Raw genomic sequence first — 68,829 nt, forward strand, 5'->3', positions numbered from 1 at the left:
CCCGGCCTGAAGTTTCCCGGGGGCGGGGATTCGGATCCCTCCGCCAACCCCCACGGGCGGCTCCTGGGGGGCAAATGTCCCTGTCGTTTCCCCAAAGAAGGCCGGAGACCGTCTCCTGTGGGGCAGGCTACACCCGCAGCAGGCTTCCGGGTGGACCAGACCTGTTGGCCACCCAGATCCCCTGCCCGCTGGGAGGCCCGGATCCTGAGCCCGCGCCCACCTCCTGCGAGGACAGCCTGCCCAGGGGAGGCCAGCTGAGCACGGTCCCGTGGCCCCAGGAGCACTGGCGTGGGTCCGGCTCCAACCTGAGGGTCCAGCGGTTGCCCTTCTCAGGAGGGTGGCTGGACACCCCGACCCGGGCAAGGCGGCTGGAGGGCAGCAGGCATTCTTATGGGCCCTAGTTCCCAGGTGTCCAGGGGACCATGTGGGCAGCCCCAAGGGAAAAGGACACACACTGAGGGGCCCTGAAACCTGGCCTTAGACGTCACACCTCTTCCAGCCACCTGCCCCCTCTTGACGGTCCCACAGAATAAATGGCCTTGGACCCCTCACACCCCGTGAGTGAGACCCGAGCTCTGGAGCCAGCCTTCCTGGGCACAAACGGCCCTTTGCCTGCCGCCTACTAGCTGTGTGACCTCAGGCACACACCTAACCTCTCTGGGCCTCAGCTTCCTTGTCTGACAAGTGGAGGGGCAGTTACCCTCTGTAGGGTGGTCCTGAGGCTGGTGGCAGGTGAGCATTATGAGCACTTGGTGGGTCTGAGGGGTGTCCTGGCTTATGGGCTGTCATTCTTTCACCCTCTGTGCACTTAGCGTTGTCCTCGGGAGACTTCAGCCCCCTGTGATCCTGCTGCCTCTCAGGGTGGAGGCCACCTCCAGGGTGAGGCCAAGGGGCAGGTGAGGTGACACTAGGGAGCTGCTCCCTGGATCCTCAGTGACCCCCCGTGAGGCTGCAGCTGGGAAGCGGGAGCAGAGAGACGGGGACAGCTTTCTTCTGTACCACCCTGCGCTGGCCTCCCTTCCGGCTGCATCCTCACCTCCTGAGCCTCCCCAGCAGAAGGGACCTTACTGGGAGCTATTACTCCTGCAGACAGAACGCTGGAATCTTCCAGAAGAGCCCAAGCAGGGAGACTCTGCCGACTAGAGGAAGCATCAGGGTGTCCCCGGGCCCAGTGCTCAGGCCACGGGATCTGCTGGGGACCCCCATCTTTCCCGTGGACCGCGGGTTGTCTCATCTGTCAAGCCCAGGTCACAGCTGAGACACGGAGGCCAAGAGGGGACAGCTTGCTGGGTCAGAGCCAGGCCTGGAGCTAGGATGGGGACCTGGTCTTCTTAGTGCTAGCAGAGAGAAGCTCACGGCTGTAAGAGGGAATCCTCCAGTGGGTGGCGGTCAAACTGTGCCCCATGGAACCCCAAAGGGTTCCCAGGAACACCCCAGACTCCTGAGATCCACAGCTGATCCCCAACCAGAAGGAACTTCTGCACGGGCCACAGATGTCCTCTCACCATCTGCCTGAGAGAGGACTGGCCTTCCTGTCCCTGGGAAACATGAGCAGAGCACCCCCAGCTCCCCTGCTCTGAACCCCACGCTCTTCTGCCTCTGGGCGGGGCAGCTGCCTCTGGGTGAAGTCCTGTCCAGCCCAGCCTGGCCGCCTCCCTGTGCAGTTGACTCTCCAGCGCTCGGCCCCTCACTTCATTTTACCAGAACACCTCTTGGTCCAACTGCCAGAGGGCATGCGAGTCACGGGAGAGCGGGAATGTCCTGGAGAGTTCACCTGTTTCATCCCCAGCTGCGCCAGAGCCTAGAACGGTGCCTGGCGTGTCACCGGTGGTCAGCGAGAGTTCTTTTCTCTTTCTCCACCCCCCCACCCCCGCCCCAGCCAGCTGTCTTGGATGCTGAATAAGATAAACCTAAACCCTGCACCCAATAATCATGGAGGGATGACTTCTTAAAGGCTCTGGGGACAGTGGCTCTCCCATGTAGCCCAGTGTCACTGTGATACTGGGACCTCCCAATTTGCAGATGAGCTGCTAAAGGCCTGTGGTCCCCGCTGTGACTTCAGGCAGCCGCTTTCCCTATCTACAAAATGGACACTGGACTAACTCCAATGTACCCAGGTGCCACCAGGAAGGAAGGGGCACCTCCTCCAGGGCCCAGGAAACCTCTCAGGCACTTCCCAGCAGAAGCTCGGATGAGAGTCTGCTGCTGGCAGGGGGCTTCCATCTCCTGCGGCAGGAAGTCCTCTCTCTCACCCGCTTCTCAACTCCTGGGTCAGCAGCCACAGCCAGGTCAGGGGCCAGTACAGGGTGGAGGAGGTGAGGACACCCACTTGTCCCCTTTCCCCTTATCTCGAAGCGCTCCTCTCCCTCCCTTCCTCCCTCCCTCCTTCTCCCCTCTCAGCGCTGAGATGCAGGTTTGGGCCTTGCTCTCCGCCACTGAGCTACCCTCCAGACCCCCTGGAGCATTTTCAAATAGTGTCTCTCAAGATCGGTGCCCGGCAGAAGTGAGCACTCCTGGGTCCCAAAAGACACGTGCAAAAATATTCATAGTTGCTTTATTTACCATAAGTTTGAACTGCACCAAACTCAAACCAGCCCTCAAGTCTGTCAGTAGGAGAATGGAAACATGAATTATGGCAGATTCAATGTACACTAGGCTGTCATACCGCAGTAAAGAGGAATGAAGCCCCGCTATACGCAGCACCCGGGCGACTCTCCCAGATCAATGTGGAAAGGAAGAAGTTAGACACCCAGGAGCACTGGCTGAGTGATTCTGTTTATTTGAAGTTCAAAAACAGGCATCACTAATGTATGCTAATGAAAGAGCTGAGGTCACTGTTGGAGCAGGGCACCAGGAACCTTCCTTAGGTCCCGGGAATGATCTAGATTCGTATCTGGGTGGTGCAGTATAAATCATTACTCAATTTTCAAAAATACATAAATAAAAAATAAGTTGCAGGTCCGGAACTAGAGGAGTATTCCGGACAAGGACCCTCAGCCTCCATCCTCACGGGATTTCCAGGGGGTTGGGTGGCAGTCCCCATGTCCCCAGCAGTACACAAGGTCATTAATTCAGCTCCTCAAGCATCACTTCTCCCTTGGAGCAGCTGGGCCCAGCAGTCAGGAAGGCCCAGGCCAGAGCTGCCTTAGCCCAGGCTGCCAGGCTGCCCAGTGCCTCCCGCCTCATCCCATCTCCTCCCATCTCCTCCCACGTCCAGCCCCTTCCTCAGGGCCAGGTCCTCTAAGGGGTCCCTTCCTCCACCCTGTGCCTGCCTCCCCACAGGCTGCCATCACCCCAGCCTGGCTTTGCAGCTCTCTGGGGGAACCCCATGGAGCCCCACTGCTGGTCCTCCAGCGCCTGCCAAGACCCTGGAGTGCTGGACTCACTCCAGGACTGTGTCCTTGGCGTCCAAATCCTAGGTCTGCTGAGGCCAGCTGTGGGCTGCAGAGCAGCCGCCCCACCCCCACCCCCCACGGAACACTTTCATTCACTTGGGAGTTTTGCTCTGAGGAAGGCAGTGACCGCTGCTGTTCCCATGGCCAGGGCTCACTCTGCATTTCACACTCATGGACTTGACCCAGACCCTTGCCAACCCCATCCTACAGATGAGAAGACCGAGGCTCCAAAAGGTTAAACAGCTCACCCAAGAAGCCGGGCTCAGGAACCAGCCAAACCAGAACTGGAATCCGGGCAGCCCGGCTGCAGGGCCATGGGCCCAAGCCCCAGGCGGCGGCTGGAACTCCCACAACTCCAAATGCAGCCCCGACGGGAGCGCCGTCTACAGTAGCTAAAGGGCAACTTCAAGTCAAAGAAACGTCGGGTTACTAGTCTGAAAACACCAATCCCAACTGTCACAAAATTTGAACTTTGGAGGGAAAAAAAAAAAAAAACTTCCCCCTTTCTGATCAAACAGGAATCCAGGAAGTAGCTCAAGATGTCACCAAACCAGGCTCAGAGGTCGTGGCCTCTACCCACCCATCCCTGAGAAAACCCAAAGGCGTTGGGGGGTCGGTCCTTTCCCCTCCGGTTCCCAGCTCTGCTGACCGCACCAGGCTACCCGGCCTCAGGAGGATCCCCACTCCCCCCACCGGGGACAGTGCTGGCCGCCGACGGCTCATCGGGGGCTCCTGGCCACCGAAGGGGGGAAGGAATGGCTTCTGCCCAAGTGCTAGGGCCAACAGCTGCCAGGGAGCCCGGGGGCGTAGGGGCCCTGGAGCCGCCAGCAGGGCCTTGGGACGGGGCCAGCTGAAGGGCGACGGGCGAGGCTCTGCAGCGAGCCCGGCAGAAACCCTGCAGGCCCCCGCGGCTCCGGCGAGGCTGCCGGCTTCCAAACTGACAGCAGCCACAGGCTCCGGCCCTATCTCGATTTGCGGGCCTGGCCCGGCCGCCCGCGCCCCTGCCCGCCCCCCGGGCGCCGACCTGCGCTCCTGCCCGGGCTCGCGCGCCGGGTTACAGCGGCCCCGCCAGCGACCGGGCATCTCGCTGTCAGTCACCGGCCTCTGCGCCATTCGGCCAATCAGATACCTTTGGAGGCGGGCTTTAGGAAAAGCCCAGCCAATAGCCTTTCAGGCTCGCCCGGGTTCCGGCTGGCAGCGGCCGGGGGCACCCACCAGAGACCACCAGCTCCGGCTGGCAGCGGCCGGGAGCCGAGCGGAGGAGAAGGTGGACTCTGAGTTCGAGTCCCAGCTCTGCGTTCACTGGCTGCTGTCTCTGTGCGATCCCTGCGTGTCCCCGAGCCTCGCTCCCCCTCCGGGCTGCAGGGAGGGTGCAGGGAGGGTGCGTGCGCGGTGCCCAGTGCGGTGCCCGGCGCGGGGAGGGACGGCGCGGGGAACTTTGGAATTACATGGTGCGTTTTCATTGCCAGTTTTTCTTATCGCGCCAAGATCGTCTCCACCCCTGAAAATCCAGCCGTTAGCTTATGGCCACCAGGAAGGGTGAACAGCAGGAAAGGGGGGGCCCGAAGAGCCCGGGCTCTTGATTTTCAAAAGTTCAGAAGATGAGAGGAAACCGAGAGGACTGGTGCGTAGAGATTTGGTGCTGGCGGGAAAGTGGGGCGACCTAGATGCCCCGTTAGCCAGGTTTCCCGCCTCTGCAGGGCCGATGGAAGTTCCCAGGGAGCGTCTGAAAGCCAGGGAGGAAAGCCATGTGGAGCCCAGGGACACCCGAAGGGACAGCGAGAGCCTGTGCCCAGGCAGCCCATAAAGCTGCTCTGCACCCGTGCAAGGGGCAGGAGGGCAAAGGATTCTCAGAGACTGAAGTCGGAAAGTGAAGGTCACCAGGTCAAGAGTCTGCGTGGATGAACTCTAGAGAGGGCAAAGGGCAAAGGGGACGGATGGGAAAGGAGGGGCCTGGGGGTAGGAAAGACCGTGGAAGGAGATGGACATCATTACTCTAAGTCCACGTAGGAAGACACGAATGGGGTGACCCCACGTTGTGTACAACCAGAGATATGAAAAATTGTGTTCCACGTGTGTATTATGAATTGTAGTGCATTCCGTGTCAGTACAAGTTAGAGTTTAAAAAAATGGGGGGGGGGTGGAGAGCCTGAATGGACCAGACAGGTTGTGCAAATCCTGCTAAGGTGACTGTAGGAAATCGTGGGGACTGGTGAGCACACGAAGGTATGCCCAGTCTAAAAGGACAGTCACCATGCCTCTGGGTCCAGGGATTGCTACTGCTTTCGCGCTCAGAGCGACTGACCCCAGATACCCAGCTTGTTAGGGGGGAAATGCCCATTCTCAATACTGGCAACTCATTATTAAAATACTGTGAGCCAAATAAAACCTATCGATGGCATCTGAATCAGACAGTGCCAGGTGGGACCCAGCATGGTGCAGAAGTGAACATGGGCAGGGCTTAGATGGACCAGTGACCAGCAGTCCTCCTCGGAGCACTCACGCACGGAGCCTGTGTCCCCTGGGGAGGATTCAGCTCCACACTGGGCCTTCGGAATTCAGTGGCAGTCCTAACACAAGGGGGAGGGATATGTTCTGCCACCTGGCAGCTGGGGGCTCACAATAAATTAGGTTGTGCCACAGAAACATGGCTACGTGGCCTTCCAGCTTTTGTAACATCTCATATGTCGTCTGATAATTTGAGGAATTTAACTACTTCTATGTTTCCTATGCTTTTGATAATATTCCCTAGATATCCCTATGTATTTATCTTATGTATTTATAGTATCTCCCCCTGTTGGATACCCCCAAGACCCCCCAACAGTGCCTGAAAACTCAGGTAGTACTGGACCCTATTTATACTATGTTTTCCCTGTACACACATAACTATGATAAAGTTTAATTTTTAGGCACACTAAGAGATTAACCACAGTAATAATAAAATAGAACAATTATAATAAAAGCTCTGTGAATATGGTCTTCCTCAAGATATTGTGCGGTACTCATTCTTCTCGGGATGAAGTGAGATGATTTGATGCCTGAGTGATGAGATGAAGTGAGGTAAAAGGTGTAGACAGTGAGGTGAAAGGTGAAGTAGTGTTAGGACCATTTGCCTTGGGTGATCCTGCATCATCAAGCCATAACAATGTCAGGCAGGTAGCATATATAGCGTGGATACACTGCAAAGGCAGGTAGCGTATACCACATGGATACACTTTGAAGGAATGATTCATGTCCTGTGGGTCAGTGTTAAATCACCCTACTCAGAATGGTGTGCAATTAAAACATGAATTGCTTATTTCTGGAATCTTCCATGTAATATTTTCAGACCTAGGATAACTGAAACTGTGGAAAGTGAAACAACAGACCAGGGATTTACTCTATTATATAGATTAAAACCTCTATTTTGAAATAATTATAGCTTCAGAGGAAATTGCAAAATAAATACGAGATCTTATTTTGCCCTTCTTCCAGCCTCCCCCAGAGGTAATGTCTTGTAGCTACAGTACACTGGCACAGCCAGGATGTTACATGGATGCAATCAGCATAGCTAATTTAGTTTTTATGTTCCACGTGTATTCTTTTGTGTGTGTGTGTGTGCGCGCGCGCGCGTATGCATGTGTGTCTTCGGCGCAGAAATGTGCACAGAGATATAAACAGGGCGAGTAGCTCAATGGTAGAGCACTTGCTTGTCATGTTCAGGGCTGGGGCAGGGGGCAGATCTGGCTTCCCCTGGCACCTGCTAAGGTGACCATGTTTCCCTCTCCCAGGTGGTAGTGTGCCTGTGGGGTCTCCTGGAAGCTCTCCCAGCGCCCACCTTCTTTCTCCCCTCTTGGCTTCTGTTGCTCTCCTCTTGGACCCGTGGGAGACAGGGGCACGGCCTTGGCACACCTCAGGGAGGGTGTCACCCTCTGCCAATCACTCCATGGGGCCAGCCCTCCTGCCCTGCCCCTGGGCCATGCTGGGTAAGGAACGGGCCAACTCCTGAGCTGGCCCCAGTCCACACTCCCCCATGATGCCCACTCAGAGATGCTTCTTGGGCCTCCACCCGGTTTCTGAAGACCCACCTCATGGGAACTCGGCCATTCTCCTCTGCTCCTCGCCTGGACGCCCAGCCCCAGATGCTTGACCTCCTCTCGGTCATGACAAATGGCTCTTGGGTCTCGCTTCTGTCTTCAGATCTTCTGGTGGTGACGTCGCCTCTGTGCCTGCAGGCTCGGGGCTCCCACTTTAGCAACTTTAGCTCTTGCAACACCAGAGCCCTGGCACCTGAAACCTTGGGGTGTTGCCTCGGCTTTTCTGCTGAGTCGGGCTTCTCCCCAGTAAGAGGAGTCACCATCTGGAAAAGCACCGGCAGGGGAAGAGTCCGCCCACCACTGCCACCCAGCAGCCCTGCAGAGAGCAGGGGCAACCAGGGTGCAGCGGGTGGGAGCACTGGAGTGTGTCCCGAGTCCCTCTGGCCCGGTTCCTCTCCCATCCTCCAAGCCTGGACCAAGGAGCCTCACCCTAAGGGCGTTGCAAGCAGCCAACCCTGGAGAGCCCGGGAGAGAAGAGCAGGAGAGCACAGGCCCCAGGCACCTGCAGCGGCCTCCGGCGCCCAGTGCTGGCCCCCAGGGGCTCCTGGGATAGACTTAGCCCCGCTGTGCCCTCCAGAGCCTCATCTGTCAACTGGGGGGAACCTGGTAGGTTCTTCCCTGGGACCTGAGGGTGCCTAGAGGTGCCCACCCTTGCAAAGGGTGCAGAACAGTGCCGGCCCCTGGTCAGTGGGGTGTGAGTGCCGGCGGCTGGCATGGTTGGCATTTACTCTCTGGGAGGCCGGGGGGGGGGGGGGGTGTTCCTTGGAATCTAAGCCGCGCAGGACCCTCGCATCAGCTGCTGGTGATTTCAGTGCAGCCACCGACCGGCCAGGGTCAGGGCGGCTGCGTGTGGCCTCTGGCTCTGCTCCTCCGCTGCTTGTCCACACTTCAGGGGTCCCCCTCGGGTCCTTCTGCTGCAAGACACAGGACACTCATCAGACTAGCTCCACCCAAGAGGAAACTCACGGGAAAACAGGAACGCGCTCGCACTGGACCTGGAGGGACCCGCAGCCCCGTGGCTCCTCCTCCTGGGCCCTTCTCTGCAGCTGGCTCTCGGGCTTCGGCCTCGGCGTGTGCCGCCCAGCAAGCTGGCCTTCCTGACCTCCACGGGCCTCCCTGACCTTCCCAGGCCTCCCTGACCTCCACGGGCCTCCCTGACCTCCGCGGGCCTCCCTGACCTCCACGGGCCTTCCTGACCTCCACGGGGCTTCTGGGGCTGCTGGGGGCAGGCGCTCCTCCTCCTGGCAGCCTGCGTGGTGAGGGGTGGCGCCCGCCCTGACCCCAGGTGAATCCCCAGTCCACCACTCTGAGGGACTTGATGGTGATGGGCACGAGACCTGGAAGGGTTTCCCCGGCCACCGGGTGTGGCAGGCCTGGGCCGGGGAGAAGCTGAGCGGCAAGCCAGAGGTCAGAACAGCCCACCGGTGACAAGTCCTCGAGTGTCCTCCTCGAGGAGGCTGCACTTTACGCTGGGACAACGGGGCTCGGGCCCGTGCTGCCCCTCGCCGACTTCGTGACATGGAGAAGGGACAGGGTCAGGGCGAAGAGAGGTGGCTGGGAGGTCACTTGCAGAGGCTGGGACACAGGAGAGGTGGTGGGGGGGACTGAGGATCGGGGTCCTGTGCCCAGGCTCCCAGGAACCTGGGTCCTGGCGCTCCGGACCCGCGAGCTCCGTCCCGGGCGTCTGGGGTTTTCAGCGGCCCCTGGACTGGGGGGCTCCGGCTGAGTCGTGTTCATGGAGTGAAAATGTTTTAAGAAAACGGAGCAAAAACTGCTTCCTCGACACTGGGGCTCCCCCTCCCTCCTGCTCTGCGTCAGGGGAGCACACAGACCTGATTCAGCCTCCGGAGAGGCTGGGCCAGCGTGTCACCCGCGCCACCTGCACGCCAGCCACGTCCCTCCCCAGTGAGTACCGTGGACCCTTCCAGCGGGGGCCAGGCTGTGAGTGCGCCTGCGGGATCACCAGTCACCGCAGGGACAGCCTTGCTCAGCTCCTCTGGGCTGAGAACTGAGCCCACTTGGGGGGTAAGTGGGACGGTGGGGGGGGCTGCAAGGGACAGGAGTTACGGGGGCGGCGACCACAAGCAAGGGGCAGAACAGCGAAAGGGGGTGCTCCTGGCAGATGTGCTCCTCCAAGCCAACTTCAAAACAATAGTAATTCAACGTGTTTTTATTGAAAAAAAAATCATACCCCCAACACACACATGAACACACCTTTTCTCTCCTTCAAAGGGCAATTTCTGGTTTGATTCTTCCCATTGTCCTTTCTATGCATAATCCGATTCATATGTGTCCACATCCTTTCAAAATGTCATTTATGTAGCATCATAATGTTTAACCTTTTGCTTTCTCAGTTAATGACACTTTCTTGGACACCATTCTTCCATGTCAGATGGCTTCACCTTTTTCATGACTGTGTAGCATTCTGGCACTGGCTCAAACCATAATTTACCTAGCATATTTTCTAGTGGTGGGCACCAACGTGGGTGGAGATGCTTGACCATTACCCATAGGAAATGCCCTTAAGCCCATACGTCCTTTAGGACATGAATGGGTTATTCGACATGACAATGTATTCTCATCAGTAGACTTGCCGGTCTCATCCCTGCCAGTAGGCCTGAAAAATCAGTGGCATGACTGGATTTTAATCACTGACCAGGCACAATTTAATTCTTTAAAAGTGACTTGTCCACTCAGCCAGAGTGAATAAAAATGCATGCCAGAACGGCGGTCAATCCTCTTAGAATCCTCGATTTCAGAACTGGCAGATGCATGCTCCAAATGATCCAAGTTCAAAGAATGCCAGCCCACTCACAAGGCGCTTCCTGCCTTCATCTGGTCCCCATGTTGATCCTGCAAAGTGTGTATATTTAACATCACCATTTTCACAGGTGAGGAAACTGAGGCTCAGAGAGGACAAGATATCTTCCCAAGGTCACACAGCTCCCAAATGGCAAAGGGTTCCGATTCCAAAGACAGATCTGGTGAAATCTTACTTTCTCTCTAAATACATGGTACCAGCTGTATCACATGACTCTTAAGGTCTTTAGAGTGGATAGTCAACCGGCGGCAAGTGAAATGAGCATTCACCTAGGTGGCCGAGTCCCTGTGGCCACTGCAAGAAATTATCACGAACTTCATGGCTTAGAGCAACACGGATTTACCACCGTAGGTCACTGGAGGTCAGCCGCCAGTGTTGGGTCTCCCTAGGCTAACAGCAAGGGCCGCTCCTTCCTGGGGCTCCAGCAGAGGATCCGTTTGGTACCTTGTCCAGCTCCTGCAGCTGCCCACATTCCTTGGCTGATGGCCCCTGTCCAGCAATGCCGTCACTTGGACTTCTAGTCCCTTGGTCTCTGACTGAGCCTCCTGCCCCCTTACAAGAGCCCCCGTGACTACACTGGACCCACCAGGACCGTTCAGGATAACCCTGTCTCGAGATTCTTAGCTTGAGTCCAAGTCCCTCTTGCCATGTAAGGTAACGGATTCTGGGGGTCTCCATGTTGACCTCGGTGGGCAGCTATCCCTCTGCCTTTGACATATGGATTCCGGCACAGTGATTTGGAGCAGGGGTCCTGCGGAGGGAGGTGCCTGGCTCTGATTTTGACTGCTTGGCCTCAGTAACAGGGACTGCCTTCCTCCCTGTGCCCGAGGTAACAGGTGATAGACACTCCACCCTTCGAGAGTCGTGTCTTTGGATCTTCTCTCCAAGGACACGTCTCAGGCCCCTGTCAGTGGTTATTTAGGGGAATCAGTTGGCAGGTAGAACCGGGGAAACTAACCCTGTGAGGGTTTAGAGAAACCAGCCTTGGAGAAGAAGAGGTCCCTCCAGAGGAGCACGGTGAGCAGCCACGAGCTTCTTCCGCCAGCTTCTCAGTTTTGCCTGCGGGTCAACTTTGTGAAATTCTCCAGCCTCTGCTCAGACCAGCCAGGGTGAGGCTGCTGGAAAGAACAGGGAAGATGATTTTCTGATAGGCAGGATCTGCCTGGTTGGGTCTGCAGCGGAGCAGGGCGGGCCTGGGATTGGATCCTGGGGTGGAAAAGTACCAACTCTCTTTGCTTTCAGGTTAGTCAGTCTCAGGGCGAAATGAAAACCCGAATCCTGATCTTATCGGAGAGCCTAGCAAGCGACTGTTCCTGCCCCTCTTTTGGAACCTGGGAAAGTCCCCAAATTCATTGTCTGAAAGTTGGGATGAAGACGCAGAGCTCTGGATGAGAGAGCGTTGTTACAGGCAGCGGCTTACCATAAAGGGTTCTCACTTGCCAAAAGATGTTATTGTTTGGGGTTTTGATTCGTCTAACAAATATTTATCAAGCACTTTCAGGGGGCCAGGGAAGGGGAACCTCTCAGCAGGAAGCACATGCCCAGGAGGAATTGTCCTGTAGCAAGCAGGGCACAAGCTCTGGACTGGACCCACTTGAGTCTAGATCCTATAGTCCCCCGCTGAGTGACATTGAAAAATGACTCAGCTTTCTCTTCTGGAAAGTGGACATAGGCAGTAACCACTTCCCCGATTGTTACCAGGATGAGACGAGATGGTTCAAGGGAAGCCCATGGCCAGCCCATGCCTGGTTCACAGTAAGGCTTTGGTTGTTTCCCCCAAATGCTTTTTTGCTCCCCAAATTTGTCTTTTTATGGACACCAGGGTCCTACTGAACTGTTGCTGATCAAGAAGCAACAATGTCGGGGGCGGGGGGGGGGGCACCTGTTACAACTCTTTAGATAAGTGTAAGTGGACTCTCTGTGCCCAGGAACTCCTGGACACCTTGAGTGTCCACGGTGGGAGCGGGCCTGGATGGCCATGGTGGAGGCTGACCGGCTGGCTGCAGGCGCTGTGCGCTCCTCCCGGAGACAAGGGTTCCCAGTAGGAGGCGCCTTGTCCTCGGCTGGCTTCTCAGACACCCGCCAGCTGGCTCTGGGCTTCTCAGGGTTTGAACTTCAAAGAGTTGGACGTTCATCCGAGGAGGGGACCCTGGCCCGACCTCTGCTGGAATTCAAAACAGCCGAGGATCGGGAGGGGAGCCGGGCCAGCGCTTCCCTCGGCGTTTGGAATCCACGTTTCGGGCGGTCGGGCAGGGACCGGGACCCACCCACCCTAGTTCTGGCGCCGCTTCCAGGGCCGACTTCCAGGCAGAGGGCGGGGCTGCAGCGCAGGTGAGAGGCGGCGCGCGGTGTTCGGGCTCACCTTCCTGGTTCCGTGCAGAGGCGGGCCACCCGTCCGTCACCCACGGGACGGGAGACACCCGCCGGTGATTCGCTGGGAAAGTTCTCTGCAAACCTGGGCATGGGCCCCGGCAGGGGAGAGTCCCGGGCTCGGATGCAGGAACCCGAAATGGGCTCCACCCAGGCTGGGCTCGACGCGCGATACCGAGGGTGCCCGGGCCACCCAGGAGTGGGTGGGGAGCCCGACGGAAGGCGTGAGCTGACTCGCTTCTTAAAAACTCGCTTCCTCCTTCTCTACCTCCGCCCTTCGCTCACCTCGCCAGGCTTCGGCCGGGGCTGAACCCGCCGGCCCTGAACCCGCCAGCCCGAGGGTGGAGAGCCAGGCAGCGGCCTCCCGGAGAAGGAGGAGAGGTGAGTTTTCGGCCAGGTGAAGGCGCGGGGACACCGCCCCTGGTGGGGTGTGGGGCCCAGGCCATAAATGCCGCGGGCTCGGGGCCTCGAGCCCCCCACCCACCCAGACCCGCCGCCCTTCGCAGGGAGAGGGGCGATCCGGGCGCGCTTCCCTCCCTGCCTCCACCCGGTTTATGGACTCCGGCGGGGTCTGGGGGACGTGGGCGCAGCGCCGGCGAGAGAGCTGCTGCCCGCCCTCCGCGGCGAGGTCGCGGGCCCCCGGGCTGGGGTGGCGCGGAGGCCGGGAGGGAGGGTCGGCTGGTGGGCGGCGCCTCTCCCGGCCGGAGGCCACTCGGAGCCGGCGCCGCCCTCCGCCGCCCGCGGTCCCTCCCTCCTGCTCTCCGCGCTCCGGGGCCGCGCTTCCTGCGTCCCCATCCCGGTCCCGGAGCCGGCGACGCTCCGTCTCCGCACCGCGCTCCCCCGATCGAGGCTCGCTAGAGCCCCCTGCCCGCGATCGCCGCGTCCCCGAGGAGGCAGCCCGGGCTGGGGGTGTCGCGGAGCCCCCAGCCCCGGGCCGCCGGGCAGAGACCGAGCCGGAGCCGCAGCGGCCCGGGTGAGTCTGCGCCGCGGCGCCGGGAGGAGTGTGTGGGCGCGCGGTGGGGCCGAGGAGGGGAGCCCGAGGCTCCCGGGTGGTGCGCCCAGGCGCCCGAGAGTGTCCGGCGGGGAGTCTGCCACCCGGCGGCCTCGCTGCCCAGCTCTCGGCAGCCGCGCCCCGCCAGCGACCGACACCCCCACCTCCCGCACCGCGCGGGCCGGCGGGCCACGGAGGGGGAAGGCGGCCAGCCTCGGGGGCCCCCTGTTGGTCAGCACCAGAGCCATCCTCCCGGAGGGTTCTGAACCCCGGGCCTCGGCGGAGGCACCTGCCACCCCTGATCCTGAGCAGAGCTTTGGTCCCTGAACAGCAGCTCGGCGCCGTCCGCGAGGACCCTCCTCCCCAGCCCTCGCTTCTTTGTGGCTTTTTACAGTTTAAGATTCGTGCGCGCCTGTTTTACTCACTAGAAGTAAAGGGGAGAGACCGGGCGGGAGCGGTGAGGTGGAACTCGGGTCCTGCCCTGTCTCGGCTTCTTTGTCTGTCAAGTGGGAATGACAGTGTCCCGGGGCGAGACGACGAGGCATTCTTGCGAGGCTCAAGCTGGGCAACTTTGGGGGAGCGCCGGATCCCCATCAGATCTCAAGTCGGCGCGCAGGACAGCGGCAGGGGCGCAGCAGGTCTGATTAATAGGATAGTCACTTGGAGGAAGGAATCTTTCCCACCAGGGTGGGTGTGGAAGGCCGGGAACCTGCACATTTTCCTCTGGGAGATGCCGCAGGCGGCCCCGGGATGACACGTGTGTCCCGGGACCGGTCCTTCAGCTCCGGTCTGGTGGTCTGGGCTCCCGGAATCCTCCAAAGCGGGGTGGGCGGGGCCATCGCGGGGCTGCAGGTGGAGGGACCGCCCTGGGGCAGGTTCTGGCTTTTGTTTTGAAGGGTTACTTGGAAGCTAGCTCCTGTAGTGAAAGGTCCACTGAGAACAACTTCCACCCTTGGACTTGTCCCACCAGGTTCCCGACTTGATGGAGTGGGGCCAAAAGGATCTGGGAAGGAGCCCATTTCCTTCCAAATATTTCCTCCCTTTCTTACCAGATGTACCCCCATCCCCAACACACACACACACACACACACACACACACACACACACACACACACACACACACGGGAGAAAAGGGCAATAGGAAGGCAAGGGGAGGAGACTGGCCACGAAGCTGTTTCTCATGGTGTCCTGGATGTCTGGAGCATGGCTCAGGACTTGTCCTGTCCCCTAGGCTCTAGAGGACTTGGGGAGCTCCCAGCCTAGTGAACGAGTTGGACAGTAGTGGCCAGTGTCACAGAGGGTGGTTGTTACAGTCAGGCCACACCATTCGCTGGCCGTGACAGATGGTGGTCAGTCACTTCACCCCTCTGGGCCTCTGTTTCTTCTTTTGTGAAATGGGAATGGCGACCTCCCAGGGCAAAGTGGGGTGTCTGTGCCGAGTACAGAGCAGGTGCTCTGGAGTACGTTATGTTACCAGTCTTAAGAGAGAATGCTAGAAAGAAAATAACTGGGGAGGGAGGTCCTGCAAAGAAGGAATATTAGATGAGTCGACAGGAAACTGGAGTCCACAGGGGACCTGGGAGGAAGGGTGTCTGGAGGTGGAGCACCGCAGGCAGACCTGTGCTGGGTGGGAGGACTCAGGTGGGGAGGGTAGGCTAGTGGGAGGGTGGGGAACCAGGAAGGGAGTGGGGACGAGTCTGGAATGGGCCCACTGGACCGGCAGGGCTCTCTTGGAACCATCCAGCAGATGTTACCTGAGCCCTTTCTGTGGGTAGGCACTAACTACCTTCTGGCTGGGAACACAGCAGCGGTACAGTGCTTGCCCAGCACATGCACGACCCTGGGTTCAATCCCAGCACTGCAAAAAAAAAAAAAAAAAAAGGCTAGAAGATAATTCTGGCTGCATGGAGAGATCACATCTCTAGGAGAGAAAAAGCCGGCTGCAGGTTGGTGGTGGGCAGTGGCAGCGGGAAGCCAGACGGGAGGCCTGAACAGAGGCAGGGAGTATTACATGTGGCCTTCACATGGGACCACTGGTTCAGCATAAAATTTGGGGACTCCCTGAGAGGTCCAACCTCCAGCCTTCTCTTTTGCCAGAGAGAGGTGATGAGCGCAGGGCCCCAGCCCTCCAGCTCTCCTGCCCTTGGGCTCCACTGTCACGAGGCCCGGGGGCTTCCCCATCTGGGAGGGTTGCCAGAGCCAGGGGTGGGTCTCACTGACTTTTGCCTCGGGCAGCTGCTTCCTTGGGGCTGGTTTTACTAGTCACGGTTCTGGAAATGCTGTCTTGCTGGCAGAGAACCCCTCGGAAATCTTGGACTGGAGGAGGCTGGAGCGCAAGGCACTTGGGTCCTTGGCTTGTCTTGCCCCAGTTCTGGACCCAGGTGGGATTGGAGAGCGAGAAAGCATTGCCTCCCAAGGTGCCAGGAATGTTCCAGCAGCCCAGAAGCCTCATGAGGATCTGCCTGGGCTGCTGGCTTTTGCTTTCACTTCTGTGGTCTCTGCCCTGAAGCTGGGGAGAGCCTTGCCATTGGAGCTGCAGATCTCCCTTTGCTCCCAGGTGACAGAGGACCCCAGAATACCTCAGGTGCGGGAGGCTTCGGGCTGTCAGAGCTGTCAGTCTTATTTGACCAGTGAAACTCAGAGGGGGAGGGATTTCCCAAGGACAAGCAGGACAGCAGCCAAACTGGGACTGGACCCCAATCCCCTTAGACCCCCCCTGGTGTCTGTGCCCGATCCCAGGTGGCCTGGCCACATTCAGGTCAAAGACTTGTTTTAGTCACGCCCCTGGTGCGACGGTTCCTCAGCATCTCATCTTTCTGGAAGCTTCATAGAGTCCTGCTCCTCCGCAGCCCACACCGGAGGCCCAGGCTGGCCTGGCAGGGCCCTTTTCTCCCATCTCCTAGATGGAGCAGTTGGTGCCAAGGCCACCCCTCCGGGGAGCTCGTGTTCCCTGGAGAACCAGCCTGCTTCTTGGTTTTCCTGCCAGCTGTCCCGCCCCGCCCAGAACAGCCACCAGACACTGGCCAGACATCTTCTCTGAGGGTCTCCGCTAAGCTCTCCCTCTCCCCGCCACCCTCTGGGCTGATTCCCAGCTCCGGGCAGGCTTGGCCCTCAGCTGGGCTTGTTTACTTGGGCCCAGCAGCCGCGCGGGCCTTGTTCTCTCCTGCCCTAGATCTGCCATTCCCAGCATCCTCCAGCCTGAACGCTCTGGTCAGAGTACTGGACCAGCAAGTCCACCCTCCTACACGTGGGGACTCCGAGGCCCGAGGAAGGGAAGGGACTGTCTGAGACCAGGGTCAGGAATAGACCCCAGGCTCCCCATTTCTGTCTTGGATGATTTTCAGGATGGCTTGGGTGGGGGTGGGTAAGAAGATAAAGCAGAGCCTCCTCCCCGTCCTGGGGTCCCTTTCTCTCCACACTCCAAGTATTTTCAGGGCGTCCACATGATGTGTCAAAAGGAGTCAGGCCGAAGACCCCCAAATACATGGGGTGCACCGTGGCAACTGGGATTTTGGTGCTCTGCTAAGCTGACTTTACACTGTGGCTCTGCAGGGAATGTTCTCTACCCAGAGGACGGACAGACATATTCCTTGTAAAAACCTGGAAGGAATGGCTGCAGATGCCTCTGTTGATACTGCGGTGACCTGGGCAGGTGGTGTGTTAGTTCGATCACTCTGTCATTTCATCTTCCTGCTTTTCCATGTGTCACCCTAAGTGGTGTTAGCCCCAAGGGACAGTTTTTCCACACAGGGTCTAGCTGCCAGTTCTCTCCTTCTTCTACCTGGTGACCAGCAGGTACTTGGGAGGCCAATCTTTACTGCTGGATCAGCTGCCTTGGCCAGAATTCTTTCTGCCAAGTTCGTAAGAAATTTGTCACCCACCACTGTGGGTCTTGGGGGGCCATTTTCTACATCACTGTGGGTGTTTGAGAAGGAGTGATGTTTGCAAAATCTAAAGCACAAACAGATTCTCACTGAGGTTCTAGGAAGTGGAAGAAGTCAGCCATTTGGGCGGGATGGATGTGACCCAAAGATCACAGGGCTGCAGGGAACGAGCCAGGTGGCTTCTGAGTTTTAGCTGCATTCATTTTAAGCAGCCAGTGCTCACACCCCACCACCACCCCTGGTCCCAGATCTCCTGGGGCTAGGCATGGGGCGGTAGGAGCAGGTCCCTAGGAAAGCCGGTATTCGGCTTGTTCATCTGAGTCCTGCCTCTTGGGAGGGAGGTGTTTCAATGGCATCAGTGTGCAGAGACTTTGTCTCCCAGACAGGGGAGGCAGGGAGGTCACCCCACTTCTGGGATCTCTTGGGGTGAGGTCACCCCCTCTAACAGGATCACAGCTTTGTTAGCACCAGACATCCTCCGTCACGACGGTCTGGGATGTTTTCCAGGCTAACCTTGACAGACCGTGAGCAGCAGCTTATTAGTGGGTCTGACGGGCAGTGAAGTGGCTTCGCAGCTGTCTTTTAAAGGAGAAATGGAGAAAAATAGAAAATGATCATTTCCTGTCATTGTTACCGCTGTTTACTGGTGAGGAGTCCTTGCTTCCCCGAATGCTGAAGTATAAGGCACGGGAAGAGTGGAAAGTGGAGGCTTTATTAAGGACAGCAGAAAGGACTCCTCCCGGGAGGAAAAAGGGGACCCAAAAGGCAGAATCCATGGAGGTCTTCCCTCTTTTATAGCTAAGGTCTTCTTTTACTTTTCACATTCACGTTCTTTGTTTCCCTTTATCCTGCAGCTACAGAATGAAGGCCCCAAAGGAGGGGGACAGGTGGGCTGGAGGAGTGATCTGGGCAGGAAGGGCCTGGGGTGGTTTTGGATTAGCACCTCCCTGTTTGCTGGGAGCTGATTCATTCATAGTTCCTTAGGATGAATTCCGGGACATTAACATTTTAATTTCCCCAAGTGCTGCTCTGCTTTCCTGGACTCCATTCTCAATAATGGCCTCTATTTTTTTTTTTTTTAACTCAGTATTAGACCGATTTACCTAACTTCACTCACTACCTGTCTTTAAAACTGGCTTCATCTTGAGAAGTCCCCGGTCCCGACCGCCCCCCCCCCCCCCCCCCCCCCCGCCCCCGGAGATCAAACCCAGGGTCTCAGGGACGTCCGACAAGTGCTCCACCACTGAGTCACACCTCCAGCCCTGAGAAGCATTCTTCAGGAAAGCTGTTGGTTATCTGCCTGTGGGTGTGGACCGAGTCACCCCATAACAGGGATTTCTTACTGTGGGGTACGAGCCTTAGAAAACCCTGCTGCAGCCCACAAGATCTTATACCGTGATCCTGGGAAACTTGGGATTCCTTGGACCAGTCCCAGAAGTAACTCAGGGGTCTGTGGGGACAGGGCTGGGGGTCGGGAGGGAGATGGGGCCAGCAGGAAGGACGCTCCGCTTGCAGATGTTCCAGATGTTAGGGGTGTGAGAGACCCCTTAAAATTTTTGAGACTTTAAAAGTAGAATAGGTCAGAAAACTGGAAAGCACTGTTCGCCTAGCTCCTCATTCTTAGGGCCAGAAACTAAGGCCACAAGGGAGAGGCCGGGCCCTGGGCAGGGGGTGGCCAAACCCTCGCGCCCCCATTGATACGACTCTCCGCGGGGAGACTGTTGAGTCAGCTTTCTGTCATGGTGGCAAAATATCTGGGGGGGGAAAAACTTAAAAGGGAGAAAGATTTATTTTGGCTGGTGTTTTCAGAAGTTTGAGTCCACGGGCGGCCGGGTCCTGTGGTGAGATGGAGCATCGGGTGGAGAGGTGCGGCTGAGAAAACTTGCTCAGTTCCCCAGGGCTGAGAAGTACAGAGGAGGGAGGGCTGGGGACAAGCTCTGCCCTCTCCGGAGAGGCCCCCAGGAACCTGCTTCCTCAGCTACCCACACCTCCAGAGTTGCCACCCCCGCCACCCCCGCCACCCCCGTAGTCCACCCAGTTATGAAGCCACCAGTGGACTAATCCCCCAGTGAGCCCAGAGCCCCTGGTCCACTCACTTCCTAAGAGTCCTGGACACTGCTGCACTGGGGACCAAGAGCACATGAACTTTTGGTGGACATTCCAGATCCAAGTCATAGCGTCTAAATGAGGACATAAAGCCACTACGAAGACAGCAACTGGCCTGAAACACACAGAGGGGCTCTGTCCCCTGAGGGCCCCGCGGTTGTGTGTGCTCTGATTGACGTTCACCGTAAAGCCTGAAACCACCACGCTGATCTCCGTTTATGTGGCTGCAATGCACCAAACATTAGGCGGCTCCTGTTGGGGCATTTCTTCTCTTTAATGCCCCCCGGAGCTTGACCTCACGATGCAGACCACCCAACAGCCCTGGCAAAACCAGGACAAGAACTCAGCTGGGGGCGGCGGCTTCTAGAGATCACAGCCTCACACCATGCACAGTCTCCAGAAGGTTCTGCCCTGTCCCCTATTCAAGGTGCAGAACCAGGTGGCTCTAAATCTTGATGGATTTTTTTGGGGGGGGGGCGGAGCACTGTGATTAAACCTGGGGCTTCACACAGGCTACGCACCTGCTGTACCAGTGAGCTACACCCCAAGCCACTCTGGGTGGATTTTATGATTTTGTTTCCTCTTCACATCTGGTCTGGCCAGAGAGAAAGAGAAATGGGTTGGATTGAGTTCCTGGCCCTTGTGAATCCCCACCCTGCCAGCAGGCTCCTGGTGGTGAGGGCGGCGTGGTGTGTTGATACTGGGTGGGAGGGCGAGATTAAAAAAGAAAAGAAGGAAAGAACTCTCAAACCTTCCTCACTTCAGACACCTAGGAGACCCGGGGTCTGACAGGTCCTTCGCTGCAGTTTGGAAGGGCAGCGATTTTGTGCCAGTGCCGCCTCTGGGTGACTATTATCTTCAGACAGTGACGGCTGCAGCTTGTGTCTCCAGGGAAGAAGGCTTTGAACCAATGCACTGCTCTGGGCTGAGTGCAGCTCCTGCTCCCCGAGGGGGAGCCTATCTTCCTGGCGGGACCACAGGGAATGGAGCAAAGCAATGGAGCCAGTGAGTGATCCGGAAGCCCAGGGCCAGGAAGGCGCAGGCTCAACCGGAGAGAAGGATGAGTGAAGTCTGAGTTGAAATCGGAAGGGGACATAGAAGTTCCACATAGCAGAGTGTTTCCTGTTGGGGGGGCGGGGGGGGTGCAGCGTGCAAAGATCCGGAGGTGTGAGCTGTGAGGGGTGGGGGTGGGGAAAAAACTTTTACATAATTTCTTCTTAAAAGCTATTTTGTTAGTTCCCCAAATAATAATAATAATAAAGTAAATAAAATCGAAGGGCCGTGTGATCTAGCAGTTCCACTTCCTGCCCTCCACTCACAAGAACTCGAAGCAGGGTCTTGAGGAGCTATTGGTGCACCTGGGCTCTGTCGGATCGCAGTTCCCCGGGGCACAGAGGGTAGGTTGATGGCCCCCGGGGCTGGGGGCTAGGGGCGGGGGTTGTGTTTTGGAAGCGGGTTTTAGTTTTGCACCACGAACAGGGTTCTGTGGGTGGGTGTTGGTGATAGCCACATGAACATCCTAAAGGCCACCAAACTCTACACTGAAAATGGTGAGATAGGAAACTGTGTTGTGCACACTTTTATCACCATGAAAACCTGGGGGGGGGGAAGCATCTTGGAAACAAGACTCCGCCTCCGCGTTCCCCCCTCTCTCCCCAGAACAGGTGTCCTTCTAGGCTTTGAGGTGAATGGTGCCTGGGAGGGGCGTGGTCCCTGTCTTCAGGAGCCTACACCTCATTGGGCAGCAGGAGGAGTCAGCTAACCAATCAGCAACCGCGTCGAGCCCCGAATTAAAATCTCTGCGGATCCCAGCGGGCTCTTCAGATCCCGGCCGCAGCTGACCTTTCCAGACCTGTGACCACCGCTGCCCCGGCCGCAGCAGTCACAGGGGACCACGTTCCACACCCCCTTTCTCCTCCTCAGGAACCCAAAGGGTTTTCCCCATCCTATTCTCTCTGCTCTTCTGCCAGATGGTCCAAAAACTTTTGCAAACTCAGTAATTTCAAGACCAACATTTTATCCCAAGGAAACACTTAATAACCATGTGAGCGATGAAGGTCCACAGTTATTTTATATATATATATAGTAGCAACAAAATTAGAAACCAGCTGTGCGTCCGGCAACATTCCTAAGCCAAGGCTTTTTATTTATTTTTGGAATAATTTTAGATTTCTAGAGAAAGTCTCAGAGTTGTACGGAAAGTTTCCGTAAACACTTCACCTAACTGTCCCCTAATGTTAGCATCTTAAATACAGTTGTCCAAGGATGTTCAAGTCACTTGTGGAAAACGATGTGGTATCTGCATATGGTCTATGCACACCCCAAACAGACTTTAAACCCATCTCTAGATTGCTTCCAACATTGAATTACAATGCAAATAATATTCAAATAGTTGTTCTCTTGTTCTGTTTAGGGAATAATGACGGGGATGGGTGGAAGTCTGCACATACAATTTTAAAAAATATGTATATTTTCTATTTGAAGTTGGTTGAATCCTCGGGTGCAGAACCCCTGGATCTGGAGAGCGACCGTATTTCTGAAAACTACGGACTTTGCATTAGGCCTGACTGAGCTCAGGCTTTATTTGGACTTCACCAGCTAGCTTCCCGCTGCTGTTGTCCTGCTCCGGGATCCCTTCCAAGATCCTGCCTTGCCTTGAGTCGTCCTGGCCCCTTGGACTCTTCTTGTCCGTGTGAACTTCTCAGTCTTCCCTTGAGTTTCATGACCTTGAGAGCTTTCAGGAGAACTGGCTGGTATTTTGTAGATGTCCCTCTTTGGGGTTTGTGTGGTGTCTTCTTACTCTGTGTTTGGGAAGGAATCCTACATAGGGGAAATGCCCTTCCCATCTCGTCACATCAGGATTTACATATAGTCGCATGATTTATTAATTGTTCTGGTTGACCTTGACCACTGGTTGAGGTGGCGTCTGCCGAGTTTCTCCCTCTCCAAAGTGACTAAGCATGATGGTAAAAGGTGAAATGATCAAGAAAATGATGGATAGATGAGGTTGCTAAAAATTAATATGTCCTGTGATAAACGGGGGCAGTATTTGCAACACATGACGGACAAGGGATGGTTCTCTGGACACACACAGGGACCTTGGTGTCGGTAAGGACAAGCCACATGCCCTATTCTGGAAATAGGATGAAGAGATGCTCTTGTGCAGTAGGTGCGTGAGAGAGAGAGAGATTGATTTCACCTTGTGGCGTTTAAGGAATGCCAATTCAAACCATGCTGCCTTTCACGTATGAAATTGGAAATATTTTAGGAGTTTTGAAATCTTAAGTTAAAAAAAAAAAGATTTCTGGTGTTGGGAGGTGGTGCCATCCTGTGCTCATGATGGGAGAGCAAATGAGAAGAAAATGCACAGCGAGGCTTTTTCAAAAAGTAGCAATTTCTATCTGGGGTCACAAATCCTGGTCGGGCATGGGCTGAGTTTCAACACCATTTGTTTCTAAAATAGGAATAAATAATAATAATCTTATAATACAATAAAATTAGAGGCCAACTCTAAATGTGGCCATTGGGGATTGGCCATAAATCCTGGGTCCTGCCATCCCAGAAGACCCCTCATCCACCAAAAATGACAGTGCAGGGACGCAGCCGGTGTGCGTGGTTATTCATTACATCTCAATTTTTTAAAAGGTGAGGCGTGGAACTGCAGCAGGTCCCTCGAGGGTATGCTTGTCTACATGACGCAGGGAAGTTCAGACCTCCAGGGTGGCATCTCGATGGGCCCTGATTGGTGCGGGTGGTTTTGATTTCATTCTGCTAATCTAGATTGACTAATCTGTGTTTTACAAACAAGCATTGTTTTTATAGCAAGAGGAATCGGTTTTATTTTTTTAAACCCCCGAGGGCTTGTTGTGGGTCCTGAGGGGTTACGAGGAGGTTGGGTGCTTTGTGAACTGTAAAGGGCTTTTCAGCCTTGGAACAGCCACCCTTGACAGGCTCAGGAGCCCCGTGTGACCACAGCAGCAACAGTGGGCACAGACGCAGTGGTGACGAAACACCCCCGGGTGTTGCCGACACTGTGTGTGATTTAAACTCAGGGGCCGTGAAACCCACTGTTGTGATGAACAGTTCTGAGCTGGGACACATGCCGTCACCTGGGACACATGTGGTCACCTGACTCCCATCACTCCCCCCACCATCCTCTCCTGCCACCAGGAGTTATCAGTCCCACCCTGCCTCTGTCCCCGGCCACTACTGATCTGCTCTCTGCCTTAGCTGTACCCTCTGCCTGACGTCATATAAACGGAATCCCATAAAACCAACGCTTTGGAGACCGGCTTCTTCTAACCTGAGTCATCTGAGATTCCCCTGTGGCTCCCGTGTGTGCATGAGCCCCATTTCTTGGGCCCCTCCTCTGTTGAAGAATGTTTCAGCTCTTTCCAGTTTGGGGCGAGGGTAACTGACCCAGCACCAGCAGGTCTTAGCACCAACCTCGGTTCTCGTTTCTCCCGGGCAAACACCTCAGAGTGGAGCCTCTGGTTTTTTATAAGATGGACCCACTCGGAAGGCTTTGGCCAGTTCCTCCCCCCGCAGGAGATCCCGTGTCTGTGCGGGGGTCTCTTAAATCCCGCCAGCACATGCCCTGTCCATTTAGAACGGTGATGACCGACGTCAAAGACCCAACAGAAGCTGACCTGTCCCTTGCTGGTCACAGACATGGAGGTATCCATGGGACAGGAACAGGTTTTAACTGATATAACATTATTTTATTTTTGTAAATTATTTTTCTCATTTTTAAAATAGCGTTTTAGCTGGGCCTAGTGGCACGTGCCTGTAATCCCAGCGGCTCAGGAGGCTGAGGCAGGCTGGGGAGGATCTCGAGTTCAAAGCCAGCCTCAGCAATTTAGGCCCTGCGCAGCTCAGCAAGACCCTGTCTCAAAATAGAGTATAAAAAGGGCTGGGGGTGTGGCTCAGTGATTAAGCACCCAGGTTCAACCCCCCAGTACCAAAAATAAAATAGTGTCTTATGAACCGTTTTTGTTGAAGTATCAAAGTAATGTATGTACATACAGGGTCAAAAAGGAAAAAAAGTCAAAACGACGTAAAAGAATATCCAATAAAAAATATATATAAATCTCCGCCGTCTAATCCAGGCCCCCAGTTCCTTCTACCAGAGCGTGCCAAGCTTTCTGATTTCTTGTACATCCTTCCAGAAATTGTCTCTGCATCTGATGATGCTTTAAAAGGCTGCTCTGAGATGTTCACCAAAGCAATAAGCTGTCACAATGGTCAGAATCCTTCTGAAATCGTCAGGTCGTTTTAAACTAGTGACGAGTCACATCCGGGTCCCTGGGGGCCTTCAAGGATCCACCAATCTCTTGAAATTTGACGCCTAGCAGTCCATCTGGGCATTTGTCAGTAGTCAGTAGTGGTCACCAGATTCTCCGAGGGCGCCTGGCATCACAGAAGCCCGGTCAGTCGGGACAGCGGCCACTTTACGGATGCGTGGTGGGTGGATATGTGATCACCTGGGGTGCAAGGTCCTGACCGGGTAGGGTTGCTTCCTAGCCGGGTGGTAGGAGCCGGTGGAGCCCTTGACTTAACCCCGTGGTCTTGGCCTAGGAGGAGCCACGCTGGCTGGGCCGGTGGAGGAGGTTCTGTTTGTAGAATCCTGACTCACTGGGGGGGAAGTGGGTTGGCACTGGGGACACGCCTCGCTCTCTTGCTCAGGGTGAGCTGGCTCCCGGGACCTTCTCTCAGGGGAGTAGACAGGCCTGCTTCCCGAAAGCTTGCAGGCTGAAGAACATTCAAGAAGAGTCTAGGGAAACTCCCGGGAGGCAGAGCCGCGTCCGGTGGTGATACAAGTCGCAGATGTTTCGGGGACTGTCCCTGATAGGGCCAGTGTCTGGAGTTGGTGGTGGAAGTGGGGGCGATGGCCGAGCTTTCCAGTCCCCCTTGCATAGATTCAGGCACTCGGTGCTCAGGATCGTTCTAGGACAGATGGGGAAACCGAGGCAGGGCACAGCAGCTACTGTGCAAAGCCCCCGCCGCTCACTCCACAGGCTCACTCAGGGACCCAGGCTTCACACCTGCTGCACGTCCCTTGAGAGGGTTTGCTGGGTTAATGATGATACTGAAGCAGGCACGTCCCGCCCGTCGCAGGGTCAGCTGACATCCATGAGGGCTCCTTCAGGTTTTCTTTCGGTTTCAGTAACAGGCCCGCCCTGGTGCAGTGGGGCTGGGCTTTGGACCCAGGGGGCCCTGCAGGGCCCGCCCTCTGTGGGAAGCAGGAGTGTGGCTCCTCCCCAGCTCAGTCTGCAGTGTGAACTGCAAGACCAGATCGCGGGGCATTCTATAGACCTCTACGCCATGTGGCCAAGGGGCAATCTCTTCCAAGAGCAAGATGGGTACCTGGAGAGAGATTTTTCCTTGCCCTTCAGGTGAGAATTTGCAGTTTCAGCACATAAAAATGAGACCTTTCCCCCAGAAGAGTTTGCGTGGGAAAGAAATGTGCGCTGGCGGCCTTAGCACCTGGCTCAGCTCTCTCCCCCATGGATCTCCGCCCTCCAAAGCCATGGCCCTGGGCTGCGGCTCAGTGTGGGGAGGCTTGGGTAGATCCATCAACCTCATTAAAGGACTTTTCCCCAGTGTTTTGTGTAGATCCCATTTGCTTACTTCTTCTTTAGGTGAATTTCACAAACTCCATCTTTAATAAAAAGATCCCTGTGGCAGCCACGCTGCCTTCCAGCCCTGCTGTCTCTGGACACCCCTTCTTAACCCTGGGGTCAGGGACGTTTCACCCCATGCCCAACATTCCGGTGTCTGTGTTTATGCATCTGTCACCCGGATGCTGGTGACACTCCTGTGGCCACCTCCCCGGTGGACCACAGCTGTGCCTCTGGACCAGGCGATTCCATAGTGGGGCAGTGGCTTTGAAGCGGCTTCTAAAGGGGCTGTCATTCCCGAGGCAGGGGAAGCAGCCGGGAGGACACGGGGTTCTGCACTTCAGCTGCGCGAGGCCGGGAGGGGCGGGGGCGCTCAGGGAGGGGCCTGCTATAGTTTGGTTCTTGAACGTCCCCCAAGCTTGTTGAAATCTTGGTCCCCAACCTGTGACACTACTGGGAGGGGGTAGAGCCTTAGGAGGTGGGGCCTAGCGAGAGGAAGTTAGGTCATTGCACTTGAAGTCCTTGAAGAGGATCTTGGGCCTCAGCTCCTCCTCTTTCTCTGTCTTTGCTTCTCGACTGCCACAAAGTGAGCAGCCCTTCTCTGCCATATGCTCCTGCCACGATATGCTTTGCCACCACAGGCCCACAGCAACAAAACCAAGCCACCATGGGCTGAAACCAAGAGCCAGAATAAACCTTTCCTCCTAATAAATTGATTATGTCAGGTATTTTGTTATAGTAGCAGAAAGCTGACTAAGAGAGGGCCTTTCAAGGACAACCATCAGCATGAGGCAGAGAGGCTCGGAGACAAGTGGAGGGGCACCTCTGAATGAGGGGAGGGTTCTCACTCCCAGCACACTCTTTCAGCCTTCAGCCATGTGGTCCCGTCATTTCACTGTGTCAGTCTAAACTCTGCTTGGTGTCTGTGTCTGAACCACCCTCCTTCCTCCTTTACTCCTACACCATCCTGTTGGTTTTCCCGTGCCTCTCTGGGTCGGCCGTCCCTCTAACTGCCTCTCCGTAGATCAGAAATTTCACAAGAACAGGCCTTTCCTCAGCCTGGACCCAGTAGTCGCTCAGTTAACGTTTGCTGACTGAATGAGTGAAGTCCAGAGAGATCGGTCCACTCTGCTAGGCTCGCCGTTCTGCGCCCGGTTAGAGGAGTTCCCGGGAGATGGGAGGTGCCCGGAGGCACAGGAAGAACGGGCATTTATCCCGCCTGCTCGACTTAGGATGCAGTTAGAGACACAGGAATGAAAATGACACCCTGCAGACAGCTCTAATTGGCGAGTAGTCTCCACTAGTACAAGTGACCTGTGTCTGCAGTCATGGAGCCCCGCCCACTGGCCTTGGAGGCTTCCGAGAGAAGGGGGAATGAGAGGAATGAGACGTGGGGGCAGGGCAGGCCTTGGTGGGTAGCTGGGGGGTGGGGAGCCAAGCAGGGAGACTGGATCAGGGTCGCCCTCAGGTGTGCCCTGCGGCTGCGCTGATCTTCCTGGCAGAGAGCATGGCCCTGGGGTCACTGGTGCCGGGGTCACGGGGTCCCGCACGGAGCCAGCCCTGAGGACCCTGACGTAGGTCTAAGGGTGTGGGGTGGTCCGGGCCCTCCCCAGGAGCGGGGGCTCTGTGGGTGTCCTCTGATGTTGTGATGGACGCAGAGACAAGATGGGCGTAGGGGCTGGGATGGCACTGGAGACAGTCCACTGGAGGAGTAGGGGTGGGGTGCAGGGAGCACCCCCGGAAAGAAAGATGAGTGTGGGGATCACGGAGCGTGGGCGAGGACAGGAGTCGGGGATGCGCGTGCCTCCGAGGAGCAGCGAGGGGCGGGGAGAGTGTCTGGCCGGATGCGAGGCAGTAGGGGGTGGTGGGGACTGTGGCAAAGTGGGGGCCAGGCCCCAACTGTAAGGCAGAGCCGTGACTCAGCCCCGGTGCCCGTTGTGGGTGAGAAGCAGGGTGTTGGGGCTCGGCCTGTGTCACCCCTGCTCCTTCTCCACGCTGGAATGACTCCGTAGCAAAGAAACAAGTAACTGGCATTAGCGCCCAAAGACCCTTCCCCAGGCAGGTGCAGTCCTTGGGCTGCCGGTTTGAGAGGAGGGTCATGTGGCGAGGGTGGAAGGAGCCGGGGACAAGGGGCCCAGGCCACCAGGACGGTGGCATGCCCTGACGCTGTCAGTGGGAAGCCCAGAGGAGGAGGGGGGCAGGAGTGGACACTGAGGGGCCTGCAGGGTCATTTGGCAAAGGAGGACGCAGATGGGAGCAGCTGGCTCGCGGGGAGGGAGGGCTGCTCGGGTGGCCGGCTGGGGACGGCTCTGGGTGGCTCTCTGGGACCCTCTCTGTGCTTCTGTTGTGCTTTATTCTGTCGGGACTTGGGTGGGGTCCTTTGAGTTGGCTCCCAAGATGCTTGGTCTGCGCCCGGGAAGTGGCAGCTTTGAGGACGCTGGGGTTGGAGCCCCAGAGGGCCAGGTCAGTCCCCAGCTCAGCCCCCGCTGCCCATGACCTTGGGCAGAGTCCCTGAGGGCCCCGCCTTCCCGGGCCTCCCTCCCAGGGGGAGGAGAATGCTGGCCCTGATGGTGGTGAGCAGGTGTCCCTGTCCCTCCCCTCCCCCGGCCTGTGACCCCACATGACGGTAAAATGCCTCGCCCCCAGAGGTCCCGGCTCTACCTGCAAGCCAGGGGCTCACACAGAATGGCCCCAGGTCCTTCCTGGTTCCACTCATCCCTGCCAGGACCTGGGGAATCCAGGTGGATGAAAGTGTCCCCACGCCCCACCACAGGGTAAGGGACACTGGGGACAATGACATTCCCAGCCCATTTGACACCTAGTGGCAATCACGTCTCCACGCCCCATCCTCTGAGGGACAAGACAATTTGGGGCACTGATGACAAAGTCAAGTGAAACGAACCCGTTCCCGTGTGAACTCGACTTTGAACTTTCCAGTTCAACCCCCGTCTCTGTCCACAGCTCCGTCCTGCTGCCGCCGCCGCCGCCGCCGTGAACAACCCAGAAAAGGGCCGGCCAGCCGTCGGGGCTAGGGGTTCGTCTCTGTCGGTCGCGGTCTCCCAGGTGTGTTGCGATGCTCAGTGACAGGACCCCGGAGGCCGCAGGGATTGGAAAGTCCCCTCAGGGTTCCCGGCCACGGCCGAGGAGTCGCCAGGCCACTTCGGACTGGGCCTGCTCGGAACTCTGTCCCCCAGGACACGGTGGTCACTAGGGCTGCGGCTGGACGCTCAGGTGGCCATGGTTAAACTCAAGGTCACCACAGGAGCCACTGACCGGCTGAGCCCGTGCGAGGGACTGTTGAGACCGTGGGCCCCAGAAGAGGTTTGGGGGAGACCGTGCCGTTCTGGCGTTGCTGAGAATCGAGCTCCCGAGGCGAGGACTGAACCTGAGCTGGGTTTATTGTGGTGCTTTGGGTTTTCTGAGTATAAAATTTGACAGCCATTTGCATGTTGGCAGAGCTGCTCAAACCTCGCCTTGTCAACTCGACCGCTGGCGTCACCCCCAGTGACCTGCCATTGGCGGTCACTCCCCTCCCCCTCCCCCACTCCGGCCCAGCACCCAGTGATCTGCTTCCCTTTTTGTTTTGTTACAATTATTGGCACCTAATTACTGGACGAAACAATGGGTTCCATAGTGACATTGTGACCTTCATTCAGCAGGGTTTACTTTGAAGCTCTGTACCACCCCTGCCCCTGGGACAGCCACTCCCGCGTCCTGGCCCGAGGTACACCCCAGGTGGTGAGCCCACTTATGGTACCCGAGTGCCCTTGGGCTGGACAGAGGGGGCAGACAGGCCCCTGTGCCCAGGCAGATCTGCCGTCCTTTACCCCCCACCCGGGACACGGAATCCCCTTCACCTCCCGGGACGCTCCCTCCGCTCAGGAGCAAAGTCCAGCCACCCCGAGAGAGGGGTGGGCAGGTGTCACCAGCACCCCAGGCCCTGGACACCAGCTGGGTGTTGCACTGTTTGACAAGGACCTGGACACATGGGCCTGGCGTCTCTGACAAGGGGAGGGACGCAGGCCCCCAGGAGACGGTAGGACTCCACCGTTTTGCGGGGACACTTTCTAGACTTCCTGTAGGCCAGGTCACCTGCTCGTGTGGGCTGTGCGCCAAGTTGGGGTCCACCGTGGTCCCCTCATTACAGACCCTGGTGGCAGAGCTGAGCCGCCTGACTAAGGAGGGAGCTAAGGGAACAGTCCCCTAGGAGCACCTGGAGGTGGCTGGAGCTGAGGGCCAGCACGCTGCTGACCGAGAGGCGGTGAAGATGTCCGAGAGCCGCGTTCTCTGTCCCCGAGCCCTGTCGCTGTTTCCCACCGACCTCTGGTCAGGCCCAGGGCTGCCGCCAATAACCTGCCCAGCCCACGGGGCCGCTCTGCCACCCGGGCTGGTGGCGCCTCTGGACTCCGGCAGGAGGGGCCTCCCTCCCTCCCTCCCTCCTCTCCTCCTTCCTTCTTTTCTTTTTCTGTCTTGAGGCAGCGTCTTGTCTGCTGCCCCAGGCTGGCCTCTGTCTCCTGGGCTCACAAGATCCTCCTGCCTCAGCCTCCTGAGTTCCTGGGACTCCAAGTGCGCCACCTGCTGGCCTTCCGGAGACAGTGCTCCTGGGTCCCCCGTCACAGCCCAGCTGAAGGCCGGGCTCAGGTTCACCCACAGGATGGAGGGACACAGCTGGAGTCCAAGCAGGGCCCCCGAATGTGGGGGCGGGACCCTCAGCCCCCACCTAGAGTGCCCCTCGCAGAGGGTCTGAGGACTGTGCCGAGCTGACCCTGGGCCAGTGAGGGCTGCAGACCTTCTTGGCCTGCCTGGGGCCTTGCTGGTGGGTGGGGTGGGGGGCAAGTCCCAGGGCAGGGCTGAGAGGAGGCCAGCAGCAGAGTAAACCGGCCCCCGTTCCCCGTCCCTGGCCCTGCTGCTGGGCTCCGGCCATGGCCTCACCCCCTCCTCCTCCCACACACCTGCCTCTGCGTCCTCTGCTCAGGGACACCCGGGCTCCTCCTGCGTCCACACCTGGGGCGTCCACACCAGGGGCCAGGTTCTGAGGCCTGGTGAGCCTCAGGACCTGAAGAGGCCCGCCGCAGACCCCACCTAGATCCCAAACCCACCCTGCCCCTCGCACGCGAGGGGATGCAGGGGTCCTGAGACGGCAGCGGGGGCTCAGTGACAGCTCCCGTGCTTCCTGGGCCCACGCGCCGCCCCGCCAGCCCTCAGTACGCCAGGCATGGGCACCGCACCAGAAGGGCACCCATCTTACCGATGAGGAGACCGAGGCCCGGGAAGAGCCGGATCTCCGTCACCCCTAGCGGGCTTGCTCCCCGGCCTCCAAGACGGCACGGATCCCCTGGAGGACGGACTGAAGCCTCCCTGGACTGCGGGCAGGGGAGGTGGGAAACCCCGGGAGAGCCTGGGCGCGGGGATGGTCCCTGCACGGTGGCCACGGCCCCGGCCCTGGTGTGCACAGGTCGCGTCCCTCAGAACAAACCGCTCGGAATCCGTGGGACTCTCGGAGGAAAACGCGAGTGGAAATGTGGAGCCACTCAAGGGTCACTGTTAGGACGCGGAGTCCTCCGTGGCCCGGCGCAGGCTCGGACCCTCCAGGGGCTCCTCAGCACCTGAGCAGCTGTTGCCCCTGCAGAGCGGGTGACCGTGAGTGCTGTCCCCCGGTGACCGCAGCCGCTCCCCGGGGCATTTACAGAGAAAGGCCGACCTCTGGCCGCACCGCGGCTTCCTCCAGAGCAGCCAGGAGGAGGAGACCGCGCAGGTGACCGTCGGTGGGTCCGGTGGACAGGCCGTGAGAAACCCGCGCGTCCACTGCCACTCGGCCGGGTGGAGGTGGAGGACTGTGACACAGGCCGCACCGTGGGTGAGCCGCGGCAGGGTGGCTTAGGAGTTCTGTTCCGAGACACTTCCTGTGCCGAGAGGCTGGTGACCCAAAGCAGAGGGCCACAGAGTGGGAGGGAGGAGGCCCACGCAGGGGACTTTCTGGGTCAGGGAAATGTCTCACATCTTGACGGGGCGGTGGCTGCTCAGACCCGGGAGGTTGTCAGAGCTCGTGCAATTGTGCTCCAAGGTCTGTGCCTCCTGTTACGTCTGCGTCTAAAGTCAACCAAAAGGCCAGCTCACGGCCAGCTGGCCTCGGGTGGGGTCTCAGACATCTGCATACTCTCTCTCTCTCTCTCTCTCTCTCTCTCTCTTTCTGAACCAGGGATTGAACCCAGGGGTGCTTGGCCACTGAGCCACACCCCCAGCCCTGTGTACTTTTTGAGACAGGGTCTCACCAAGTTGCTGCCGTCCTTGCTAAGATGCTGAGGTTAGCCTCAAACTTGCCATCCTCCTGCCTCAGCCTCCCGAGTCACGTCTGCACTTTCCACAGGCCATGCAGACGGCTGGAGACCCGGCCTGGATGGGCGTCACCAGGTTCTCATGGCCCCCGTCTGGACAGTTGAAGATAGATGCTGAACACTTATTGGGAGCCTATTTTTAAACACAAACCCGATTAGGGCCAAAGTCTGGCCCCAGGGCTGTCTCCTGACCATGGAGGAGACCAGCCCTAAGCCACAGACAAAGCCTTCTCAGTTGCTGGCAACTCCTGGCCGGGGGCCAGGCATCACAGGGCCTGCCGAGCTGGGAAAGGGGGCAGGAATGCCTTGCAGGGCCCAGACATCCTCCAGGCGCCGGGCTCCGAGCAGGACTAGACAGGCCCCCTCTGGGTCCTGTCTCCCTGGTTGCCATCCAGAGAATAACCACTGGCACCGAGTAAAGGGGCTGTTATGCTGCAGACACCATGTTAGCTGTCTTGTGTACATCTTTTAAGACAGGGTGCATTATGGGGGTTCCTAGGCGCTCACAGTCCCCCACCTCTCTACAACTAGCTGTGCATTTTTATGTAAGTTACTTAACCTCTCTGAACCTGGAACTCTTCATCTGTAGAATGAACATGGCAATATTTCTTCCTTCACAGAACCTTGAGCATGGAAGCGTTGAGTAAACATTGTTTATTGTTATTACAGGTAGAGTCTACCTTATCCGAAATGCTTGGGACCAGAAGGGTTTGGGATTTTGCAATGTTTGTCTGTACATAGCCCAAATGTAGACACAAAACCTGTCTATGTTTCGTATACACCTTTTACACATAGCTAGCCTGAAGGTAGTTTTTTCATAATATTCTTAGTGGAGATCCATTTGATTTTGACCTGTCCCTTGAGGTCATGGAATTTTCCACTTGTGGTCTCATGTTGGTGCTCAGAAAGCTTTGGATCGTGTATTATTTGGTATTTTGGATTAGGGATGTCCGACCCGTATTAGCTAATTTAATCTGTATCATACCCCGTGGGTGAAGCCCCACTGAATCTTCACTTTAAGAGCAAAATCCGAGGCTCAGAGACGTCCTCGCTGGGATTGAGGCTGGGTCTAGTGGGCCGGTGACCTGCTTGCTGCCCCTGCAGCCCTTGGCTTTGTGGGCGGGGACTGGTACGGAGGGCCCGGGTGACCTGGAGCGGGAAGCCCTGGCTGGTGGAGATGGCCTGCCCTTCTCCAGGGAGGCTGAGCGCTGGCTGCAGAATTGGTTCCAAATCCTACCCGCCCCGCCGAGGGGCCTGGGGCCAGGTCCTGGCTGCCCTGAGCCTCCGAGTCCCCCTCTGCCAGCGGGGGTGCTGGTGCCGTTTCAAAGGCCACTGTGGGATTACCTGGGTCTGTAGGTACCAGGCCACCGGAAGCCCAGACACCTGGCGCCGCCGCCATCTGCAGGTCACACCCTGCTGCTGTGGGAGGGGCTCGGGCTGCAGTAGGTGCGGAGTGTGTTTTCCTGCCTGGGGGAGGTGACCTCGGGGCCACGTTCTGCAGGCTGGGCCACAGGCGTGCAGCTAAGCCTTTGGGAGCTGTGTCCTGGGAACCCCGGGTCTAACAGGAGTCTCTCATTTGAAACCCTCAAGGCCTGCCCTGGGGCATTAGCTCCCGAGGTTGGGGCCCAGCAGCGACCCTCGGGTTTGAATGAGCTGCCCACGGGGCTGCCCGGCTGGACCACCCTGGGCTCCGGGGACGGCGCCCCTTTCATTTGTTTATTTTCTGTGTCTTATTTCCTTGTTTATTATCTTGCCTGCCTCTTGGGAACCACAGTGTGGGTTTCTCAACTGCTCTGTTCCCTTTGGGTTGAAAACCAAAATATAAGGTGAATCCTCCATCCGGGTCGCCCAGCCCCCTGCAGGAAGCCCCACAGCGACCGGTTTGTATGTTAGAATAAGCGACCACGATAAACGGGAAGCAGGATGGCAGCGCAGGCCAGAAGGGCCCTCTGCACCAACCCCTGCTCTCTGCTGGGCCACGTGACCTTGGGGAAGTATGGCTCGGCCTCTCTGGGCCCCATTTCCTTCTCTGTAGAATGGACGGGGTCATGGCACCCACCCTGGGGCACTGTGGCAAGATGAAGCCGTCAAGGCCTGGGCAACAGTGCCCGGTCCACGGCCCACAGCTTTAGTGCACAGGGTCATGCCTATCACAGGACCACTCTGAGCTCAACTCTGGGCCAACTGCCGACTGGCTGTGTGACCTCGGGCAAATGACTTCACCTCTCTGAGCTTCGGATTCTTCATTTTGCAAAATTGGGACCCTGTGTTCCATATGTAAAGGACTGTCCTGAGGATTAAATCCAGGGAGGTGACTACCTGAGGCAGCTTGGTGTGAGGGAGAGGACTGACAGGGAGGGCCAGAGAAGAAGAACTCTGGGAAGATGAGCGGTAACTTACCTGGTGGCTCCTAAGGGTGAGGGTATGTGCCAGCCTGATGGCAGGTGTGTGTGGGGGGTGCAGAGACGTCACCTGCTTCTTCACCTGAGAGCTCCCGTGTCCTCCCTGAGGACGGGGTACAGGGGTTATACCTACAGCCCTGGGGAACCACCCGGCCCTTGTTTAACAGGAAAAGCACGGGGGGGGGGGGGCTGGATACTGGCCCGAGCAGAGCCCCTCCCTTGGGACCTGTGGAACGGGCTGCTGTGTTTACCTGGATGTCCCGGTGCTGGGCAGAGACCCCAGGTGTGGTCACAGGAGCGGGATCAGGCCCCCGCTGGCCCAGGGGGCCCTCCTCGGCCTCTTACCAGCCAGGAGACCTGTGGTCACTCATGAGATGGCTCTTATCACACATGGTACCTGTCAGGTCTCGCCGTGGCAAGAATAAACGCGCCAGTTCCCATGAAGAAAACTGAGGGCCTCAGGGTAAGGCCAGCGTGTGGGTGGCCCGTGATGACGGCCGTGGTGTTTGCTGAGCCTGTCTCTGTGCCTGGCACCGTCTGCCCTGTCCCTGTCTCCACAGGGCTGGCGCCTGGGGTGTGGGCGGCGGAGAGAGAGGCAGCAGATAAGACGCTGCAAAGAGAGCCAGGAGGGGGTGAAGACCCAGAGCGACGGGGACTACGACTTGCAGGTTCTGTTTGGAAGCCTAGAGGTGGAGGGGACATTTGAAATGACAGCTGAGCAGGAGCCGGTGACAATGGCAGCCGGAGCAGCTCACAGGTGCATGCTCGCCTGTGGGCTGCAGGCTTCCGGCCCGCAGGGGCCCAGAGCATCTGTACGGGCTGCCCAGGAGCTGTCCCTGGACCTCCCCGTGAGTGGCCAGGGAAGAGCAGGGCCGAGGACAGAGCCGGGGGCAGGCAGGGCACCCTGAAGGCAGGATGGGGTTAGGATTCACTCTCAGGTCGTTGGAAACACAGGGGGGTCGACCTGGCTGAAGAATGCTTCTCGAGCTCATTCTCTGCTCTTAGTGGAGAAGACCCCGGGGGCAAGGGCAGCAGCGAGAGCCAGGTCAGAAACCAGGGTGACGGCTTGGGCACAGGCAGCAACGAGGCAGGAATCAGGTGGATTTGAGGCCACACCTGCCAGGGGGCGAACACGGCCGGCCTGGGTCATCTTATATAGATTGGGACAGTGCTCCTCTTCATTTTTTGTAAACCAATAGTATAGAGTAGTCGTCTTGAACCAGGGTGACCCTGCCTTCCCAGGGGACATTAGTCAATGGCTAGAGACATTTTTGCATGTCCCACTTGTGGACATGTGACTGGTACTGCTGCTCAGTACCTCCAGAGCTCAGCAATAGAGCGGGACTGTGCAAAGGGCTGGGAGAATTAGATGAGGTCGTGCATGGCGGTCGGCCCTCCCTGAGGAGTAGAGTGGACACTAGGACCCTGGAGGGCCTTGGAGCAGGGCTTTATCTTGGAGGCAACAGGGAGCCCAGGAGGGATCTTGACCAAAGATGGTTGCCTCTTAGGAGAGATCCCCGGGAGCAGTGCAGACGGCAGTGGGCGCAGCGGCCGTGGAGGAGCAAGTAGGTGTCCTGGAGTGTGGCCGCCCCCAGGCCCCATGTGGCCCAGCAAGGCCTGTGGGACTCTGGCTGGTGGCTGGTGGCTGGTGAACAAACCTCATGCTGGACGCGCCCTGCAACAGCCTTGCAGACCAAAGAATCCAGATTGACCAGAGAGGCAGCGCTGGGGCCCCGGCCCAGAGCCAGCTCGCCCCCATTCCCACAGTGTCCCCCCCGCACCCTCCCCCTGGGGTCTGCCTGCTCCGACAGGCCTTCCGGACTCACCTCCTTTTCTCCTCTCTCTGGTGTAGGCAACTGCTCTCCAGGCTGCTCTGAATTGAGATCCTCCTGCCCCTCTTGTCACTTGTTGGGATTACGGGCAGCGCCTGGCGCCTGGCTTTTTTAATGGCAGCCCTGGGGACGGCAGCCTGGGCCTGGTGCCTGCCAGGCAAGCGCTCCACCACCGAGCCCAGCCCACCGTCTAACCTTGGCAACACCATTTTCAGAGCAGGCTGCCCAGGGACGTCCCCATTCCATGTCCCCGGGACGGTGTGTTCGAGGGCAGTGGCTCTAGGAGAGATTAACCAGCTCTCGGTCCCAAGTAATGTCCTTCCTCAGTCACCACAAGGGCTGCAGGCCTGTCTGTCTCGTTGAGTGGCCTAAACGGTCATCCTCAAAATGTCGTGGTCTCGGAAAAAGGCCCCATGACCCTGGAATCGGGGCCTTGACTCTGCCCTGCTTCCAGAACCTTCTGTGGCCCCCAAGGCCTGGATGCGCAAGTCCGGAGGCTGCAGGAGCCCGTTAGTTAAGGTCCGGTTCTGCTGTCGCTGTTTATTTAAATACTTTCAGTAAGAAGAGAGGGTGTGGGGGTTCAGTCACAGGGAATGCTGTGGGTCCGGGGATTCCTGGGCTCACGGGTGTCCCCTGCAGCGCCCCGCCCCCCGCGCAGCATTCCTTGCCTACACCTGGGCTTCTTCCCAGGGCAGCCTCTGGCGACGACAGAGAGGCCCCAGCAGCTCCAGATCTGTCCTTGTCCTTCCCACTGGCCCAGCAGGGTCGCAAGCCCGGATTCTCCGCAGCCAGGACTCAGGTTCTGTGGCCACGCCCCTGGGAAACAGGAGGCCTGGATTGGTGGGCACTGGGATATAGGACGTTCCGATTGGCCGGTAATGACCACGCCCACACTGACAACCAGAAAGGGGGCGCTCCTGGAGGCAGCCTGATTCCCCCAGCCCAGTGTGACTGTCCCCTGGGGACAGTGACCCTCTCCAGGAGCCAGGCACTTGTGCAACAGGCTTAGCTCTCTGCCCTCTGGGGACACAGCGAGACCTATTTGACCTGGAAACAAGAGGCATCCCCTACACCTGTTTGAGATCTTTACTATTTGGTACTTGAATTTATAAAGAAAGGGGTTCTGGCACTGAGTACCATAGGGCCTGGTGCTGAGTACATAGGGTACTGCTGCTGAGTACCATAGGGCACTGGTGCTGAGTACATAGGGCACTGGTGCTGAGTACCATAGGGCACTGGTGCTGAGTACATAGGGTACTGCTGCTGAGTACCATAGGGCACTGGTGCTGAGTACCATAGGGCACTGGTGCTGAGTACATAGGGCACTGGTGCTGAGTACATAGGGTACTGCTGCTGAGTACCATAGGGCACTGGTGCTGAGTACATAGGGCACTGGTGCTGAGTACCATAGGGCACTGGTGCTGAGTACATAGGGTACTGCTGCTGAGTACCATAGGGCACTGGTGCTGAGTACCATAGGGCACTGGTGCTGAGTACATAGGGTACTGCTGCTGAGTACCATAGGGCACTGGCGCTGAGTACCATAGGGCACTGGTGCTGAGTACATAGGGCACTGGTGCTGAGTACCATAGGGCACTGGTGCTGAGTACATAGGGCACTGGTGCTGAGTACCATAGGGCCTGGCGCTGAGTACCATAGGGCACTGGCGCTGAGTACCATAGGGTATTGGTGCTGAGTTGTCTGAGATGTGCATCTCTGGGTCCTCTATACTCGGATTACAGCCAGCAGGTCGTGTGCACCCCGGAGATTGTTGACTGGGGGGAGACTGCAGGCAGGGCACAGCAGCTTTGCCCCTGCCCCCACCCCAGGGCCCACCCTCCCAGGCAGCACCATCTCTGCCCAGCTGATGGGAACACTCAGGAAGTAGCAGCCGGGATTTTACCATCGTTGTGTGGCTGAGCATGCTGGAAGCTTCTCTCTGCTCAGGAAGCAGCCCTGTCCCCTGTAGTCTCCAACCCTCTGGCCACCTTTGCTTCAGTGTTTCCACTTGATGCCAAAAGGTTTGGAGTTACAGTTCCTAAGTGCAGACTGAGCCTGTGGGCTAACCATACCCTGATTCGAGCCGAGCCAGCTCAGAGAGTACAGATCCCTTGCCAGGAAAGGCCCAGGGGGCCCCAGGGCCCCAGGTGGGTGGGGATGAGCTGGGCCGGCAGAGAGGCCAGGGTCAACCTTGGGCTTTGACCTTGACTCCTAAGGAGGGTGACTCAGACACTGGCCTTTGTCTTCACCTCTGCAAGTTCTGGACCAACCCCCCCCCCCCCATCTTCCTGCTGCCAGGGAACCTCTGCTTCTGACAGCAGCCAAAGAAGAGCTTTGTTCATGGAAGCCGAGGTAGAAGGTGGAAAGAAAACTACTTTTTGTTTTCTTTTTTCCCACTTTGGTGCTGGGGTTGGAACCCAGGACGTCAGGCCTGCTGGGCAAGCTCTCTGCCACGGAGCCGCACCCCAGCCTCAACACCTGCTTGAAAAGCTGGCCTGGGGGCGGGGCAGCGGCCGCACTGGAGGGCTGAGAGGGTGGACTGTGGACTCGATTCCAGCCTCACCCTGCTACTTATTAACCGCAGACTCTGGCAAGTTGAGGAACCTCTCTGGGTCCCTGTGTCGTATGGGGGTGGTGATAGTGGCTGTTCGTGGAGGCTAAGTGAGGTCCCCCAGGCGGGGGTGACATTCACAGCAAGTTAGCTGCTCCTGTCATGCTTGGAAGACAAGAGGCTCTTGTAAAACGTGGCACCCCTGGTTTGTAATCTGACGCCCGCTGTCTACGTCCAGGTACCCCTGAATCTCCAGGGACAATGCCGGATACCGCAGCAGGGATGCTGCCCCGGGGGAACAGTCCAGTGGAGAGACAATGAATCCCTGGCGGGGCACAGATTTTGGCAGAGCCATTTTGGCAGACTGGACCACACCCCTCTCCACCTGCCTAAGGTCTACCTCCTAACCCCATCCTAACCCTAATCCTAACCTTGGCAACACCAAGGTGACAGGGTGAAAGTGCTTTGCAGGTGGGAATTCACCTGGCCTCTCCCAGGTTATCCAGGTGGGCATGGCGTGGTCCCCAGAGCCCTTATAAGAGGGAGCAGGCAGGCCGGATTCGAGAAGCCTGTGGGGCGGCGGAAGCAGACATCAGTGGGCTGCGCTTCAAAGACGGAGAAGGGGCCGCGGTGCAGGCCAGGCGGCCTCGGGAAGCCGGGAGAGAGAGGCAGGCAAGGGGTTTCTCTCCCGAGCCTCAGAAGGAACGCACCCTGCCCCTCCTGGGCTGCAGCCTTCCGGCCTCCAGGAGGCTAAGAGTAAATCCAGGTTGCTTTAAGCCACTAAGCAGCCACAGGAAGCCACCACGGCCCTTCTCAGGAAGGGCCTCCCTATGGACACTCAGATGATGGACAGTCGCTGGTCCGAGCACCCCATTTGACCCTGGAGACCTTTCCTCCTCCTCCCGGCCTCCAGGTTTCTGTGCAGCACATCAGACACACAGATGCGTGTTCCAGCGGTCATTTCTTCAAGTTGGGACCATCCTAGGTGCCCCCAGAGCGGACCTCCTCGCCATCCTCGATCATGCTCACCCCAGCTCAGGCCTCTGTCCACGCCATCGCTCCCTGACTTACTGGGGACCCTGGCTGTGGTTCCGGCAGCTGGACGACCTGGGCTGACGCCTGACTTAGAGTCCACTCACCTGGGACCGCAGCGGCAGCCCTCGGGTGGAGTCACCAGCCTCCCTGCCTCCCACAGCAAACAATGACAATGTGTGCAGTCCTGAGCCACGTGGGCCCTCAGGAGCAGCCTAGGGAGTGGGCAGCCTGCTCTGCAGTCAAGGAGGCCAGGACTGTCCCCAGGGCAGGCAGGAGGAGACCAGATCCAGGGACACAATGTGGGCGGTGCGCCCCAAGACGCCTGTGGGTGCAGAGAGTACTAAGCCCCGGTACTACATACTGTGATTTTCCTACCCAGGTACACATGAGGAGTTTAATTTAGAAGTTAGACACAACAAGAAATGACTAAAATAGGGCACTTGTAACAAAACCCTGTAATGAAGCCCCCCGCATCTCTGCTCTTGCTTTTGGGGGGCCTCTGTTAAGAACAAGGAGGGTCACTTGAACCAAGCATTGTGACACTGACCACAGTGGATCTGATTCCCGAGACGGCAGTGACTGAGGGGTACATGGTGTGCAGGACGAGGGAAGCTTGGTGACCGGGTGATTCCCCTCCCGGGAGGAAGGAGCGGGACCCTGGGATTCCCGTGCCGCTCAGAACGGTGCATCTGAAAACTGGCACGTCGTTGGCTTCTGGAATTTCCCGTTTAATCTCCGGGCCATGGTGGGTCGTTGGTAACCGCCATGCCCTTTATCCACTCAGCATGCATTTATTAAGCTCCTGCTGCATGTGCCAGGTCTGTTCTAGCCCTAGAGACAACAGCCAAGAAAGATGCGATCCCACACTGGGGAGAGCGGCCGGTCTAGGGCAGCACCATCCAGTAGGAGTAGAACATGAGCCCTAAAGAGTGTTTTAAATGTCCCAATACGTTCATCTTTTTTAAATAAAGGACAAAGAAACAGGCAACATTAAACTATTTTACTTAATCCAGTCTTTCCCAAATGCATCATTTTGACATGAAATTAAAATGAAAATATTGATGAGAGACCCTTTTCATCCCCAGAAGCCTGGGAGCCCTGGTCTGTGTCTGGCCCGCGGTGCTGAGGGGCATATTCAAGTGCTCGGGAGCCACAGGGTGGGGGCAGCTGCCATACTGGACAGGGCAGTTCCTGGGTAAAGCCGGTTCCCAGTGGCCACCAGGACAGCCCCCAGGTGTCAGGGTCCCATGTCACCCAGTGGAGCTGAATGGCTCCGCCTCTGTCCACCAGTCCACGTCTCCTGTGTCCACGCGGTGACTCCCCGGGTCACGTGCCACGCTGTCAGGCAGAACAGAGCCCTCGGGGCTGTGAGCCCTGCCCTTTCTGCCCACTGCTCTCTCTAGCTCCAGACCTGGCCGGGACAGGGGGAGCTCGGGAAGTGTTTGCAGAATGAATGGATGACTGCATGGCCACCGCGCTCAGTGGCTGCCCGCAGCCTGGGAGCCAGGGACGGAGGAAGCGGCACTTCCTGGCCGGGCGGGAAGGTGCTTGGAAGGTGGGCTTGGTCGGGCCCTTGGTTTGTGCCAGGTGACTGCCTGGCTGGCGCGGGCGGTGCTGGTTACTCCCTGCGGTCAGGCTGGCTGCCCTCCCTCCTCCCTGTCTCCCCTCCGCCTCTCTCCAGTGCGCCTGCCCCTTGCGCTTTGGGCTCTGCCCTCAGTTTGCAGCGGGCGGCTGTTCTCTGCCTTCCCCGGATCCCCTCCTTTCCCTGGACGCTCTCCTCTTCCCTCCTGGGTCATCCTCTTCCGCTCATGCCCTTCTTCCCCAGAACGTTCTAGCTCCTTCTCTGGCCCCTCGGCGCCTCCTGAGCCCAGCTCTGCTGGTGTCTGATATAAAACATCCCCACGTCACCTCCTTCCGAGACCCCGGGAGGGACCTGCCCAGGTCACGCAGATGGAGGGGCCTGAGCCTGATTCCGAACTCTGGGGTCTGAGCGCAGAGGCCGGCTGCTCCCGAGGTTGCTGCTGGCCACCAGCCTCAGCCTGCCCGGGAGGATCCTGGGGGACGTGGCTCTGGGAGCGACACCCGAGCCTCTCACCTGAGATGTTGAGTGTGGAATCACGTGGTGTCCTCAGAGACCCCGAAGGTGGACATGCTGCTCTGTCTGCTTGGCCCCAGGACTCGGGCGAGGACACGGTGACACACTCGTGCTGGTGTGTCCACGTCCCGAGAGCCGGCCCTGCACCTCCCAGCCCAGGGCTCAGGGGCACCACGTGGTGGCTTGAAGGTGGTCATGATGGGGGTTTACGCCTCAGGAATGGGCAGCGACCGTCACCACAAAGTGGGGGGTGCGTGTGTTTGACGGAGAGAGGACAGCGGACTGGCCGCCACGGAGATGGGCAGCAGGACTTCATCTGGTTGAATCAAGCCCCTCCCGACTGGGAGCTGGACCCGCCACCCAGTCCTGCCAGCCACACCATTCCCGAAGCCGTGTGCCGACATTTCCTGGGTTAAAGGGATGCGGGAGATGTGGGGACGGAGCGCGTACGTGAGGTAAGTCCCCCATAGCGTCAGAACCTTGGCCCCTGGGGGCTTGTGCGGCTCTGATCAGAGCCAGTCTGACCACTTGCAGGGCTGGCTTCAGGCCTGGCTGGATCTAGGTTTCAAGCATCTCATCAGAACTCACCCCCCTCTGGCCCGGCTCCTTGCTGTCCTCATCTGCTCGGAGCCAGCTGTCCCCCCCAGCCCCGGGCCTGCTCCTGAGGGAGGTGCATGTGCAGAGAGCAGCCTGGCCTCAGCCACCCACTGAGGCGCTGGGACGCTCCCTGGCTTCCGGGCTCCCTGCCTGTCCCTGGCTGCCCCCGAGCCCAGGAGCGTGGAAGCCCTGACGGCCCTGTGCCCAGCCCTGGGCCTAGTGACAGGTCCCTGTCCTGGGTGGAGAGTGGCGCTGCTTCCTGCAGACGGGGTGCTGGTGAGCGGGTCAGCCGCAGGGTCCTCTCGGACGCCTGCGCTCCACGTATGGGCACCTTCTGTTTACAGTCGCCCTTGCTGTCTGCAGGGGGTGGGTTCCAGGGCTCCTAGTGGATGCCCAAACCCAAGGACGCTCAGGCCTAGTGCACGTGGCGTGGTGTTTGCACATGACCGACGTGCACCCTCCTCACGTCGTCCCTGGGTTCCTGTAGCCGTGTGGTGTGAGGGGTCTGGACGCGGTCATCAGGGGATAATGACAGGAAAGTCCGTCGGGGCTCGCGACAGAGGCTGATTCCCCCCACCCCCGAGTGCTTTGGGTCCGTAGTTGGTTGAATCCACAGATGCCAAATCCAGGGATGCAGGGGGCCAGGTGCATCCCGCTCTCTCAGTGATTTTCTATTATTACTGGTTTTTAAAGTCATTATTGCTGTTTGACAGATGAGGAAACTGAGCGTCTGAGGGGTGCGGGGCACAGCTCCTGAACTGAGCTTGTGGCGGAATCCCGCACCTCACCTGCCGGTCCTCCACGCGCCTGACCTCCTTTCCCTGAGTCCCCAGGGCCACCTGGCTCCCGCGTGCCTGTCCGGGTGGCAGCAGCCCCCGGCAGCCCCAGCCTTTGCCCCCCAGCGGCAGCGATCCCAGGTGCCCCTGCCGTCCAGCCTCACCCCTCCCCCCTCCCCGGATCTCTCCAGGGCCACGGAGCCGCCGCCCCCTACGCGAGGTGCCTGTGGCCGCTGTGGGGTGGCTCACGGGCTTCCTCCCCGGGGCCTGGCCTCCGCCGGCTTCTCACCTGAGGCCTCGGGGCTCTGGGCAGAGTCCACCTCGCAGCGTGGCACCCAGGGCTTCGCCGTCCTGCTCCTGGTCAGGGGGAACCTGCTCCAGGTCCCTGCAAATGGTCTCCTCCCAAGTGGGCTCTGTCGGTCCTCTCTTATGCCACCTGAGCCCATGGACATGACCACCTCGTCCACCACCTTGACCAGAGGCCACAGCTCCTGCCCCCACTCAGGGGAGGGGCCGCACAAGGGCAGGAAGGCCAGGAAGCCGGCACCTGGCCACCTTAAGCCTCTGCCCACTGTGACCTTTTCTTTGTGGCAACATGATAGAGACCTGCTGGTTCAGAGCAAGGCCCCAGGTTTCTCATCAGAAAATGGGGCGATACTCTCTGGCTCTTGGGGTTCTTAGGTCATTGAATGACCCCCTTGGGTAAATCTCTCCACACTGTCCTCGGCATAGCTGTTGTACATGATCGCGGGACCGCGTTACTATTTACCAGGCTTGGGTGCATTTAGGTGACAACAGTTTTTTTAAAAAAAGTAGATTCAATAAGATACATGTTTATTTCTCCCTCACGTGGGTGGAATCCAGAGGTCAGGAGTCTAGCGTTGGAAGAACATCTCTGTGATCATCAGAGACCTGGGCTGGTCTGTTTTGCTCTGCCATCCTTTACCTCATGCTCCAGCGGGGCTGCTTAAGTTCCTGCCCTCACATCTACACTACTGCCAGTAGGGAAAGAGGAAGGGGGAGGCAGGAGATGTGTGCTTTCCCTGTAAGAACTCTTTCTGAATGTCCCTTCACACCTACACTTCTGCTTATATCCATTGTCGTGTGGAATCGCTAGCTGGTGCCTGAGAAGCGGAGCAGGGCTGCCTGTCCGACCGAGAAGAAGGGAAAGTGGGTCTGGGGGCCTTGCTTCTGGTCAATTAAGGAAGTGGCGCCCAGCGACCCTGGTCTTCCTCTGCCTCAGACACAGGCAGAAGCAGCCATCGGGGGCCCTGGGCTTGGGGAGCTGGCCTCGCCGGGCAGCTGGTCTTGGGGTGTTCACAGACAAGTGGCGGAGACAGGGCAGCCACCCAGGCCACGGAGGCCCCTGGGTCCGGCCCAGGAGCAGGTGACATCCACAGTGACAGGCCCCGGGGTGTGGTGTGCCCCCCAGGAGGCTCACCACTGGGGAGCGGGTTCCTGGGAGAATCTGAAGCCACCCGCCCCCGCGGCGCCCCCAGGTGTGGGCACCTGCCGTCTGCCCGGGTGAAACCTGGCTCCTCAGCCCTCGGGGCCACACGGGGGCCTGAGTGATCCCGGGGCTGACCTGGGCCTCTGCAGAGGGTGACGGCGAGGGCAGGCCCTGGGCAGGCCGCGGGCTCCTAGGCACCCGGTCAGGGGCAGCTCCTGTTTGACCCCCAACGGCAGGCGCTGGATCGTGTCCCCAGCTCACCCACCGAAGCCCTGGCCCCAGCACCCAGGAGGGAGCCCCTGCAGGGAGGCCACGAGGGTGGTCCCTGGGAGAAGAGCCCAGGACAGACACCCCGGAGGGGGACATGGGGACACAGGGCCACCGCAGCGCCGTGGTCTCGGGCCTTCAGCGGGGGAAGGGAAAAGAAGGACGTCCTGGGGTCGAAGCCCCCCGGGCCCCAGGAAATGGTCTCAGGTCATGACCCCGCCCTGTCCTCCAGGCCACCCCGCCGCAACCTCGACTCCAGTTTGCTGATTAAACGTCCCAGCATCAATCATTGACAGCCCATCCAGATGGTATCAGGTGGCAGGGCGCAGTGACTCACGGAGCCGGGTTTTTATGAAGGAGAAAGGACGCTGAGGGGAGGAGGCCTTTCACCTGCTGCACAGACTGCAGTGGACCTGGGGGATAGGTTCCAGGCCGAAGCCTGGGGAGGGGGCTTTCCCTGCAGTGGGGCGACGGGGAGGCGCGGGGTGTGGTGGGCTAGCTCTGGAGTCAGACGTGTCTGACTTGAATCTCTGCAGTGCCCTTTGCTGTGTGACTTTGAGCCGGATGCTGAACTTCTCTGAACTTGAAACTATTCCTTTGTAAATCGAGGATGATTCTAAAAAGTTTGTCACAGGGTACTCGGGAAACTGAAGCATGGTAATGAATGACAATCGTAAATTATGATGATATTAAAGAAATAAGACCCAGAGTTATGAATAAGTCGAAGTGAATACATAATAAATAAAACGTCATAGGTTTTATCAATAGAATAAAACAGAATATAAGTAAAGTTCGTATAATAATAAATAGTAATCAACAGTAATAAGTGCATGTAAGGCACCCGGCACTTGCTAGGTGTGTAGCGCTCACCGTCATTACAATTCCAAAGCGTCAGAGTTGGAAAAAGAGCCAGGTGCCCCAGGACAGCACCGGAGCTGGGGGAGGCCTGGGGGCCACTCAGCCAGCAGGAGCCGGGCACCGCGGCGGGGTGGGCGCGGGTGGGAGAGGGCGGGCGGCCAGCTCGGTCCCAGAGTGCTCTTGGCAGAAGGTTTGGGAACCGCTTCTGAGGCTGGAAAGAATCAGTCCAGATATGGGCAGGACAAGCCGTGCCTGCGCCCTAATCTCCAGATCAGCCTGGAGGCCTGGGAAGGCGGCGGCTCCTGGGTCACCCAGCGCCCTGTCCAGGGCCTCTGGTTGGGCTTTGAGCCCCTCCCATCCGGGCACTGATGGTAACCCGTCCCCCATCCCAAGGGCCCGGAGCTGCAGCCTCCAGCCCCCGGGAGCGCAGCCCTGCCCCTTGGTCACGGTGTTTGCCCCGAGGAGTCAGAACTAGGTGACCTTGGCTGGGGGCAGAACCTGGGTTAAAATGCAAACCCAAGGCGGCGGCCGAGCTCCCTGCACAAGCCCACCAGGACCGGCCACCAGGGCCGAGGAGCCGCCCGGCCTCGCTGCCCTGCCCCAGGAACCTGGCCTCGGGTTGGGGAGCGGGGGAGCCCGGTGGCCGCCTGTGCTCCTGTCCCCTGGCAGCTGGGACCGATGACTGAGCTTTCTGACTACAAGCCGCGCCCGTCCTCCCTCCGCAGGAACTCGGATGCCCCAGGGACCCAGGGGCTTAAAGCCAGCGTGTCGCCAGGTGGTCCTGCTGGGGGCTCCGGGGGGAGCTGGCCCCCAGGGCTCCACCTTGCAGGACCCAGCAGAAGGTCCAGGTCAAGTCAGCCAGATCCCATTATGAGTCTTGCCTCTGCTGCTGCTGTGTGACCTAAAGCCCATCCTGGCCCACTCTGAGACTCAGAGGTGGTGGGGCTCATGGGTCTTTGAAGGCCGGTGTGAGGACTGGGTCAGCGGCTGCTGGTGCCCCGTTACTGTGACGACTGCTGCTGTGCCCGCCTCGCCCGCGGACCCAGTCCTCCCTGCCCCCAGCTCCTCTGCATTTCCTCTGCTTTTCGTTTTCCCAAACGCACAGTCTAAGGATCCCCGCGTCGGGAACCTGGCACCCTTGGACCCTGGTCTGTGGGGGGTGGCCTGGAGCCGGCTCGCAGGCAGGACCGGGCAGCAGCAGAGGCTCTGGCCGTTCTTCCCGCCCCCAGCACATGACACTGGGGCCATCGGGCCTGGAACGTGGCGCAGAGGCTCCCCTGAATCCCTCCTTTGCCATGGAAATGGGGCTCAGCCTGGCTCCTGGCGGGAGGATCCCTCTCCCAGTGGTGCAGCCTGGCGGGAGGAGGTCTGCGTGGGGAGAGGTCCCGGGCCGCCTCCCCGGGGGAGGGGCTGGGCAGGTGGCCACCAGAGCCCTGAAGGCTAGACCTCCTCTCTCCACAGGGCAGGGGTGGGGTGCTCGGGGACCTCACAGGCCCCAGCACAGGGCTGAGGCCACCCGAGGGCCGAGCCGGCCCCTGCATCCTGTGCCACCTCCGCCCGGTGCAGTGAGCGAAGCTGCTTCTCTGGTCCATTCTGTGGGTTTCCGCCTGTGGGAAAGCCAGTCCAGATGTGCGCTAGGAGCAATGACCTGCCCGGGTCGGGGGTGGGGGGACCTTGGCGTCTGGAGCTGGGACCCCCCCCGCGCACAGCCCTCCAGCTGCCCCCTTGACTGAGGGGTGAAGGGAGCCGCTCCCCGGGCTGCAGGAGGTTGGGGGGCTCTCCTGGTGTCTGCCGGGGAGGACCAGGGGCCCCTGAGACCTCACCCCCACAGGGAAGATGGGCGCGGTCACCATCCTGGCCACAGGGCAGTTATTTGGTTTGGGGGCACCTTCCCATGATGCCAGGCAGCCATTTGCACACAGATGCAAGGTTGGGGACTGGGGGGGCCCTGAGAGTGAGGCTCAGCTGCCCCTCGGCCCCGCCCTGGACGGAACGTCCTCTCCCCCTGGACGGAACGTCCTCTCCCCCTGGACGGGAGCTCAGGGAGAGTCAGACCGCCGGGTGGCCATTTGCCCACTTGCTCAATGTGTATTAAGTGCCTCTTACGGTCCCCGCGCACTGAGCTGGGTGCTACCCACTTAGCAGTGGACGAGGCGGACCGGAACCTACTTCCAGGGGGTTTACAGGGTGGGGGTGACAAGGAGCCAACAAGAGAGCAAAGAGACTGTCACAGGCAGTGAGCTCACTGCCCTGGGAGGGAATGTCACCAGGGAACTCGGCAGGGGCCCCAGAGCAGCCGGGTGCGGGAGGACGGGGGACAGCAAAGCAGCGGCCAGCCCAAGGCAGCCGAGGACTTTCCAGCCGAGGGCAACAGCAACCACAAAGGCCCTGTGGCAGGAAGTGTGAGGTGTGACAGTGACAGAATGGCAGCCACCGAGGGTCACCGAGCCAGAAGGTGAGCTATGAGAGAGAGGTGTGTCCCATCCAACCAGGAGGGACCTTGACGGCCGTGAAGGACACTGACGGGTTTTCAGAACCTGTGGTTTTGGAATATTCCCGCCAATACCAGGAGCCCGTGCAAGGTACAGTGACACTTAGGAACGATGTGACGAGACACCCCTGTGCCCTGTGCAGTCCTCCCAGGGCAGGCTGGCTGCAGGGCTCCCGGGTTCTGGCGGGGGCCACCAGGGCCCCCTTCCCTTGTGAGACGGCCTTGGGTTCCTCACCTTGAACCAGCCCTGGCCTCCGACCCGCCGCCTGACCGCCGCGTGTCTTCTCTTTCTGAAAAACACAATTGGATCCTGATTCCACTGGCTGACATCTTTGGGGCTTTTGCACCCCGTCAGAGGACCTGGGCGCGGCTCCTGCTCTCTCCTCTGATGGCTCTGAGGGCCCTTGGCCACCTCTTGTCACCCATCCTGCTGCTCATGGTCTAGAGTCTGGGCGCTCTGGGCCCCACTGATGCCCGCCCCTGCCCGCCCCTTCCCTTCTGAGTCCCCACAAGGCTCATGCCCCCGAGGAGCACCCCACGAAATGGAAATGCTCACGGTCCACCTAGAAAACTGGGTCTGTTTTCGGTTCACAGGTGGTCTGCCTCGATCCGGGCAGCTGAGCGGCTGGCAGGCGGCCCTCACCAGCGCCAGGTGGGTCTCCCTTAGCTGTTCTCGGTTGCCCCTGAAACCCCAGGCGCCGGGCTGCCGGCTCCCCCTAGGGCCCCCTCGAACACAGCAGCCACGGACGGCCCGATCCGGGGTCTGGAGGTTGAGTCTGAATGAACCAACCGGGACCCCGAGGCCCCCCAAGGTGGCACCTTTCCAGGGCCACGTCAGGAGCTCTGTAGCCCCAACCCCGGAGGCACCACATTGGCTCTTTGCGTAGTTCTGGGAGGGAGGGAGGGAAAGCACCCGCTGAGCAGAACAGGGCACCTCCAGGTCAGCAAGCCCGAGAGACGGACGGGCAGCGGCTGCCGTGGACCCCGCGGAGCCCGGCAGGACCAGGATCCCCAGAGGGACACGTCCGAGGCAGCGCTGGACACCGACCCCCCAAGAGCCAAAGAATGAACCTCTCTGTTTCTTTCCCCAGGAGAAGCGGCTCGTGAATCTCTGTTTCCAGCCGTTCTTCTCCAGGTAAGAAAAAGGAGACAAAAATCACCCTGACCCAGCACACAGACTGCCGCGGCGGTCGGCGGGGCGCCCGCTCCTCCTGGCTCTCACCCCGGGCTTTCGGGGGTCCCCTTCCCTGCAGCGCTCATGGGCTGCGGCCTGCTCCCTGCCCCTCAGGGTCTGCGAGCTGCTTCCTGGGCCCAGGGTTCAGGGACTCGGATGGAAACGTGCAGGCCCCTGTCCCCTTTCAGGAAAGGGAACTTGATGTGGCCGAAGAAGAGTCGGTCTTGCTGGTGGCTTCGCGTGGCCTCCGGTCATTTCTTTCCACGTTGAGATCCCCAGAGCCCTTGAGAGTCCCTGCTGCGGGCCGGGCTCAGAGACGGCCAGGAGCTCCCAGGAGGTTGGTGGGGTTTAGGGCACCTGATCCAGGTGGTGGGGAAACTGCAGCTGAGCGGGGCAGGGCGGCTCAGCAGGCAGGGCCCGGGGAAGGCGGCGTGAGCGCCATTTTAGGGAGATGGATTTTCCTCTAAGGGTAATAGGGAGCCCTTGAGGGGGTAGGCAGACCCCAGCAGGCTGCCTGGATGGGACACGTCATTGACCCCTGTCCCCCCACACGGGGAGTCCTGTTGCAGTGGTCGATCCAGGAGGCCCACTCCTGCTACGTCCACCCTCTGCCTTCTCTGGAGAGAGCTGAGGTTTCACCGCGTTCATTCGGCTGCACAAAACGTTTTAACGCCCTGCGCTCTGGCTGCTGGGCGCGGCCTCCTGCAGGGAGAGCTCTGCCTTTCCTCTCTGCCTGGGGCTGGGCGGGTCCCTTCCTCCTGGCACAGGGAGCAGGAGCCCGCGGGACATCTGGAACACATCAAAGGCCTGGCCCAGCCAGAGCCTGGTGGCTCCAAAGGCCCCTGGACTCCTCCAGGAGCGGAGCCCCTCTGCTCCCCGGTGCCTCCAGGCTGACCTGCCGCTCTCTGTCCCTCCTGCAGGCCTCTGCTCCCCGCAGCTGCTCCCCGAGTCCCCCAGAGTCCCCTGGAGAGTCCGGCCTGCGTCCTCCCAGAGCAGCACTGGAGAGTCTCTTCGTGGCTCTCCGGGGGCTTCGCTGCTGCTGCTGCTGGTGACTTCTCTCCTTCTTGGTCTGGCCCAGGCCTGGCCCCGCGCCCCCACCGGCAGGATGGCTCAGTCCAAGGCCAACGGCTCCCACTACGCACTGACCGCCATCGGCCTGGGGATGCTGGTCCTGGGGGTCATCATGGCCATGTGGAACCTGGTGCCCGGGTTCAGTGCTGCTGAGAAGCCGACGGCGCAGGGGAACAAGACCGAGGTGGGCAGCGGCCTCCTCAAGAGCAAGACCTTCTCCGTGGCCTACGTGCTGGTCGGGGCCGGGGTGATGCTGCTGCTGCTGTCCATCTGCCTGAGCATCCGGGACAAGCGGAAGCAGCGGCAGAACGAGGAGCTGGCCCGAGTCCAGCACCAGACGGGGGCCGTGCCGCGCGCCCAGGAGGAAGACAGGTGAGGGCCACTCCCGCCCCGAGGGGCCCACGCCCGCTGCCCGCACCTGGGAGAAAGGACCCTTTAGTCCCGAGGCTTTGTCTTCCCACCCTCTCCCAGGAAGACGCCGCAGAGCTTTCCATTCTACAAACAACTTTATCCTCCTAGAGCAGGGCTTCCCAGGCCAGGTGTGTGGACGGCTGACAGGTGGACTGCAGCTGGACAGCCCCTGGGAGTCCGAGCAGGGCCTGGGGGACTCCTGATTGGTTGTTCGTCCACCTGACCCCAACGGGCTGTGAATGTTTATGCTGAATTGAAAAGGTCAGGGAGCAGCACTGCGTTGGACCTAACAGGCCTCAGACGTACTAAAAGTGGGTGGCGGCCAGGTATAGTGCCACGCCTGTAATCTCAGCGACTCAGGAGGCTGAGGCAGGAGGATTGCAAGTTTGAGGCCAGCCTCAACAATTTAGTGAGACCCTGTCTCAAACTGAAAGGTCAAAAGATCTGGGGATGAGGCTCAGTGGCAAAGCACCCCTGAATTCAATCCCCAGACCAAAAGTGAAAATAGAACGTAGGTGGTCAGTTGGGGAACAGGTGATAAAGGCTGATACCCGTTAGAAAAGAGCCCTGCAAACGAGCCTGACAGACGAGCAACCAGTCAGAAACCCGCAGAGGTGTTCAGGACTTAGCCATGAAGTCCAAAAAGAAAGGTGTCCCTGTTTTCTCTTTGCTTTTCCTGGTCTTTCATCTTGGCCAGGGGAGACAGTCCAGGGTTGGAGCGTTGCAGGAAGGTGGGGTGCAACCAAGTGGGGTGCAGGAAGGTCAGGTGCAAGATGATTGGGCACAGGCAGGTGAGGCGTCCGCAGGTGGGGTGCAGGATGCTGGGGTGCAGGCAGGTAGAATGCAGGACAGTGCAGTGCGAGCAGGTAAGGTGCAGGCAGGTAGGGTGCAGGATGGTGGGGGACAGACAGGTGCAGGGCAGGCAGGTGGGGCTCAGGCAGGTGGGGGCCAGAGAAATGGGGTACAGGAAGGTGGGGAGCAGGAAGGTGGAGGACAGACAGGTGCAGGGCAGGCAGGTGGGGGCGAGAGAGATGGGGTACAGGAAGGTGGGGAGCAGGAAGGTGGGGTACCAGCAGGTGCGGTGCAGGCAATTGGGGTACGGGATGGTGAGGGGCAGGCTGGTGGGGCACAGGACCATGGGGGGCAGGATGGTCAAGCTCAGGAAGGTGGGGGGCAGGCAGGTGGGGGGCAGGATGGTCGAGCGCAGGAAGGTCGGGGGCAGGAAGGTGGGGGGCAGGCAGGTGGGGCACAGGAAGATGGGGGGCAGGCAGGTGGGGGGCAGGATGGTCAAGCTCAGGAAGATGGAGGGCAGGCAGGTGGGGGGCAGGATGGTCAAGTGCAGGCAGGTGGGGGGCAGGATGGTCAAGTGCAGGCAGGTGGGGGGCAGGATGGTCGAGCGCAGGAAGGTGGGGGGCAGGATGGTCGAGCGCAGGAAGGTGGGGGGCAGGCAGGTGGGGGGCAGGATGGTCAAGGGCAGGAAGGTGGGGGGCAGGCAGGTGGGGGGCAGGATGGTCAAGTGCAGGAAGGTGGGGGGCAGGAAGGTGGGGGGCAGGATGGTCAAGTGCAGGAAGGTGGGGGGCAGGCAAGTGGGGGGCAGGCAGGTGGGAGGCAGGATGGTCAAGCTCAGGAAGGTGGGGGGCAGGATGGTCAAGTGCAGGAAGGTGGGGGGCAGGCAGGTGGGGAGCAGGATGGTCGAGCGCAGGAAGGTGGGGGGCAGGATGGTCAAGCTCAGGAAAATGGGGGGCAGGCAGGTGGGGGCAGGATGGTCAAGCTCAGGAAGGTGGGGGGCAGGCAGGTGGGGGGCAGGATGGTCAAGCTCAGGCAGGTGGGAGGCAGGAAGGTGGGGACAGGCAGGTGGGGGGCAGGATGGTCAAGCACAGGCAGGTGGGAGGCAGGAAGGTGGGGGACAGGCAGGTGGGAGGCAGGATGGTCAAGCTCAGGCAGGTGGGGGGCAGGATGGTCAAGCACAGGCAGGTGGGAGGCAGGAAGGTGGGGGACAGGCAGGTGGGGGGCAGGATGGTCAAGCTCAGGAAAATGGGGGCAGGCAGGTGGGGGGCAGGATGGTCAAGCTCAGGAAGGTGGGGGGCAGGCAGGTGGGGGGCAGGATGGTCAAGCTCAGGAAGGTGGGGGGCAGGCAGGTGGGGGGCAGGATGGTCAAGCTCAGGCAGGTGGGGGGCAGGATGGTCAAGCTCAGGAAAATGGGGGGCAGGCAGGTGGGGGGCAGGATGGTCAAGCTCAGGAAGGTGGGGGGCAGGCAGGTGGGGGGCAGGATGGTCAAGCTCAGGCAGGTGGGGGGCAGGATGGTCAAGCACAGGCAGGTGGGAGGCAGGAAGGTGGGGGACAGGCAGGTGGGAGGCAGGATGGTCAAGCTCAGGCAGGTGGGGGGCAGGATGGTCAAGCACAGGCAGGTGGGAGGCAGGAAGGTGGGGGACAGGCAGGTGGGGGCAGGATGGTCAAGCTCAGGAAAATGGGGGGCAGGCAGGTGGGGGGCAGGATGGTCAAGCTCAGGAAGATGGGGGGCAGGCAGGTGGGGGGCAGGATGGTCAAGCTCAGGCAGGTGGGAGGCAGGAAGGTGGGGGACAGGCAGGTGGGGGGCAGGATGGTCAAGCACAGGCAGGTGGGAGGCAGGAAGGTGGGGGACAGGCAGGTGGGAGGCAGGATGGTCAAGCTCAGGAAGGTGGGGGGCAGGCAGGTGGGAGGCAGGATGGTCAAGCGCAGGAAGGTGGAGGGCAGGCAGGTGGGGGGCAGGATGGTCAAGCACAGGCACGTGGGAGGCAGGAAGGTGGGGGACAGGCAGGTGGGGGGCAGGATGGTCAAGCTCAGGCAGGTGGGAGGCAGGAAGGTGGGGGACAGGCAGGTGGGGGGCAGGATGGTCAAGCACAGGCAGGTGGGGGCAGGATGGTCAAGCACAGGCAGGTGGGAGGCAGGAAGGTGGGGGACAGGCAGGTGGGGGGCAGGATGGTCAAGCACAGGCAGGTGGGAGGCAGGAAGGTGGGGGGCAGGCAGGTGGGGGGCAGGATGGTCAAGCTCAGGCAGGTGGGAGGCAGGAAGGTGGGGGACAGGCAGGTGGGGGGCAGGATGGTCAAGCACAGGCAGGTGGGAGGCAGGAAGGTGGGGGACAGGCAGGTGGGAGGCAGGATGGTCAAGCTCAGGCAGGTGGGGGGCAGGATGGTCAAGCACAGGCAGGTGGGAGGCAGGAAGGTGGGGACAGGCAGGTGGGGGGCAGGATGGTCAAGCTCAGGAAAATGGGGGGCAGGCAGGTGGGGGGCAGGATGGTCAAGCTCAGGAAGGTGGGGGGCAGGCAGGTGGGGGGCAGGATGGTCAAGCTCAGGAAGGTGGGGGGCAGGCAGGTGGGGGGCAGGATGGTCAAGCTCAGGCAGGTGGGGGGCAGGATGGTCAAGCTCAGGAAATGGGGGGCAGGCAGGTGGGGGGCAGGATGGTCAAGCTCAGGAAGGTGGGGGGCAGGCAGGTGGGGGGCAGGATGGTCAAGCTCAGGCAGGTGGGGGGCAGGATGGTCAAGCACAGGCAGGTGGGAGGCAGGAAGGTGGGGGACAGGCAGGTGGGAGGCAGGATGGTCAAGCTCAGGCAGGTGGGGGGCAGGATGGTCAAGCACAGGCAGGTGGGAGGCAGGAAGGTGGGGGACAGGCAGGTGGGGGGCAGGATGGTCAAGCTCAGGAAAATGGGGGCAGGCAGGTGGGGGGCAGGATGGTCAAGCTCAGGAAGATGGGGGGCAGGCAGGTGGGGGCAGGATGGTCAAGCTCAGGCAGGTGGGAGGCAGGAAGGTGGGGGACAGGCAGGTGGGGGGCAGGATGGTCAAGCACAGGCAGGTGGGAGGCAGGAAGGTGGGGGACAGGCAGGTGGGAGGCAGGATGGTCAAGCTCAGGAAGGTGGGGGGCAGGCAGGTGGGAGGCAGGATGGTCAAGCGCAGGAAGGTGGAGGGCAGGCAGGTGGGGGGCAGGATGGTCAAGCACAGGCACGTGGGAGGCAGGAAGGTGGGGGACAGGCAGGTGGGGGGCAGGATGGTCAAGCTCAGGAAGGTGGGGGGCAGGCAGGTGGGGGGCAGGATGGTCAAGCACAGGCAGGTGGGAGGCAGGAAGGTGGGGGACAGGCAGGTGGGAGGCAGGATGGTCAAGCTCAGGCAGGTGGGAGGCAGGAAGGTGGGGGACAGGCAGGTGGGGGGCAGGATGGTCAAGCACAGGCACGTGGGAGGCAGGAAGGTGGGGGGCAGGCAGGTGGGGGGCAGGATGGTCAAGCGCAGGAAGGTGGGGGGCAGGAAGGTCAAGCGCACAAAGGCGGGGGGCAGGCAGGTGGGGGGCAGGATGGTCAAGTGCAGGAAGGTGGGGGGCAGGCAGGTGGGGGGCAGTATGGTCAAGCGCAGGAAGGTGGGGGGCAGGCAGGTGGGGGGCAGGATGGTCAAGTGCAGGAAGGTGGGGGGCAGGATGGTCAAGTGCAGGAAGGTGGGGGGCAGGCAGGTGGGGGGCAGGATGGTCAAGCGCAGGAAGGTGGGGGGCAGGATGGTCAAGTGCAGGAAGGTGGGGGGCAGGATGGTCAAGCGCAGGAAGGTGGGGGGCAGGCAGGTGGAGCACAGGAAGGTGTGGGGCAGGCAGGTGGCGGGCAGGCAGGTGGGGCACAGGCAGGTGGGGTGCCGGATGGTGTGGTAAAGTCAGGTGGGGGGCCAGATTATGGGGTGCCAGATGGTGTGGTGCCAGAATGTGGGGCACTGGCAGGTGGGGTGCTGGGTGATGGTGTGCCAGATGGTGGGGCACGGGCAGGTTGTGTATTGGCAGGTGGCGTGCCAGAAGGCTAGCTAGGTGCAGGCAGGTGGAGCTCAGGGGTTTTGGGGCAGGCAGGTGGGGCACAAGCAGGAGCGGGGCAGGCAGGTGGGGTGCCAAGGGTTTGTGGACAGACGGGTTCCTGAGATCCCCATGTTGAGTGGCAGTGCTCATGAGGCTGTCACATCCTTGCCCGACTTGCTCCTGAGGAGACAGTCGCAGGAGGGGACGTCCCAGCAAGTTTGCCAGGTCCCTGTCTAGAGCAGCAGCCCTGGCCGCTGTGTTGTCCACCCGCCAAGGGCAGCGCCTCCGTGGCCCCTCAGCACGGTCCTGCCAGCCATTGCGGATCTGCACCCGCTAACAGGGGACCAGATCTGCCTCAGAAAAGAGATGACACTCAGCATCTTTTTAAAAATATGTTCTTAGCTATCGATGGACACGACGCCCTTTATGTTCGTTCTTTATTTTATGTGTTGCTGAGGATCGAACCCAGGGCCCCACACGTGCAAGTGCTCTACCACGCGCCACACTGCAGCCCGCAGCTCAGCATCTTGGGAGACTGTCACATCACAGGGCATGGGGTGGGCTCAGAGAGGGTCAGGAGAGGCACACACAGGGGTATTCACCGTGGTTTTCTACATGGAAGGACTGGGAATGTTTTGTTTTCTTCCTTAGATTTTTGTATATTGTTTGAATTTTCTATAAGCATCTCTTTCTTTATAGCAGGAGGGAAGTTGTTTTTCTATTGGAGAAAGCCGACTTATTTTCTGATAATAAAAGATAACACAGAACTGAGTGTGGTGGCACGTACCTGTGATCCCAGTCAGTTTAGAGGCTGAGGCAGGAGGATGGCAAGATTGAGTCCAGCCTCAGCGACTTAGTGAGACCTTGCATCAAAAAAATAAAAAGGGCTGGGATGTGGTTCCATGGTAAAGTGCCCCAGGGTTCAATTCCCGGTATCCAAATAAATAACCAGACAAACCACCCTGCTATCCTCGCCAGGGTTCCCCAGAACTGGGTGTGGGGCCGGTGCACGGCATTCAGACTCGTCCTGAAAGCCACAGATAGGCAGTTTGTGGTGTGAGCACCTCCCAGAGTGCACTTACGCCAACCCAGACAGCTGCGGGTCACTGGGTGACGTCATCTTACGGGACCTCCATCTCAGGCGCTGCCATCGACCAAAACATTGTTGTGTGGCTCTTGGCTGTGTGTGTGTGTGTGTGTGTGTGTGTGTGTGTGTGTGTGTGTGTGTGCAAATGTACTATGAGGAACTGGCAATTGGGGCCTGAGGACCAGGGAGCTGCTGGTTGGAAGCCCACTCCTGGGGCAGGAGGAGAGGGCGTGAGATGCTCCCCCTGAACTGGAGGCAGAAGAAGGGAGGCTCCTGCTAGCTGCAACCCTCGTTCTACTCAGGCCCCCAGCAGAGGCCCACTCACACCGGGGAGGGCAGAGTCCACTGATGGAAATGGGAATGTCTCCTGGGAAGATCCTCCCTGACCTGGCCCCCGTGGCCAGTCACACGCCGCTCACTGTCCCTCCTACTGATGCTAGAAAACTTGGGAGACAGAGAAAAGGTCAAAAGAGGAAAACCAGTCGCCCGCACACACCCACCCACGCCAGCCGTGAGCACCCCCAAGCTCCTTCCGGACCAGGGCCAACGGGGAGGTGTCTGTTGCCCGCCGTCCCCTGCAAGTTCAAGGGGGGGGTCCTGAAAGACGCTTTGGCAGGACTCGGCCCGCTGTGCCACCCCGTCCTGAGCACTGGGTTTTCTCTTCCAATCGTCAAATGACGTAAGGGGGAGCGTCTGGTCTTCCGAATCCTGGAGATGAACTTGAGAATAGTTTGAGATGCATGTGTTCACGGTCAGCTGTTCCCTCTCTACCCGGGGACACCCACAGACCGGAGGCTGTGGCGTCCAGTCTTGTGTTGCCTTTCCCAGAGGCCCCCGCTGGGCATTGGAATAAACAGCCCCACAAAGCACGGTGCAGTGTGAAAGGCTTCCAGGCCAAGGGGGTCCACACCCAGGTAACGCTGCGTAGTAGGTGGGTGTGGCCTTCGCCTCCTGCCCTCCCGTTTCCTCGATGTATCATTTCTCCGTCTGTAAAATGGGCCTCCCAACCGCGCTCCACCCCTAGTCAGGAATATGCAGTCGGTGTGGTGCGTTCAGGCTCCTGGTACACAGTGGTTCGCGGGGCTGGCAGGGTCTGCAGCCCCCTCGGGGGGTGGGGTGACCCGTGCTCACAACCGTGTGTGTTCGTGTCTTGCAGCCAGGATGAGGAGGAGGAGGAGGACGAGGACGAGGCGGCCTCCTCCAGGTACTACGTCCCCAGCTACGAGGAGGTGATGCAGGCGCACTACCCACAGGGCCCCGAGCTGCAGCAGAGCCCGAGGATGAGCGTCTCCCTCCCGTCCTACGAGTCCCTGACGGGGCTGGACGACACCACCCCCACCAGGGCCGAGGTGGAGGCCAGCGCGGGGCCGCCGCCCGCCAGGCAGAACTCCAGGCTGGCCAAGCGCCTGAAGCCCCTGAAGGTTCGCAGGATCAAATCCGAAAAGCTGCACCTCAAAGACTTTAGGATCAACCTCCCGGACAAAAATGTCCCTCCCCCCTCCATCGAGCCCCTGACTCCCCCGCCCCAGTACGACGAGGTCCAGGAGAAGGCCGCCGACGCCCGGCCGCCCGACTGAGGGCCGCGTCCCTCCTGGCTCACCCTGAGCCACAGACTGAGACGCAGCCGCTTCGCCCCGGCTGAGAAGCCCAGGGGCCACTGTGCCCTCGGCCATTCAGATGGGGGTCCGAGTCCCGGGAGCGGTGGCTGACGCCCCTCAGAGCTCGCGTGGCAGGTGCATCTGGAAGAGATGCTGCCCTGGCGCAGGTGGCCCTCTGGACCTCGCCAAGAGGGGCGGCGGGACGTCTGCCCTGCCCTTCCCCAACTCTGGGTCGTGGGCGCGACATGTTCCTTATTTTTTTTTTTTTTTTGAGTCAGAGAAAGATGCCTGGCGACGGTCCCACGGTCGCTCTGCTTCTGCGTTGACTGCTTTGTTTCATAGGAGCAGCAGGTTTGGCATCTGCTCTCTTCCCTGGAGTCCTGAGCCGGGGTGCACCTGGCCAGCTTCCCCAGAAGGACCGGGCTGTTTGATGACGGGGGCGATGGTGGTTGGCGGGCGGCCCCGGGGGTGGCTCTCTCAGGCCCCCATGCTCTTGGTGTTTTGGAGGCCCAGGGCCTGAGGAGCTTCGGCACCTGCTGCGGAAGACCGTGGCCTCAGTTGGCGCCGTCTGCCCGCCTCTCCTGTGTGTGGCTCAAGAGGGAAGCCGTCGTGTGCGATTCCCTCTGACGTGTGGCACGCTGAGCTTTTTGTAATAAACTATTTTGTATGTAGGACATTGGACTCCTGAGTTATCTTAGCAGCTCTTCCAAGACTGGCTAAGCTCCGGGCATATGCTCTCCCACGTCACCTGTACCCAGGCCACCGCCATTCTGCAGGTTCGTTCTCCAGGCCCTAAGTTAGGTAAAGCAGCCCGTGTCACACGGCTGGTAAGTGGATTTGAGCCCATGCCACCGGGCTCCAGGGCCTGCGCTCTCACAACACTCCGCTGTGCGGCTCCGGACGTTAATCTGCAGACTCTGAATAGGGACTTGCGCTTCCCCAGATCTCAGAGGCATCCCCACCAACTCGTGTGCCCAAAAGAAAGTACCGGTGGTTTAGACCACGGCCTTTTACTTGTCCAGGCGTCCCTCTTACCTGAACTGGCCCAGGAGGGGGCTCAGCACAACCTGCAATCTGTCCCCAGAATTGACTGGTGGGTGAGCATGTCCTCCTGGAAGGGGGCAGTGACCACCTGCGCAGGGCAGGAAAGAAGCTCAGCCACAAGAAATGCCCAGGGGAGCCGAGGGTGGCGGCTCAGGCCTGTAATCCCAGCGGCTAGGAGGCTGGGGCAGGAGGATCACAGGTTCAAAGCCAGCCTCGGCAATTTAGCTATGCCCACCCACACTGGGCGGGGGGGAGCGGGCAGAGTCCAACTTAGTAAGACCCTGCCTCAAAATTAAAAAATAAAAAAGGGCTGGGGATGGGGCTCAGTTGTTAAGCGCCCTTGGGTTCATTGCTCGGTTCAAAAATAAACTAAAATAAAGAGACAAAAGAAAGGAAGGAAGGAAGGGAGGGAGGGAGGGAGGCCTGGGGACCAAGACTGTCAAGGATGGGACAAAGGAGGGGAACAGAGGCCTCGGGGGTCAGGGTCTTGGTCTTGGAGCGGGACCAAGTCCAGAGAACACCTTCCTGGCCCTGGTGCAGGGGGAGTGGGCTGCGGAAGGGTCTGCGGAGGGGCCTGGGCTGGTTGAAGAAGTCCCCCGGGTTCTGGGTGCTTCCTAACAAGCTCCGGGCAGACAGGAGGTGAGTCCCCTCTCACCTGGAACAGGGCAGGGCAGGAAGTCCCAGGCTTTCTGTTGCCTTAGGCAGACACCGTACCCGCAGGGAGGTGCTCGTAGCTGCCCTGCCCCGGGCACCTGTGCTGCTGGTCCCTGGGCAGGGCTGGCTGGGCTGCTCATGCTTCTTCCTGGCTTGGAGAAAAGGCGGCAAATGGAAGGGGAGAGCCTGTCCTGAGGTAGACAGCTTGTGGGTGACTGCCCACCCAGACGCTCCTTGAGGAAGGGAGCAGGGGCGTGGGGCTTGTGCGGACCGAATGGAGGCCCCCAAAGGAGGAGACCCTAACCCTGGAACCTGCGATCATCGCCTCCTATGATCAGGGTTTTGTAGCTGTGATTAAATTAAGGGGTGATGAGGAGACGATGCTGGATTATCTGGGTGTCTGCACCCACCGCAGGGTCCCCACGAGAGGCAGGGAGTCTGGGTGCCCAGGAGCGGTGTGACCTCTCCAAGGCAGGGAATACTGGAAGCCCCAGAAGCTGGAGGCAGCAAGGGATGGGGCAGCCAGGCCTCCTGACCCCTTGATTTCACAACCACTTGCTGATTTTGATGTGGGCCACCTGACCTGCAGAAGTGCCACAGGACGGTCTGTGGCCTTGGGCACCATGTTTGAGAATCTGTCCCAGCAGCCATAGCAAACGCATCCACGGCTCGATCCTCAGCCCAGGGGAAGCCAGCCCTCCCTTGACCCTTCAAGAGCCCTCTACAGGCAGGAGTGCTGTGGACACAGCAGCTTGACCTGTTTCTTCGTCTTGTCTGGTTTGGTTTCAGGGTTTGAACTCAGGGGCACTCAACACTGAGCCTCTGTGCTTTTGTTCTTAAATAGAAGGCAGGAGACAGGGAGGCAGACTCAAAGTCACACGCATTCTTGGGCCTTACAGCCCTGGGGCTAGGACAGGGCAGAGAGAAGCCATCAGAATTCAGGGCTCCCAAAGTCCACTCAGCACTTCCACAAAAGGAAGGATCTCAGCGCCATGTTGGCATCATGTGACCTCCAGGCGCTCAGGTCACTGCTGATTGGACTGAGTTTTGTGTCCACATGACCCAGGGAGAGCCAATCAGAAGCTGAGCTGGGATAGGCAAGTTTCTCCAAGGAATTTGGTCCCCAGATGTAGAGGCTAGTGGGAGGGTGATGTGGTCTCAGAAATTTGAAGGCCATTCAAAGACCATCACGATGGGCCATGAACAAGTGACACAGGGGAAGCTGGCTCCTGGTGACTCTTGGCGCTTGGTCCTTGACCCTTGGGGAGTCCAGCTGTGCTGCCCTTGGGTTTCATAAAAGATAAATGAATCCTCCCAGTAATTTCCCCTTTTAAAAAAATTGTATTTGTAGTTGGACACAATACCTTTATTTTATTTTATTTATTTATTTACATGTGGTGCTGAGGATGGAGCCCAGGGCCTCACACATGCCAGGCAAGTGCTCTCCCACTGAGCCACAGCCCCAACCCCCCCACCCCGGGCCTTTTTTTTAGCTTTGATCCTAAACTTAGCTGAAGTCCTTGAGGATGGGGACGACCTTTCCATTGTCAGTGATTCCGGGCCCACCTATACTCGATTTTTATTCTCACTTTTTTCTGACTAGTTCCAGTTCTGGCAAAAGAGAAACAGCAGTTAGTTAGGGCTAAAGATGGCCCTGGAGCGTGACTATTGGGCTGTGTAGGATGCTGCCTGGTGTGTGTGGCTGGACCAGCGGGGCCATCCATCCCACGGAGCTTTACAGTCTCCTTCTGAATGCCAGGCGCTGGCCTGGGCTCTGGGGACCAGCATCAAAGCCTAAGCTCTGCTCTCTAAAGAATCAGAGTCCTTGCTTGGGCACTATTTTCCAAAGCAGATCTTATATCCTTGGTGACGGTCACCTTTGGATGATCACACTGGACTGGCTACTTGAACTGGACACAATACATTAAAGAGCTGCAGGTGGTCACAGGCCCAGAGAGCAGAGAGATGGCCAGAGAATAGGGTCACAGAAGAAGCAGCCCCACGGGGGGAGACAGAGATCGCCACTTTGCATCAGCTGGCTCTGGGCTCTCCTTTACCGGCCACTCGCCTGCCCCGTGGGTCTCTGCCCCGTGGGCCTGCTCTCAGTAAAGCCTGTCTCTGCCAAGTCGGGGTGGGTTTCCTCCATTCAATGCCACATGTTCTGAGATGACCCTGTCCATATGGACAAGCAGGAGATGGCAGAGCCAAAATCAATCGGCAAGTGTGCAAGTGGACGGCTCAGTGGGACCGCAGCACTGAGAGCTCTTCTAAGGGTCAGTGGGCGAGTTGGTTGTTGTGGAGGCCCTGACAAGGCCTGTGCAGCTGCAGACATCTGTGCTGAGTGCTCACGGGTGGAGTCAGAGAAGACGGCCCTGTTCTGTCAGCCAGCACCAGGGAAGCAGGACTGCCCACCCGAGCCTCCCGCGTCTCACCAGCAAAGTGGAGCCGCTCCGTCTGAGGTGGGTGCAGGTGGCTGAGACAGGACCACGGTACCTTGGCAGAGGATTGGCCTGAGACCTGAGCACGGCGCCAGGCCCGGACCTCTGGCTCTTGCCTGAGCAAACAGTGTGTGAGGAATCAACACAGAAAGCCACCTTCAGGAAGAGAGCAGAGGCCTGCGCAGCTCAGGGCAGTGGAAGCATCCAGAGGGCAGCCTGGCCCAGGGCCTGGTGCCTCCATGCATGGGACAGTGGCTCCCCTCATGCGCGGTGGACAAGTGAGTCCATTTTGTTTGATTTTTTGTGAGTGTTGTCAGTGCATTCAGACCCGAGCCTCTCATTCTAAGGTAAATCTCAAGAGGCCACCGCTCTCGGGACTTGGAGGACCCTCTTCCCAGGGGATTCCCAAGCAGGTTCCCCTGAAGTTTACTGTGTGGGTATGAGGAAGTCCCTGATTCAATGTGCTTGGGACGGGTCCCCAGGCTAAACAAGGACATTTTTACTGAGCACCTATTACGTGCCACGTGCTCAGGATAAAGCTACAAAGAAACAGACCCAGTCCCTGCTGACTTGGAGGTTATGTTCTGGGTGGAAGGGGTGGGGGGGACAATGAGAAATAAATAAACACATGATGTCACATTAGAAGAGAAAGTGACCAAGGTGAAGAAGGTGAGGTGATGAGGGGTCACCTTTGGGGGTGACCTGGAAAAATCTCTGGGAGGTAACAGCGATGAGTGAGTTCCAAGGCAGTCAGCACCCTCATGGCTGTCCCCACCACGGGGAGGAGTGCGTTCCCGAGTTCCTGCTGCTGGTGTAGACAGCAGTTCGTTCTCTGGGGCGATTTGTGAGAACCTCCAGGTCATCCAGGGGGAGAAGCCATGCCCCTGCCTCTGGCAGAGCAGTCGACCGAGGACAGCCTCCCTCTGTTCCCAGCCGACCTTTGATGGAGTTTTAATAAACTACAATAACCTGGAATTTATTAACTGTACCATAATGAGGGGAGGTGCTTACAAACGCAGACTTGGAGAAATGTTAGGTTATTTAAAAGCATCCTTAGAAACGATGAAGGGTAGAGAACAGAATAAGATGGCCAGAATGCCGTCTTGGAAGCAAACGTGACGACTCCGCTTTTCCTGGCTTATAAATCTTCTCAAAAAACCATGTCAGGAAACACAGCCTGCGTCTCCCGGGTGAGCTGCGCTCAGCACCGGGTAGAACTGCAGAATCGGGCAGGAACCTCAAACCCAGCGCGTCTCCTCAGTATCCGTCCTGAGTGTCTTATTTCCAAACGTATCCTGGGACAGCCTGCCCAGTCCAGAAAAATCATCAGCACCTACCTGAAGAAAACACAGAGGAGAAAATGACGTGACATCCAGCGCTTTTCTTTTACCTTTTGGATGAGATCTGACAGCGGCACGTGTGGCAAAGAGGAACCGAGTGACTGCGGGATACGCACCGCTGCGTAGACCTGCCTGGTCTGATTTCCCGCCCCTTTCAGAGTCCACTCTGGGGAGTGAAAACCCTGCATTTTTTTCTCTCTGTTTTCTGACAAATTAGTTGTCAGCTTTCAAAATTAGAGTCAAAGTCCTGGTCCACAAGTTGCTTCTGAACTGGACAGGACAGGCCGTCTGAGCGCGGTAAGTTCATTCTAGCCCCAGCTGGGTTCTCTGACATCAGGAGCCACCAGCAAGAACAGCAGGGCACAGAAACACAGAAGCTGAGGGCCAAAGGCCAAAATCACTAATGGCTTTAAAAGGTAAGGCTCAGCGTATCGAAAACATCCATTTAGTAATCAAAATAGCACAGGAAAAAAAAAATCAGGACAAAAATACAGGGCAATTTGGATGTTTATTTTTCAAGCTAAGCTTAAAAAATAGAAATGTTTTATGGCCTAAAATTTTTTCCCATTGGCTGAGTGCAGCGAAAACTGTCCATCAACCTTCCCTTCGGCCTATAATAGGAAGGTCTCCCGGGGCCACCTGGAGCCAGGAATAAGAGCCAAGAGGCAGAGTGGAGGGACAGCAGGGAGTAGGGCCTGGGGTCTGTGTGTGAGCGGGCGGTGCCCCGGGCCTCTACCTCATTAGGGTTGAATTCTCAGATTCGCACAGTTCAATACGTTCTTTCATTGACTAAACGCTGGGCTCAGTGGAAAATGATTTTACCACTACAGATTGCTAAGAGTGGGGGTTTCCAACCTTGGCACATTTGGGGCTGATGACTTCACGAGGGGCAGAGGGTGGTCCGCAGCACCAGGCCTCTGGGTGCCGGTGGCCTCTCCCTAGTGTGGAGCCATGGTTTGTATCTTGAATGTCCTCAAAGACCCGTGTGCTAAAGGCTGGGTCACCAGTCTGGGGCACCATCAGGAGGTGGTGAACCTTTAGGGGAAGTTGGGTCACTGTGGGCGTGCCCTGGAAGGGGACACTGGGGTCCTGGCTCTCTTCCTCTCTCTCTGCTTCCCCGTCACCATGGGGGCGCAGCTCCCCCCACCACGTGCTCCCCCCCCCCCCACGACGTTCTGCCTCACCACAGGCCCAGAACCACGGCCCTTGTTAACCCTGAACCGAAACCTCTAGAATCATGAGCCCGGGGACCCTTCCTCCTCACGGCACTTTACATCAGGCATTGAGTCACAAAAAGAAATTTGATGGACGCACGACGCAGCCATCAAAAAGGTGTCCAGACACTGTCAAAGGCCACCTGGGGTGGGGGTGGGGGGACACACACCAGGCTGAAGGCCGCAGCTTGAAGTCTGCCACGGGAAAATGCGGTATGGGGAGGCGGAAAAGTTGCTGTCAGTCACCAGAGCAGAAGTGTCTGTGTTGGTCGAGTGGATATCGATGGCCGTGTTGGGTCACCGACGGGGGAGAGATGCGGGTGTGTCACCCGGGGAAACGCTCCAGGAGGCTGGGTTGTGAGCAGGACTGGTTCGTGCTGTCCTACTGCCTTGGGCGGGGAAGGAAAACTGGAATTAAGAGGTGTTTGTCTAGGGACCACACCAAGGCTGGACGGACCTCTGTGTTTACCCCGACGCGGTGCCTTCCACCTGGGAAAACAAAGGACACAGGAGCCGCCCCAGGGACCCCTGAGAGGGCACCATGTGAGGAACGCCCAAATAGTGACCGCGGTGGATTAAAGCACGACGGCACGTCCTCAAATCTGATATTCTAATGATATTTTCCAAAAACTCAGTAGTCACTTCAGGCAGGTTTTTTTTAAACTTGAATATTAGCACATAAAGGGAAAGATTCAGTCATTTTTTTCTGGCTTTCCTGAACAAGCTGCATTCCATGACAAATAGTTGGTGAAAGAAAACTCCTTCTAGAAGAATTCTAGCTGATAGCCACCCAAAGGATAACAAATTATAAAGCGGATGGTGGTGAACGTGGACAGTGTAGCGCGCACAGACAGAGGGATGCCACTCAGCCTGAAGACGCGGGAGACGCTGACACGTGGTCCAACATGAGGAACCTTGGAGACATTATGGGAAGTGAAATCAGCCCGGCACAAAGGGACACATGCGACAAGGTTCACTGTCTGAGGCAGCAACAGTCGTCAGATGTAGAAACAGAAAGTGGGACACAGTGGCCCGGGCCTGGAGGGGAGGGGACCCGGGGAGTTGTGTTTCATGAGCACAGACTTTCAGTTTTGTGAGATGAGACATTTCTGGAGATTCTGGTGGCATCACAGGAGTATGCTTAACACTCCCAGACGGGACACTTACACACGGTTTCCAGTGGGAAGCTTTATATGTGTTTGATCACAATTTAAATTAGAAAGGAGAACTTATTGAAGGAATAAAAAAAAAAAGAGTTGATGGGGATTTTAAAATGGATTCAGCTTGTTCGCACAGACCCTGCTGATTAATCTTGGCATCATTAAAAATGGACACAAAATCAACATTAAAAACCCAGGAGCTTTTTGATATAGCAATAGGGAAATTGCTGACAAAAGAAGTCAAGAAAGCCATCCCGTTCACAATCGCTACAAAATCAGGAAATAAACAAAATGCCTGGAGTAAGTGTAACCAAGGAAGTGAAGGATCTCTCCAACAAAAACCACAGAAGGCAGAGAAGGAAACTCAGGAGAACACGGAAACGTAGCCCATGTTCATGGATGGGCATAATTACGATTGTTCAAATGTCCATCTACCCAAAGCCATGTACAGAGTCGATATAATCCCTATCGAAACACCAAGGGCTTCTTCCCAGAAATATAAAAAAATTCCAAAAAGTTGCACAGAGCACAAAAGATTCTCCACTGGCCTCAGCTGCCCTGAGCAGAAAGAACAAAGCTGGGGGCATCATGATACCTGACTTCAAAATATACTGTGAAGTGAGCCACAGGTGACCCCATAGCACACAGCACTGGCCCAGGAGCCGACACCCGGACCAACAGAACAGAGTGGATGAGCCCAAGGAAACCTGTATGTTCACGGGCAGCTGATTTTTGACAAAGGCAATCGGAACATATGTTGGAGAAAGGAAAGTCTCTTCAATAAAGACTGCTAGAAAAGTGGATATCTGTCCCCTTGTTCCTGGCAGTGGTCCCGATTCAGACCCAGCTTAGAGGAGGCGATCTCCAAGACTTAGGTTTCAGGAAAACAATCCGTGTTAGGAGAGGTCAGAAGGCAGGTGACAGATGAGGACTGGGGGAGGGATTAGAAAGAAGAGAACCATTGTTCTCCGGAAAAGAGCCTGTGCTGAGCGGGGGCGGGGGGGGGGAGATGGGACACGTTTAGACCAAATGGAATGACTCGAGTAGAAATGTCTAGAAAGGCCCCAGGTGGATCTGTGAAAGGAAGAGTCAGGAAGGCCTGAAACAAGACCAAAGTATTTAAGCCTGGAGCCACTGACAGGAGCAAAGCACGCAGGTGGCAGCCAGAGCAGGGGACCCTCCAGAAGACAAGAGAGGTGACGACGGATGAGGTCACCCCAATCCAGACACCTGGGGGACACTGCGGGCGACAGCCTTCTCCAGGGGCGGGGCTCCTGCTCACTTGCCACAGGAGAAACCAGGGCCCCCGGCCTCCTGGGACTTGCTGTTCAACAAACAGACACAGGTAGGCCCCCCACCACCCCCAGGAGGCCAGGCAGTTGGTAGATGGGTCCAAGGTGCCACCAGGAGTCAGAGGCCAAAGGAAGCCTGGTGTCCGCTCCTGAGCCGCCAGGCAAGCACGTGTCTCTCCTCACTTCCTAAGTCCCGTCAAGCCCCACGGAGCTGGTCCACGGCTCCCAGCCTCCTGCCTGAGGCCAACTGCTTCTTCAGATGCTGGAACAGCCAACCCAGATTAGAGGAGGAATCTGCTTAAGGCTCAGATGGAGCAAAACCTCCCCACTGCAGAGGCTCCACCAGTTTCAGGGGCCCCTGCCCTCTCAGAGGCCCACAAGGGTCTCCTTGTTCCTCAACTCATTCACTGAACTTTAAAAAATACATTTCTTGGGTGCCAGCCACATGTCAGGTACTGGTCCGAGCACCTGGGATGTTGGGAGGACGAGAAAAGGACCTTCCCCACCTGGAGGTGACATCCCATCCTCAGACAACCCCAAAACCTGCAGGAGTGGCCCAGGAATTTGGTGATTCTGAGTTCCAACACGGGGCCAGGTT

General features: G+C 58.6%; 1 protein-coding gene and 1 long non-coding RNA gene across 14 annotated transcripts; one reads left to right on the top strand and one right to left on the bottom strand.

The window, feature by feature from the left end:
* Positions 1-12,661: 12,661 nt before the first annotated feature.
* Tmem51 (transmembrane protein 51) lies at positions 12,662-59,763 on the top strand. 11 transcript variants are annotated; one of them, XM_078025332.1, is made up of 6 exons: positions 12,662-13,043; positions 49,547-49,604; positions 50,044-50,087; positions 50,315-50,463; positions 51,047-51,569; positions 58,648-59,763. In XM_078025332.1, the coding sequence occupies exons 5-6, from the start codon at positions 51,232-51,234 to the stop codon at positions 59,066-59,068; spliced, it is 759 nt and encodes a 252-aa protein (XP_077881458.1). In that variant the 5' UTR covers positions 12,662-13,043; positions 49,547-49,604; positions 50,044-50,087; positions 50,315-50,463; positions 51,047-51,231; the 3' UTR covers positions 59,069-59,763. The 11 variants fall into 11 exon arrangements, with proteins under 11 accessions (XP_077881458.1, XP_077881455.1, XP_077881461.1 ...); XM_078025331.1 differs by lacking the exon at positions 12,662-13,043 and adding an exon at positions 13,396-13,635; XM_078025333.1 differs by lacking the exon at positions 12,662-13,043 and adding an exon at positions 41,792-41,973.
* LOC144367887 (uncharacterized) lies at positions 29,644-37,712 on the bottom strand. Of its 3 annotated transcripts, none has more exons than XR_013427459.1 (3): positions 36,827-37,710; positions 35,252-36,685; positions 29,644-35,103 (listed from the first exon to the last, which is right to left on the bottom strand). It is a non-coding gene; the product is annotated as an uncharacterized LOC144367887 (long non-coding RNA). The 3 variants fall into 3 exon arrangements; XR_013427458.1 differs by having other exon boundaries at positions 29,644-32,353; positions 32,536-36,685; positions 36,827-37,698; XR_013427457.1 differs by having other exon boundaries at positions 29,644-36,685; positions 36,827-37,712.
* Positions 59,764-68,829: the final 9,066 nt, after the last annotated feature.

This window comes from Ictidomys tridecemlineatus, chromosome 11, assembly GCF_052094955.1.
Source record: "Ictidomys tridecemlineatus isolate mIctTri1 chromosome 11, mIctTri1.hap1, whole genome shotgun sequence".
NCBI lineage: Eukaryota > Metazoa > Chordata > Mammalia > Rodentia > Sciuridae > Ictidomys > Ictidomys tridecemlineatus.

Bases quoted from the DNA above. Each gene is read 5' to 3' on its own strand.
- Tmem51 (XM_078025332.1), top strand. From the start codon at position 51,232: ATGGCTCAGTCCAAGGCCAACGGCTCCCACTACGCACTGACCGCCATC. The intron at 51,570-58,647 runs GTGAGGGCCACT...CGTGTCTTGCAG, and splicing joins CGCGCCCAGGAGGAAGACAG to CCAGGATGAGGAGGAGGAGG.